Here is a 69,455-nt window from a genome sequence, read left to right on the forward strand (position 1 = left end):
TCCCAAAGAGCTTTAGAACAAGGCATAGTTTTCCCTGCTGGCTCTTTTGATGTGGGAATAATCTCCAGACATATTGCCATTTTTGTGCCTGGCGAGGCACCAAGTGGGAAAGGGTGGTTTTGAGGCTGAAGGCAGCAGGAAAGCCTGCAGCCCCCAGGTCCGTGGGGCTACGCAAGCGGTTCCCAAACAGCTTTAGAATAAGCCACAGTTTTCCCTCCTGGCTGTTTCGGTGTGGGACTAACCTCCATACATATGGCCATTTTCGTGTTTGGCAGGCGCCAAGTGGGAAAGGGTGGTTTTAAGGCTGAAGGCAGCAGGAAAGCCTGCAGCCCCCATGTCTGTGGGGCTACGCAAGCAGTTCCCAAAGAGCTTTAGAACAAGGCATAGTTTTCCCTGCTGGCTCTTTGGGCGTGGGACCCATCTCCAGACATATGGCCATTTTTGTGCCTGGCGCGGCGCCAAGTGGGAAAGGGTGGTTTTGAGGCTGAAGATGCCAGAAAGGCATGCAGCCCCCAGGTCTGTGGGGCTACGCAAGAGGTTCCCAAAGAGCTTGAGAACAAGGCATAGTTTTCCCTGCTGGCTCTTTGGGCGTGGGACCAATCTCCAGACATATGGCCATTTTTGGTGCCTGGCGCGGCGCCAAGGGGGAAAGGGTGGTTTTGAGGCTGAAGGCAGCAGGAAAGCCTGCAGCCCCCAGGGGTGTGGGGCTACGCAAGCGGTTCCCAAAGAGCTTTAGAAGAAGGCATAATTTTCCCTACTGTCTCTTTGGGCGTGGGACCAATCTCCAGACATATGGCCATTTTTGTGCCTGGTGTGGCGCCAAGTGGGAAAGGGTGGTTTTGAGGCTGAAGGCAGCAGGAAAGCCTGCAGCCCACAGGTCTGTGGGGCTACACAAGCGGTTCCCAAAGAGCTTTAGAACAAGGCATAATTTTCCCTGCTTCCTCTTTGCGAGTGGGACCAATCTCCAGACATATTGCCATTTTTGTGCCTGGCGCGGCGCCAAGTGGGAAAGGATGGTTTTGAGGCTGAAGGCAGCAGGAAAGCCCGCAGCCCCCAGGGGTGTGGGGCTACGCAAGCGGTTCCCAAAGAGCTTTAGAACAAGGCATAGTTTTCCCTGCTGGCTCTTTGGGCGTGGGAACCATCTCCAGACATATGGCCATTTTTGTGCCTGGCGTGGCGCCAAGTGGGAAAGGGTGGTTTTGAGGCTGAAGGCAGCAGGAAAGCCTGCAGCCCCCAGGTCTGTGGGGCTACGCAAGTGGTTCCCAAAGAGCTTTAGAACAAGGCATAGTTTTCCCTGCTGGCTCTTTGGGCGTGGGACCCTTCTCCAGACATATGGCCATTTTTGTGCCTGGCGCGGCACCAAGTGGGAAAGGGTGGTTTTGAGGCTGAAGGCAGCAGGAAAGCCTGCAGCCCCCAGGTCTGTGGGGCTACGCAAACGGTTCCCAAAGAGCTTTAGAACAAGGCATAATTTTCCCTGCTGGCTCTTTGGGCGTGGGACCAATCTCCAGACATATTGCCATTTTTGTGCCTGGCGCGGTGCCAAGTGGGAAAGGGTGGTTTTGAGGCTGAAGGCAGCAGGAAAGCCTGCAGCCCCCAGGGGTGTGGGGCTACGCAAGCAGTTCCCAAAGAGCTTTAGAACAAGGCATAGTTTTCCCTGCTGGCTCTTTGGGCGTGGGACCAATCTCCAGACATATGGCCATTTTTGTGCCTGGCGCGGCGCCAAGTGGGAAAGGGTGGTTTTGCGGCTGAAGGTGCCAGGAAAGCCTGCTGCCCCCAGGTCTGTGGGGCTACGCAAGCGGTTCACAAAGAGCTTTAGAACAAGGCCTAGTTTTCCCTGCTGGCTCTTTGGGCGTGGGACCCATCTCCAGACATACGGCCATTTTTGTGCCTGGCGCGGCGCCAAGTGGGAAAGGGTGGTTTTGAGGATGAAGATGCCAGAAAGGCATGCAGTCCCCAGGTCTGTGGGGCTACGCAAGAGGTTCCCAAAGAGCTTCAGAACAAGGCATAGTTTTCCCTGCTGGCTCTTTGGGCGTGGGACCAATCTCCAGACATATGGCCATTTTTGGTGCCTGGCGCGGCGCCAAGTGGGAAAGGGTGGTTTTGAGGCTGAAGGCAGCAGGAAAGCCTGCAGCCCGCAGGTGTGTGGGGCTACGCAAGCGGTTCCCAAAGAGCTTTAGAACAAGGCATAGTTTTCCCTGCTGGCTCTTTGGGCGTGGGACCAGTCTCCAGACATATGGCCATTTTTGTCCCTGGCGCGGCGCCAAGTGGGAAAGGGTGGTTTTGAGGCTGAAGGCAGCAGGAAAGCCTGCAGCCCCCAGGGGTGTGGGGCTATGCAAGCGGTTCCCAAAGAGCTTTAGAACAAGGCATAGTTTTCCCTGCTTCCTCTTTGGGAGTGGGACTAATCTCCAGACATATGGCCATTTTTGTGCCTGGTGCGGCGCCAAGTGGGAAAGGGTGGTTTTGAGGCTGAAGGCAGCAGGAAAGCCTGCAGCCCCCAGGTCTGTGGGGCTATGCAAGCGGTTCCCAAAGAGCTTTAGAACAAGGCATAGTTTTCCCTGCTGGCTCTTTTGATGTGGGAATAATCTCCAGACATATTGCCATTTTTGTGCCTGGCGAGGCACCAAGTGGGAAAGGGTGGTTTTGAGGCTGAAGGCAGCAGGAAAGCCTGCAGCCCCCAGGTCCGTGGGGCTACGCAAGCGGTTCCCAAACAGCTTTAGAATAAGCCACAGTTTTCCCTCCTGGCTGTTTCGGTGTGGGACTAACCTCCATACATATGGCCATTTTCGTGTTTGGCAGGCGCCAAGTGGGAAAGGGTGGTTTTGAGGCTGAAGGCAGCAGGAAAGCCTGCAGCCCCCAGGGGTGTGGGGCTACGCAAGCAGTTCCCAAAGAGCTTTAGAACAAGGCATAGTTTTCCCTGCTGGCTCTTTGGGCGTGGGACCAATCTCCAGACATATGGCCATTTTTGTGCCTGGCGTGGGGCCAAGTGGGAAAGGGTGGTTTTGAGGCTGAAGGCAGCAGGAAAGCCTGCAGCCCCCAGGTGTGTGGGGCTACGCAAGCGGTTCCCAAAGAGCTTTAGAACAAGGCATAGTTTGCCCTGCTGGCTCTTTGGGCGTGGGACCCATCTCCAGACATATGGCCATTTTTGTGCCTGGTGCGGCGCCAAGTGGGAAAGGGTGGTTTTGAGGCTGAAGGTGCCAGGAAAGCCTTCTGCCCCCAGGTCTATGGGGCTACGCAAGCGGTTCCCAAAGAGCTTTAGAACAAGGCATATTTTTCCCTGCTGGCTCTTTGGGAGTGGGACCCATCTCCAGACATACAGCCATTTTTGTGCCTGGCATGGCGCCAAGTGGGAAAGGGTGGTTTTGAGGCTGAAGATGCCAGAAAGGCATGCAGCCCCCAGGTCTGTGGGGCTACGCAAAAGGTTCCCAAAGAGCTTCAGAACAAGGCATAGTTTTCCCTGCTGGCTCTTTGGGCGTGGGACCAATCTCCAGACATATGGCCATTTTTGGTGCCTGGCGCGGCGCCAAGTGGGAAAGGGTGGTTTTGAGGCTGAAGGCAGCAGGAAAGCCTGCAGCCCCCAGGGGTGTGGGGCTACGCAAGCGGTTCCCAAAGAGCTTTAGAACAAGGCATAGTTTTCCCTGCTGGCTCTTTGGGCGTGGGACCAGTCTCCAGACATATGGCCATTTTTGTGCCTGGCGCGGCGCCAAGTGGGAAAGGGTGGTTTTGAGGCTGAAGGCAGCAGGAAAGCCTGCAGCCCCCAGGTCTGTGGGGCTACGCAAGTGGTTCCCAAAGAGCTTTAGAACAAGGCATAGTTTTCCCTGCTGGCTCTTTGGGCGTGGGACCCTTCTCCAGACATATGGCCATTTTTGTGCCTGGCGCGGCACCAAGTGGGAAAGGGTGGTTTTGAGGCTGAAGGCAGCAGGAAAGCCTGCAGCCCCCAGGTCTGTGGGGCTACGCAAACGGTTCCCAAAGAGCTTTAGAACAAGGCATAATTTTCCCTGCTGGCTCTTTGGGCGTGGGACCAATCTCCAGACATATGGCCATTTTTGTGCCTGGCGCGGTGCCAAGTGGGAAAGGGTGGTTTTGAGGCTGAAGGCAGCAGGAAAGCCTGCAGCCCCCAGGTGTGTGGGGCTACGCAAGCGGTTCCCAAAGAGCTTTAGAACAAGGCCTAGTTTTCCCTGCTGGCTCTTTGGGCGTGGGACCAATCTCCAGACATAGGGCCATTTTTGTGCCTGGCGAGACACCAAGTGGGAAAGGGTGGTTTTGAGGCTGAAGGCAGCAGGAAAGCCTGTTGCCACCAGGTCTGTGGGGCTACGCAAGTGGTTCCCAAAGAGCTTTAGAACAAGGCATAGTTTTCCCTGCTGGCTCTTTTGATGTGGGAATAATCTCCAGACATATTGCCATTTTTGTGCCTGGCGCGGCGCCAAGTGGGAAAGGGTGGTTTTGAGGCTGAAGGCAGCAGGAAAGCCTGCAGCCCCCAGGTCCGTGGGGCTACGCAAGCAGTTCCCAAAGAGCTTTAGAACAAGGCATAGTTTTCCCTGCTGGTCTTTGGGCGTGGGACCAATCTCCAGACATATGGCCATTTTTGTGCCTGGCGTGGGGCCAAGTGGGAAAGGGTGGTTTTGAGGCTGAAGGCAGCAGGAAAGCCTGCAGCCCCCAGGTGTGTGGGGCTACGCAAGCGGTTCCCAAAGAGCTTTAGAACAAGGCATAGTTTTCCCTGCTGGCTCTTTGGGCGTGGGACCCATCTCCAGACATATGGCCATTTTTGTGCCTGGCGCGGCGCCAAGTGGGAAAGGGTGGTTTTGAGGCTGAAGGTGCCAGGAAAGCCTGCTGCCCCCAGGTCTGTGGGGCTACGCAAGCGGTTCACAAAGAGCTTTAGAACAAGGCCTAGTTTTCCCTGCTGGCTCTTTGGGCGTGGGACCCATCTCCAGACATACGGCCATTTTTGTGCCTGGCATGGCGCCAAGTGGGAAAGGGTGGTTTTGAGGCTGAAGATGCCAGAAAGGCATGCAGTCCCCAGGTCTGTGGGGCTACGCAAGAGGTTCCCAAAGAGCTTCAGAACAAGGCATAGTTTTCCCTGCTGGCTCTTTGGGCGTGGGACCCATCTCCAGACCTATGGCCATTTTTGTGCCTGGCGTGGCGCCAAGTGGGAAAGGGTGGTTTTGAGGCTGAAGGCAGCAGGAAAGCCTGCAGCCCCCAGGTGTCTGGGGCTACGCAAACGGTTCCCAAAGAGCTTTAGAACAAGGCATAATTTTCCCTGCTGGCTCTTTGGGCGTGGGACCAATCTCCAGACATATTGCCATTTTTGTGCCTGGCGCGGTGCCAAGAGGGAAAGGATGGTTTTGAGGATGAAGGCAGAAGGAAAGCCTGCAGCCCCCAGGTGTGTGGGGCTACGCACGAGGTTCCCAAAGTGCTTTAGAACAAGGCATAGTTTTCCCTGCTGGCTCTTTGGGCGTGGGACCCATCTCCAGACATACGGCCATTTTTGTGCCTGGCGCGGCGCCAAGTGGGAAAGGGTGGTTTTGAGGCTGAAGGTGCCAGAAAGGCATGCAGCCCCCAGGTCTGTGGGGCTACGCAAAAGGTTCCCAAAGAGCTTCAGAACAAGGCATAGTTTTCCCTGCTGGCTCTTTGGGCGTGGGACCAATCTCCAGACATATGGCCATTTTTGGTGCCTGGCGCGGCGCCAAGTGGGAAAGGGTGGTTTTGAGGCTGAAGGCAGCAGGAAAGCCTGCAGCCCCCAGGGGTGTGGGGCTACGCAAGCGGTTCCCAAAGAGCTTTAGAACAAGGCATAGTTTGCCCTGCTGGCTCTTTGGGCGTGGGACCAGTCTCCAGACATATGGCCATTTTTGTGCCTGGCGCGGCGCCAAGTGGGAAAGGGTGGTTTTGAGGCTGAAGGCAGCAGGAAAGCCTGCAGCCCCCAGGTCTGTGGGGCTACGCAAGTGGTTCCCAAAGAGCTTTAGAACAAGGCATAGTTTTCCCTGCTGGCTCTTTGGGCGTGGGACCCTTCTCCAGACATATGGCCATTTTTGTGCCTGGCGCGGCACCAAGTGGGAAAGGGTGGTTTTGAGGCTGAAGGCAGCAGGAAAGCCTGCAGCCCCCAGGTCTGTGGGGCTACGCAAACGGTTCCCAAAGAGCTTTAGAACAAGGCATAATTTTCCCTGCTGGCTCTTTGGGCGTGGGACCAATCTCCAGACATATTGCCATTTTTGTGCCTGGCGCGGTGCCAAGTGGGAAAGGATGGTTTTGAGGATGAAGGCAGAAGGAAAGCCTGCAGACCCCAGGTGTGTGGGGCTACGCAAGCGGTTCCCAAAGAGCTTTAGAACAAGGCATAGTTTTCCCTGCTGGCTCTTTGGGCGTGGGACCAATCTCCAGACATAGGGCCATTTTTGTGCCTGGCGAGACACCAAGTGGGAAAGGGTGGTTTTGAGGCTGAAGGCAGCAGGAAAGCCTGTTGCCACCAGGTCTGTGGGGCTACGCAAGTGGTTCCCAAAGAGCTTTAGAACAAGGCATAGTTTTCCCTGCTGGCTCTTTTGATGTGGGAATAATCTCCAGACATATTGCCATTTTTGTGCCTGGCGCGGCGCCAAGTGGGAAAGGGTGGTTTTGAGGCTGAAGGCAGCAGGAAAGCCTGCAGCCCCCAGGTCTGTGGGGCTATGCAAGCGGTTCCCAAAGAGCTTTAGAACAAGGCATAGTTTTCCCTGCTTCCTCTTTGGGAGTGGGACTAATCTCCAGACATATGGCCATTTTTGTGCCTGGTGCGGCGCCAAGTGGGAAAGGGTGGTTTTGAGGCTGAAGGCAGCAGGAAAGCCTGCAGCCCGCAGGTGTGTGGGGCTACACAAGCGGTTCCCAAAGAGCTTTAGAACAAGGCATAGTTTTCCCTGCTGGCTCTTTGGGCGTGGGACCAACCTCCAGACATATGGCCATTTTTGTGCCTGGCGCGGCGCCAAGTGGGAAAGGGTGGTTTTGAGGCTGAAGGCAGCAGGAAAGCCTGCAGCCCCCAGGGGTGTGGGGCTACGCAAGCGGTTCCCAAAGAGCTTTAGAACAAGGCATAGTTTTCCCTGCTGGCTCTTTGGGCGTGGGACCCATCTCCAGACCTATGGCCATTTTTGTGCCTGGCGTGGCGCCAAGTGGGAAAGGGTGGTTTTGAGGCTGAAGGCAGCAGGAAAGCCTGCAGCCCCCAGGTGTCTGGGGCTACGCAAACGGTTCCCAAAGAGCTTTAGAACAAGGCATAATTTTCCCTGCTGGCTCTTTGGGCGTGGGACCAATCTCCAGACATATTGCCATTTTTGTGCCTGGCGCGGTGCCAAGAGGGAAAGGATGGTTTTGAGGATGAAGGCAGAAGGAAAGCCTGCAGCCCCCAGGTGTGTGGGGCTACGCAAGGGGTTCCCAAAGTGCTTTAGAACAAGGCATAGTTTGCCCTGCTGGTTCTTTGGGCGTGGGACCCATCTCCAGACATATGGCCATTTTTGTGCCTGGCGCGGCGCCAAGTGGGAAAGGGTGGTTTTGAGGCTGAAGGTGCCAGGAAAGCCTGCAGCCCCCAGGTCTGTGGGGCTACGCAAGCGGTTCCCAAAGAGCTTTAGAACAAGGCATAGTTTTCCCTGCTGGCTCTTTGGGCGTGGGACCCATCTCCAGATATACGGCCATTTTTGTGCCTGGCATGGCGCCAAGTGGGAAACGGTGGTTTTGAGGCTGAAGATGCCAGAAAGGCATGCAGCCCCCAGGTGTGTGGGGCTACGCAAGAGGTTCCCAAAGAGCTTTAGAACAAGGCATAGTTTTCCCTGCTGGCTCTTTGGGCGTGGGACCAATCTCCAGACATATGGCCATTTTTGGTGCCTGGCGCGGCGCCAAGTGGGAAAGGGTGGTTTTGAGGCTGAAGGCAGCAGGAAAGCCTGCAGCCCGCAGGTGTGTGGGGCTACGCAAGCGTTTCCCAAAGAGCTTTAGAAGAAGGCATAATTTTCCCTGCTGTCTCTTTGGGCGTGGGACCAATCTCCAGACATATGGTCATTTTTGTGCCTGGTGTGGCGCCAATCGTGAAAGGGTGTTTTTGAGGCTGAAGGCGCCAGGAAAGCCTGCTGCCCCCAGGTCTGTGGGGCTATGCAAGCGGTTCCCAAAGAGCTTTAGAACAAGGCATAGTTTTCCCTGCTGGCTCTTTGGGCGTGGGACCAATCTCCAGACATAGGGCCATTTTTGTGCCTGGCGAGACACCAAGTGGGAAAGGGTGGTTTTGAGGCTGAAGGCAGCAGGAAAGCCTGTTGCCACCAGGTCTGTGGGGCTACGCAAGTGGTTCCCAAAGAGCTTTAGAACAAGGCATAGTTTTCCCTGCTGGCTCTTTTGATGTGGGAATAATCTCCAGACATATTGCCATTTTTGTGCCTGGCGAGGCACCAAGTGGGAAAGGGTGGTTTTGAGGCTGAAGGCAGCAGGAAAGCCTGCAGCCCCCAGGTCTGTGGGGCTACGCAAACGGTTCCCAAAGAGCTTTAGAACAAGGCATAATTTTCCCTGCTGGCTTTTTGGGCGTGGGACCAATCTCCAGACATATGGCCATTTTTCTGCCTGGCGCGGTGCCAAGAGGGAAAGGATGGTTTTGAGGATGAAGGCAGAAGGAAAGCCTGCAGCCCCCAGGTGTGTGGGGCTACGCAAGGGGTTCCCAAAGTGCTTTAGAACAAGGCATAGTTTGCCCTGCTGGCTCTTTGGGCGTGGGACCCATCTCCAGACATATGGCCATTTTTGTGCCTGGCGCGGCGCCAAGTGGGAAAGGGTGGTTTTGAGGCTGAAGGTGCCAGGAAAGCCTGCAGCCCCCAGGGGTGTGGGGCTACGCAAGCGGTTCCCAAAGAGCTTTAGAACAAGGCATAGTTTTCCCTGCTGGCTCTTTGGGCGTGGGACCAGTCTCCAGACATATGGCCATTTTTGTCCCTGGCGCGGCGCCAAGTGGGAAAGGGTGGTTTTGAGGCTGAAGGCAGCAGGAAAGCCTGCAGCCCGCAGGTGTGTGGGGCTACGCAAGCGGTTCCCAAAGAGCTTTAGAACAAGGCATAGTTTTCCCTGCTGGCTCTTTGGGCGTGGGACCAGTCTCCAGACATATGGCCATTTTTGTGCCTGGCGCGGCGCCAAGTGGGAAAGGGTGGTTTTGAGGCTGAAGGCAGCAGGAAAGCCTGCAGCCCCCAGGTCTGTGGGGCTATGCAAGCGGTTCCCAAAGAGCTTTAGAACAAGGCATAGTTTTCCCTGCTTCCTCTTTGGGAGTGGGACTAATCTCCAGACATACGGCCATTTTTGTGCCTGGTGCGGCGCCAAGTGGGAAAGGGTGGTTTTGAGGCTGAAGGCAGCAGGAAAGCCTGCAGCCCCCAGGTGTGTGGGGCTACACAAGCGGTTCCCAAAGAGCTTTAGAACAAGGCATAGTTTTCCCTGCTGGCTCTTTGGGCGTGGGACCAATCTCCAGACATATTGCCATTTTTGTGCCTGGCGCGGCGCCAAGTGGGAAAGGGTGGTTTTGAGGCTGAAGGCAGCAGGAAAGCCTGCAGCCCCCAGGGGTGTGGGGCTACGCAAGCGGTTCCCAAAGAGCTTTAGAACAAGGCATAATTTTCCCTGCTGGCTCTTTGGGCGTGGGACCCATCTCCAGACCTATGGCCATTTTTGTGCCTGGCGTGGCGCCAAGTGGGAAAGGGTGGTTTTGAGGCTGAAGGCAGCAGGAAAGCCTGCAGCCCCCAGGTGTGTGGGGCTACGCAAGTGGTTCCCAAAGAGCTTTAGAACAAGGCATAGTTTTCCCTGCTGGCTCTTTGGGCGTGGGACCCTTCTCCAGACATATGGCCATTTTTGTGCTTGCGCGGCACCAAGTGGGAAAGGGTGGTTTTGAGGCTGAAGGCAGCAGGAAAGCCTGCAGCCCCCAGGTCTGTGGGGCTACGCAAGTGGTTCCCAAAGAGCTTTAGAACAAGGCATAATTTTCCCTGCTGGCTCTTTGGGCGTGGGACCAATCTCCAGACATATTGCCATTTTTGTGCCTGGCGCGGTGCCAAGAGGGAAAGGATGGTTTTTAGGATGAAGGCAGAAGGAAAGCCTGCAGCCCCCAGGTGTGTGGGGCTACGCAAGGGGTTCCCAAAGTGCTTTAGAACAAGGCATAGTTTGCCCTGCTGGCTCTTTGGGCGTGGGACCCATCTCCAGACATATGGCCATTTTTGTGCCTGGCGCGGCGCCAAGTGGGAAAGGGTGGTTTTGAGGCTGAAGATGCCAGGAAAGCCTGCAGACCCCAGGTCTGTGGGGCTACGCAAGCGGTTCCCAAAGAGCTTTAGAACAAGGCATAGTTTTCCCTGCTGGCTCTTTGGGCGTGGGACCCATCTCCAGATATACGGCCATTTTTGTGCCTGGCATGGCGCCAAGTGGGAAAGGGTGGTTTTGAGGCTGAAGATGCCAGAAAGGCATGCAGCCCCCAGGTGTGTGGGGCTATGCAAGAGGTTCCCAAAGAGCTTGAGAACAAGGCATAGTTTTCCCTGCTGGCTCTTTGGGCGTGGGACCAATCTCCAGACATATGGCCATTTTTGGTGCCTGGCGCGGCGCCAAGTGGGAAAGGGTGGTTTTGAGGCTGAAGGCAGCAGGAAAGCCTGCAGCCCCCAGGTCTGTGGGGCTATGCAAGCGGTTTCCAAAGAGCTTTAGAACAAGGCATAGTTTTCCCTGCTGGCTCTTTGGGCGTGGGACCAATCTCCAGACATATTGCCATTTTTGTGCCTGGCGCGGCGCCAAGTGGGAAAGGGTGGTTTTGAGGCTGAAGGCAGCAGGAAAGCCTGCAGCCCCCAGGGGTGTGGGGCTACGCAAGCGGTTCCCAAAGAGCTTTAGAACAAGGCATAGTTTTCCCTGCTGGCTCTTTGGGCGTGGGACCCATCTCCAGACCTATGGCCATTTTTGTGCCTGGCGTGGCGCCAAGTGGGAAAGGGTGGTTTTGAGGCTGAAGGCAGCAGGAAAGCCTGCAGCCCCCAGGTGTGTGGGGCTACGCAAGTGGTTCCCAAAGAGCTTTAGAACAAGGCATAGTTTTCCCTGCTGGCTCTTTGGGCGTGGGACCCTTCTCCAGACATATGGCCATTTTTGTGCTTGCGCGGCACCAAGTGGGAAAGGGTGGTTTTGAGGCTGAAGGCAGCAGGAAAGCCTGCAGCCCCCAGGTCTGTGGGGCTACGCAAACGGTTCCCAAAGAGCTTTAGAACAAGGCATAATTTTCCCTGCTGGCTCTTTGGGCGTGGGACCAATCTCCAGACATATTGCCATTTTTGTGCCTGGCGCGGTGCCAAGAGGGAAAGGATGGTTTTGAGGATGAAGGCAGAAGGAAAGCCTGCAGCCCCCAGGTGTGTGGGGCTACGCAAGGGGTTCCCAAAGTGCTTTAGAACAAGGCATAGTTTTCCCTGCTGCCTCTTTGGGCGTGGGACCCATCTCCAGATATACGGCCATTTTTGTGCCTGGCATGGCGCCAAGTGGGAAAGGGTGGTTTTGAGGCTGAAGATGCCAGAAAGGCATGCAGCCCCCAGGTGTGTGGGGCTACGCAGGAGGTTCCCAAAGAGCTTGAGAACAAGGCATAGTTTTCCCTGCTGGCTCTTTGGGCGTGGGACCAATCTCCAGACATATGGCCATTTTTGGTGCCTGGCGCGGCGCCAAGTGGGAAAGGGTGGTTTTGAGGCTGAAGGCAGCAGGAAAGCCTGCAGCCCGCAGGTGTGTGGGGCTACGCAAGCGGTTCCCAAAGAGCTTTAGAACAAGGCATAATTTTCCCTGCTGTCTCTTTGGGCGTGGGACCAGTCTCCAGACATATGGCCATTTTTGTGCCTGGTGTGGCGCCAAGTGGGAAAGGGTGGTTTTGAGGCTGAAGGCAGCAGGAAAGCCTGCAGCCCCCAGGTCTGTGGGGCTACACAAGCGGTTCCCAAAGAGCTTTAGAACAAGGCATAGTTTTCCCTGCTGGCTCTTTGGGCATGGTTGCATTCGCCAGACAAATGGAAATTTTGGAGGCTCGCGCGGCGCCAATCGTGAAAGGGTGTTTTTGAGGCTGAACGCGCCAGGAAAGCCTGCAGCCCCCAGGTCTGTGGGGCTACGCAAGCGGTTCCCAAAGAGCTTTAGAACAAGGCATAGTTTTCCCTGCTGGCTCTTTGGGCGTGGGACCAATCTCCAGACATATTGCCATTTTTGTGCCTGGCGAGACACCAAGTGAGAAAGGGTGGTTTTGAGGCTGAAGGCAGCAGGAAAGCCTGTTGCCACCAGGTCTGTGGGGCTACGCAAGTGGTTCCCAAAGAGCTTTAGAACAAGGCATAGTTTTCCCTGCTGGCTCTTTTGATGTGGGAATAATCTCCAGACATATTGCCATTTTTGTGCCTGGCGAGGCACCAAGTGGGAAAGGGTGGTTTTGAGGCTGAAGGCAGCAGGAAAGCCTGCAGCCCCCAGGTCCGTGGGGCTACGCAAGCGATTCCCAAAGAGCTTTAGAACAAGGCATAGTTTTCCTTGCTGGCTCTTTGGGCGTGGGACCCATCTCCAGCCATATGGCCATTTTTGTGCCTGGCGCGGCGCCAAGTGGGAAAGGGTGGTTTTGAGGCTGAAGGCAGCAGGAAAGCCTGCAGCCCCAAGGTGTGTGGGGCGATGCCAGCGGTTCCCAAAGAGCTTTAGAACAAGGCATAGTTTTCCCTGCTGGCTCTTTGGGAGTGGGACCAGTATCCAGACATATGGAGATTTTGGAGGCTGGCACCGCGCCAAGTGGGAAAGGGTGGTTTTGAGGCTGAAGGCAGCAGGAAAGCCTGCAGCCCGCAGGTCTGTGGGGCCACGCAAGTTGTTCCCAAAGAGCTTTAGAACAAGGCATAATTTTCCCTGCTGGCTCTTTGGGCGTGGGACCAATCTCCAGACATATGGCCATTTTTGTGCCTGGCGAGGCACCAAGTGGGAAAGGGTGGTTTTGAGGCTGAAGGCCGCAGGAAAGCCTGCAGCCCCCAGGGGTGTGGGGCTACGCAAGAGGTTCCCAAAGAGCTTTAGAACAAGGCATAGTTTTCCCTGCTGGCTCTTTGGGCGTGGGACGACTTTCCAGACATATGGCCATTTTTGTGCCTTGCGCGGCGCCAAGTGGGAAAGGGTGGTTTTGAGGCTGAAGGCAGCAGGAAAGCCTGCAGCCCACCAGGTCTGTCAGGCTACGCAAGCGGTTCCCAAAGAGCTTTAGAACAAGGCATAGTTTTCCCTGCTGGCTCTTTGGGCGTGGGACCCATCTCCAGACATATGGCCATTTTTGTGCCTTGCGCGGCGCCAAGTGGGAAAGGGTGGTTTTGAGAATGAAGGCAGCAGGAAAGCCTGGTGCCCCCAGGTGTGTGGGGCTACGCAAGAGGTTCCCAAAGAGCTTCAGAACAAGGCATAGTTTTCCCTGCTGGCTCTTTGGGCGTGGGACCAATCTCCAGACATATTGCCATTTTTGTGCCTGGCGCGGTGCCAAGAGGGAAAGGATGGTTTTGAGGATGAAGGCAGAAGGAAAGCCTGCAGCCCTCAGGTGTGTGGGGCTACGCAAGGGGTTCCCAAAGTGCTTTAGAACAAGGCATAGTTTTCCCTGCTGGCTCTTTGGGCGTGGGACCAATCTCCAGACATATGGCCATTTTTGTGCCTGGCGTGGCACCAAGTGGGAAAGGGTGTTTTTGAGGCTGAAGGCAGCAGGAAAGCCTGCAGCCCCCAGGTCTGTGGGGCTACGCCAGCGGTTCCCAAAGAGCTTTAGAACAAGGCATAGTTTTCCCTGCTGGCTCTTTGGGCGTGGGACCCATCTCCAGACATATGGCCATTTTTGTGCCTGGCCCGGCGCCAAGTGGGAAAGGGTGTTTTTGAGGCTGAAGGCAGCAGGAAAGCCTGCAGCCCGCAGGTGTGTGGGGCTACGGAAGCGGTTCTCAAAGAGCTTTAGAACAAGGCCTAGTTTTCCCTGCTGGCTCTTTGGGCGTGGGACCCATCTCCAGACATATGGCCATTTTTGTTCCTGGCGTGGCGCCAAGTGGGAAAGTGTGGTTTTGAGCCTGAAGATACCAGAAAGCCCGCAGGCCCAAGGTCTGTGGGGCCACACAAGCGGTTCCCAAAGAGCTTTAGAACAAGCCACAGAATTTGCTCCTGGCTCTTTGGGCGTGGCAGCAATCACCGGACACATGGAAATTTTGGAGTCTGGCACGGAGCCAAGTGGGAAAGGATGGTTTTGAGGGTAAAGGTGCCAGCAAAGCCTGCAGCCCCCAGGTCTGTAAGGCCACGCAAACGGTTCCCAAAAAGCTTTAGAACAAGCCGGAGTTTTCCCCCCTGGTTCTTTGAGTGTGTCTGCATTCGCCAGACATGTGGAAATTCTGGAGAGTGGCACGGCGCCAAGTGGGCAAGGCTGGTTTTGAGGCTGAAGGCGCCAGGAAAGCCTGCAGCCCCAAGATCTGTGGGGCCACGGAAGCGGTTCCCAAAGAGCTTTAGAACAAGCCACAGTTTTCCCTCCTGGCTCTTTGGGCGTGGCAGAAATCGCCAGACATACAGAAATTTTGGAGGCTGGCACGGCGCCAAGTGGGAAAGGGTGGTTTTGAGGCTGAAGCCAGCAGGAAAGCCTGGAGTTCCGCGGTCTCTTGATCCTGTCACATTAAAAGGACTTTTTTGATATTTCTCTCTCAGAGTCCCAAGACTTTCACTGATTGACTATTAGTGTCCCACCAAAGGACTTTCACTGAATCTGATTTACAAATAATCGAAATTATTTACTTTGTTGAGAGCGAGAATCGCAGACTCGAGATTGCCTTTGATAAATTCACTGACATCTATAGCGCTAATTACTTAAGGTTAATATTTATAGCAAAAATAACGATAGTACAACAACCCAAGGTAACATTCACCAGAGGGTGACAGGCTCAGCGCTTACCCAGAAAGGCGTCCCTGCCTGGGGTGGAGGAAGAGAACGCAGCCCGTCGACTGGTCCGTCAGGTATCACGTTTCTTTTCTCCCAATTTAACAGTCATTTTCTAACTTCATCTTCAAAAAGCTAACATTGCCTTCTATGGGACGCACTGTTTGGGTTAGTAGTGATGGAACATAGACTACCGATTTGCCAGTGGAAGGCCCACAATGCCAACACGCACTGGGATTGCTGACACTCGGGCCTCTCTGGCGAAAACAACCCCTTGTGCCACCTCTATGGGTCTGGATCAAACGGGAAGCAGGAGACCCTTGGCAGCATCCGACCACAGGAAGTGTAGTTGGATGGACTTTGGAATCCATCTTTACACCCCAGATAATGGCTTTCCAGAATCGCATGATGCTGTATAACCTTACGGGACAAATTGAAGCATTGGCTAATGCGACTCGGGTTGGACTGGAAAAATTAAATGAACAGCTGCAGGCAACATCAAAAATGACATTGCAAAATAGACTGGCATTAGATAGTCTATTGCTGCATGAAAATAGAGTGTGTGGATATTTAGACTTAGTAAATGATACCTGTTGTGTTCACATACCAAATGTGACTAAAGATCTTAACGAACAACTAGATCACATAAAGCTTGTGGCAAAGGCCAGCCGCGAATTGAGGAAAGGGATGGAAACAACATGGTTGAATAAGCTATTACAAGGATTAGGATTTTCACTATCAGGATGGCTTGCTTCTTTATGGCACTCTGTGATTATTGTAGTCATTGTACTCGTTGTTTTTTGTATGATATTGGCTTGTGTTAAATCTATGTTGACCCGGATGTTAATTCATCAGGTGTGGATGATCTCTGATGGGACGGAATTGAAGGTGAATCCTGAAGTGGAGGAAGAGAAGAAGTCTAATGTAAGGGATACCCCCAAAATTGATTTTACGAGAGTGTGATTTGGATTTCGATTCGAGTGACTATAGTCACGGGGTGGATAATGTGGAATTTGGATAATGAAGTGAAGCCTCTGTGCTCAAAGAGCAATTAAGGCTGGCTTTGCTATCTCTTGTGCAACCCAGGGGAGTGAAGGCTTGTCTGGCTATTGCAAGATACATAAATAACGGGCTAGTCTTGGGGAGCCAGGACGGCCCTGTTTTTCGTCAGCAGAGACAGTAAAATCAAGATAACAGAGACTTTGTGTAGCTCTTTGTTTCCTTGAGAGGCTACCACGCCCAGTAATTGACCTTTGCCTCATTATCTGTGAAATGCATAGTAAAGTTGACACCCCTGTATATGCTAATGAAGATTTTAGAGATCATGCTAAACATATATGAGTATAGCACTCGTCTCTCCACCCAAATCATACTACAGTCAGCTAGGAGCGGGAAACATTGTAATTTTGGGGATAAAAGGATGGAGAAAATGACTGTTAAATTGGGAGAGAAGAAACGTGATACCTGACGGACCAGTCGACGGGCTGCGTTCTCTTCCTCCACCCCAGGCAGGGACGCCTTTCTGGGTAAGCGCTGAGCCTTTCACCCTCTGGTGAATGTTACCTTGGGTTGTTGTACTATCGTTATTTTTGCTAGCAATATTAACCTTAAGTAATTAGCGCTATAGATGTCAGTGAATTTATCAAGGGCAATCTCGAATCTGCGATTCTCGCTCTCAACAAAGTAAATAATTTCGATTATTTGTAAATCAGATTCAATGAAAGTCCTTTGGTGGGACACTACGAGTCAATCAGTGAAAGTCCTGGGACTCTAAGAGATAAATATCACAAAATTCCTTTTAATGTGACAGGATCAACAGACCGCGGAACTCCAGGCTTTCCTACTGGCTTCAGCCTCAAAACCACCCTTTCCCACTTGGCGCCGTGCCAGCTTCCAAAATTTCTGTATGTCTGGCGATTTCTGCCACGCCCAAAGAGCCAGGAGGGAAAACTGTGGCTTGTTCTAAAGCTCTTTGGGAACCGCTTCTGTGGCCCCACAGATCTTGGGGCTGCAGTCTTTCCTGGCGCCTTCAGCCTCAAAACCAGCCTTGCCCACTTGGCGCCGTGCCACTCTCCAAAATTTCCACATGTCTGGCGAATGCAGACACACTCACAGAGCCAGGGGGGAAAACTGTGGCTTGCTCTAAAGCTCTTTGGGAACCGTTTGCGTGGCCTTACAGACCTGGGGGCTGCAGGCTTTCCTGGCACCTTCAGCCTCAAAACCACCCTTTCCTATTTGGCTCCATGCCAGACTCCAAAATTTCCATGTGTCCGGTGATTGCTGCCACGCCCAAAGAGCCAGGAGCAAATTCTGTGGCTTGTTCTAAAGCTCTTTGGGAACCGCTTGCGTGGGCCCACAGACCGTGGGGCTGCGGGCTTTCCTGTTGCGTGCAGCCTCAAAACACCCCTTCCCAATTGGCACCACGCCAGCCTCAAAATGTCTATATCTCTGCTGATTACTGCCACACCCAAAGAGCCAGGAGGGAAACCTGTGCCTTGTTCTAAAGCCCCTTGGGAACAGCTTCCGTGGCCCCGCAGACCTTTGAACTGTGGGCTTTCCTGCTGCTTTCAGCCTCAAAACCAATATTTCCTACTTGACGCCGCCCCAGACTCCAAAATTTCCATATGTATGGCGATTGCAGCCACGCTCAAAGAGTGAGGAGGGAAAATTGTGTCTTGTTCTAAAGCTCTTTGGGAAGCGCTTGCTTTGTGCAACAGAGGTTGGGTCTGCGTGCTTTCCTGGCACCTTCAGCCTCAAAACAACCCTTTCCCACTTGGGGCCGCACCAGACTCCAAAATTTCCATATGTTTAGCGATTGATGCCACGCTCAATGAGCCATTAGTGAAAACTGTGGCTTGTTCTAAAGCTCTTTGGGAACCGCTTTCATGGCCCCACACAACTTTGGTTTGCAGGCTTTCCTGCTGCCTTCAGCTTTGAAAGCACCCTCTCCCATTTGGCTCCGCGCCGGCCTCCAAAATTTCCATATCTCTGGCGATTGCTGCCACACCCAAAGAGCCAGGAGGGAAAACTGTGGCTTGTTCTAAAGGTGTTTGGGAACCGCTTGCATGACCCCACAGACCTTGGGACTGCGGGCTTTCCTGCTGCCTTCAGCCTCAAAACGACCCTTTCCAACTTGGCGCCATGCCACCCTCCAGAATTTCCATATGTCTGGCGATTGCTGCCACGCCCAAAGAGGCAGGAGGGAAAACTCTAGCTTGTTCTAAAGCTCTTTGGGAAACGCTTGCGTGGCCCCATTGAGCTTTGGGCTGCCTGGTTTCATGGCTCATTCACAATGAAAACCACCCTTTCCCGCTTCGCGCTACGCCATCCTCCAAAATTTCCATATGTCTGGCGATTTCTGCCAAGCCCAAAGAGCCAGGAGGGAAAACTCCGGCTTGTTCTAAAGCTCTTTGGGAACCGTTTGCATGGGCCCAAAGACCGTGGGTCTACGAGCTTTCCTGGCACCTTCAGCCTCAAAAGCACGCTTTCCCACTTGGCGCCGCGCCAGCTTCTAAACTTCCATATGTCTGGCGATTGCTGCCACACCCAACAAGCCATGAGGGAAAACTGTGGCTTCTTCTAAATCTCTTTGGGAACTGCTTACGTGGCACCACAGACCTTGGAGCTGCGAGCTTTCCTGGCGCCTTCAGCCTCAAAAGCACCCTTTCGCACGTGGCACTGCGCCAGCCTCCAAAATTTCCATATATCTAGCGATTGCTGCCACGCCCAAAGAGGCAGGAGGGAAAAATGTGGCTTGGTCTAAAGCTATTTTGGAACCGCTTGCATGGCCCTGAAGAGCTTGGGGCTGCGGGCTTTCCTCCTGCCTTCAGCCTCAAAACCACTCATTCCCACTTGCTGCCACGCCAGCCTCCAAAATTTAAGTATGTATGGCAATTCCAGCCATGCCCAAAGAGTCAGGAGGGAAAACTGTGGCTTGATCTAAAGCTCTTTGGGAACCGCTTCACAGAGCGTGGCCCCACAGAGCTTTGTCCTGCGGGCTTTCCAGGCGCCTTCACCCTTAAAAACCAACCTTTCCCACTTGGCGCCGCATCAGCCTCCAAAATGTCGATATGTCTGGCGAATGCAGACACACTCACAGAGCCAGGAGGGAAAACTGTGGATTCCTCTGAAGCTCCTTGGGGATTGCTTGCATGGCCCCACAGAGCTTGGGGGTATGGGCTTTCCTGCTGCCTTCAGCCTCAATACCACCATTTCCCACTTGGCGCTATGCCAGCCTCCAAAATTTCCATATGTCTGGAGATTACTGCCACACTCAACGAGGCAGGAAGGAAAAATGTGGCTTGTTCTAAAGCTCTTCGGGAACCGCTTGCGTGCCCCAGGGAGCATGGGGCTACGGGCTTCCCTGGCGCCTTCAGCCTCAAAACCACCCTTTCCCACTTGGCACCACGCTAGCCTCCAAAATTTCCATATGTCTGGCGATTGCAGCCACGCCCATGGAGCCAGGACGGAAAACTGTGGCTTGTTATAAAGCTCTTCGGAACCGCTTCCGTAGAACCACAGACAGTGGGCTGCAAGCTTTCCTGTTGCCTTCAGCCTCAAAACCACCCTTTACCACTTGGAACCGCGCCAGCCTCCGAAATTTCCATACGTCTCACGATTGCTCCCACAACCAAAGAGCCATGAGGGAAAACTGTGGCTTCTTCTAAAGCTCTTTGGGGACCGCTTGCGTGGCCCCACAGACATTGGGGCTGCGGGCTTTCCTGCTGCCTTCAGCCTCAAAACCACCCTTTCCCACTTGGCACCACGCCAGGCACAAAAATTTCCATATGTCTGGCGATTGCAGCCACGCCCAAAGAGCCACTAGGGAAATCTGTGGCTTGTTCTAAAGCTCTTTGGGAACCACTTGCATGCCCCCAGACCTTGGGGCTGCGTGCTTTCCTGCTGCCTTCATCCTCAAAACCACACTTTCCCACTGGGCCCCGCGCCAGCCTCCAAGATTTCCATATGTCTGGAGATTGCTGCCATGCCCAAAGACACAGGAGGGAAAAGTGTGGCTTGTTCTAAAGCTCTTTGGGAACCGCTTGTGTGGCCCCACAGACCTTGGGGCTGTGGGCTTTCCTGGCGCCTTCAGCCTCAAAACCACCATTACCCACTTGGCGCCGCGCCATCCTCCAAAATTTCCATATGTCTGGAGATTCCTGCCATGCCTATAAAGCAGGAGTGAAAACTGTGGCTTGTTCTAAACCTCTGTGAAAGACGCTTCCGTGACCCCACAGACCTTGGGGCTGCGGGCTTTCCTCGAACTTTCAGCCTAAGAACCACCCTTTCCCACTTGGACCCTTGCCAGCCTCCAAAATTTCCATATGTCTGGAGATTACTGCCATGCCCAAAGACGCCGGAGGGAAAACTGTGGCTTGTTCTAAAGCTCTTTGGGAACCGCTTCCGTGGCCCCACAGAGCTTTGGGCTCTGGTCTCTCCTGGTGCCTTCAGCCTCAAAACCACCCTTTCCCACTTGGTGCCGCGCCAGCTTCAATATTTTCTATATCTCTGGCAATTGCTACCAGGCCTAAAGAGCCAGAAGGGAAAAATGTGGCTTGTTCTAAAGCTCTTAGGGAACCGCTTGTGTGACCCAACAGACCTTGGGGCTCCGGGCTTTCCTGGCCCCCTCAGCCTCAAAACCACCCTTTCCCACTTGGCTCCGTGCCAGCCTCCAAAATTTCCATATGTCTGGCGATGGCAGCCACGCCCAAATAGCCAGGAGGAAAAACTGTGGATTCTTCTAAAGCCCTTTGGGAACCGCTTGCGTGGCCCCACAGACCTTGGGGCTGCGGGCTTTCCTGCTGCCTTCAGCCTCAAAACCACCGTTTCATAATTGGCGCCGTGTCAGCCTCCATAATATCCATATGTCTGGAGATTGCTCCCACACCCAAAGAGCCAGGAGGGACAACTGTGGCTTCTTCTAAAGCTCTTTGGGAACCGCTTGTGTAGCCCCATAGACATTGGGGCTTCGGGCTTTCCTGCTGCCTTCAGCCTCAAAACCACCCTTTCCCACTTGGCGCTGCACCAGGCACAAAAATGGCCATATGGCTGGAGATGGGTCCCACGCCCAAAGAGCCAGGAGGGAAAACTGTGGCTTCTTCTAAAGCTCTTTGGGAACCACTTGCGTGGCCCCACAGACTTTGGGGCTGCGGGCTTTTCTGCTGCCTTCAGCCTCAACACCACCCTTTCCCACTTGGCGCCACGCCAGCCTCCAAAATTTCCATAAGTCTGGCGATTATTCCCACGCCCAACGAGCCAAGAGGGAAAATTCTGACTTCTTCTAAAGCTCTTTGGGAACCGCTTGCGTGGCTCCACAGACCTTGGGGCTGCGGGCTTTACTGCTGCCTTCAGCCTCAAAACCACCCTTTCCCACTTGGTTCCACGCCAGGCTCCTTAATTTCCATATGTCTAGAGATTGCTGCCACGCCCAGATATCCAGCAGGGAAAACTGTGGATTGTTCTAAAGCTCTTTGGGAACCGCTTGCATGGCCCCACAGACCTTGGGGTTGCGGGCTTTCCTGCTGCCTTCAGCCTCAAAACCAGTCCTTCTCAGTTCACCAGGGTCTGTGTCCAAAATTTCCATATGTCTAGAGATTGCTCCCATGCCCAGAGAGCCAGTAGGGAAAACTGTGGATTGTTCTAAAGCTCTTTGGGAACCTCTTGCGTGGCCCCACAGACTTGTGGCTGCAGGCTTTCCTGCTGCCTTCAGCCTCAAAACCACCCTTTCCCAATTGGCGCCGTACCAGCCTCCAAAATTTCCGTATGTCTGGATATTGCTACCACGCCCAAAGAGCTAGGAGGGAAAACTGTGGCTTCTTCTAAAGGTCTTTGGGATCCGCTTTTCTGGCCACACAGAACTTGATGCTACGGGATTTCCTGGCGCCTTCAGCCTCAAAACCTCCCTTTCTCAGTTCTGACAGGGACAGCCTCCAAAATTTCCATATCTCTGGAGATTGCTCCCATGCCGAAAGAGCCAGGAGGGAAAACTGTGGCTTGTTCTAAAGCTCTTTGGGAACCGCTTGCTTGGCCCCACAGACCTTGGGGCTCCACGTTTTTCTGGCATCTTCAGCCTCAAAACCAACCTTTATCAGTTCACCAGGGCCAGCCTCCAAAATTTCCATATGTCTGGAGATTGCTCCCTTTCCCGAAGAGCCAGGAGGGAAAACTATGGCTTATTCTATAGCTCTTTGGGAACCGCTTCCGTGGTCGCACAGACCTTGGGGCTGCGGGCTTTCCTGCTGCCTTCAGCCTCAAAACCATGCTTTCTCCGTACACCAGGGTCGGTGTTCAAAATTTCCGTATGTCTGGAGATTGCTCCCATGCCCAAAGAGACAGGAGGGAAAACTGTGGCTTGTTCTAAAGCTCTCTCGGAACCACTTGTGTGGCCCCACAGACCTTGGGGCTGCGGGCTTTCCTGCTGCCTTCAGCCTAAACACCACCCTTTCCCACTTGGCACCTTGCCAGCCTCCAAAATTTCCATATGTCTGGCGATTGCTCCCACGCCCAAAAATCCAGGTTGTATTCAGTATGTGTACAGATTTTATTTCGAACTTAAATGGTATTATTTTAAAAAGCAAATGCAACAAGCAAACAGACAAAAATCCAGCTGGGCGATTCCCTCCCTGCCCCGAGCTGGGCTTTTTCCCCACAGTCCCGGCCACTCTGCAGGGTGACATTCACCACCAATATTAGGCAGCAGGACTGAGCCCAGGGAAGGGCTTTTGCAGGCAGCGCTTTCCTTGAGGCTCCTGGTAATGCCATGGCTGGGGGGTGCTCAAGAAATGGAGTCAGTTGCCCATAGTTGCTATTTGTGTTCCCTCCTCATCACTCTCTGTCTGGTCCCCTGCCCCCTTCTTTTAATTCCTCCCTCTCTCTCTCTAGCCCAGCACTAATTTTCCCTTTTCTCTTTCTTTCTCTGGCCAGCTCCCTGACCTTATGGTTTTCATCCCTCCCTCCCTGCCATACAGCCTGGTTTTGTCTTTGCAATTTTTTCTTTCTCTACATCTCTCTTTCCCACTCCCTGTCCTTCTCTCTCTTCTATCGCTCTGTCCACCTTCCTGGCCTCATCTTCCTCACTGTCCTGCAGCCTGTCCCCTTTCCTGCCTGTCTGCCTGGGCCTTCCCTCCTCCCTCTGGGCCTCCATCCCTCTCCCCGTCCCCTTTTGCTCTTCCTCCACCTCAGCCCTGGAGGTCGTCGCTGTTCTGTCCTTCTCCGCCTCCTCGTCCTGACCCTGTCCCCTGCCCTCCATCTCTTTCCCACTCTCTCCCCCTGCCCATTCCTCACCAGGATTTCTCCTCCCTCCACTCCCTGCCCAGCTCCCCCCTCCTCTCCCCGTTGTCCCTCTGGCCCTTCCCATGCCTCTCTGCCGCTCTCTCCCTCTCTGCCCTCCTCCTCCCGGCTCCACCAAGGCTCTGGGGCTCCGGGGCCTGGCCCTGGGCTGGGGCAGCCCCGGGGAGGTGGCCCTGCTTCCTGCAGGGGTCAGAGGGCAGGAAGGGGAGCCCCGGGGAACGCTGGGAGCGGAGCTGTAGTCCCAGCACGGGTCGTGTAATTGCTGTGATTTTTGCTCTCTAGAGACCACACATGCTCTTATTTTTCTGACCACCAATCTTAAATAACACACAGAAAACCTACAGTAAGCCCATCATGAATCAGCTAAAAATTCTGAGTTGTAAATTGTAGCCCAATCCTTTAGCACCATCAGTGCTGCTTACCTTTCCTTTCTGAAGGGGTAGATCATTGGCCTTAATGTTTTATGTCCCTTCAGTACTGACCTTTCAGCTGATGTCTGTTGAAAATTACAGAGACAGGCTTGATATGGCCGGGTAACTATAGAATGAAATAATTACCTTGGCATCGTTCTTCCTTCTTAGAGACCCGATTTATAGAAGGTTCCTGCATCAGCTGAAAAGGCAATGGATATTTTGGAATCTTTTTCAGAGAATCAAATGGCCTAAAGAAAATCATAAAGGAGCCGAAAAAGGATAAAATGAAGGCTGTGTATTAAGTGTATTTTTATTAAGGGAGCTCTCTACCCATTAGAGTACAACCCATCTCATGATGCCTGCAATATCAATTCACAATGTCAAGGAAAAGTGGTTGGAACAGCACTCATGCATACATTTACATCTCATAATCCCATCTTTAACAACCACCTAAACGAAAACTAATACGGTCCAGTAAATGAGTCAGAATATTAGAGGGAATGGATGACGTTTTCACAGTGAAAGTAAGCTGTCCGGTGAGGGCATCTCTACTTTTCTCCAAGCATCCTTACCCTTTATTTTACCTACAGTAAATTCTCTAATGACAAACTTGCTTACAGACGGTTGTAGCTCTCCAGGGGTAAACTCTTGCTACTAAAACTCTAAGATTGGTTGTTAAACTCTGCCATGGCAACTTAACCCAAAGCTACCTTGCCTCACCCTGTGGCAACTTTTAGTCATAAAGGAACACACCATGATGCATTACGGCATCCACAGACACCACTGTCAGGGTAGGTGTGCAAGTGGAGTTCCAAAGTTCAGAATTTCTAAAATAACCGTGCCACCCATACGAAAGGCATTTAGAGATGGAAAATCAAGCGCCCACAAAAAAGCGTGGGGATGAATTGGTGTTCTAGAGGAAAAAGATTCATCCGGTTGAAAAAAATGAGGATAATAAAGCTTATTGACCGATCACAGATATTGAGCCACTTGACCCAGAGATGCTACAATGGTGCGATGAAATTGATAAAGGTATGATACGAAGCTCTTGTCAGGCCTTATCCTCAAGACTGCACGCTATTTCTAGTCATCTGTGCTCAAGAAAGATGGATGGAAGCAGAAATATACTCAGGGCCACCCAAACAGGCTAATCAAGGGAATGACAAGCCTCTCTCTTCAGAGGAGATGCAAAGATTTGGCTTTTTTAGCCTAGAGAAACAAAAACTAAGAGAAGAGATGATTGCTCTCATCAGTAGGGCAACCACCAAAGGAGGGAACAAGGACTTGCGAAGGTAAAGAATGATACAGTCAGAATACGACCAGGTAAATACCACTCCACTCGCTTTAGAGAGGCACATTGATTTCAAAAAATTGACCCAAAAACACCCAAATCCAACTACCCAGCCAACTACCGAGACAACTATCGAGCCAACTACTGAACCAACCTACCCAGCAAACCCGCCCAGATCACGTCCCCAGCAAACCTATCCAGCAAACCTCCCAGGAAATCTACCAAGAAAACCTGCCCAGCACACTCCCCCGTCAACCCACCCCAGCCAGCCCCCCCACAGCCCCCGCACAACCCCACAACCCACCAAGGGCAACAAACAGGAGGAGCTGGAAGCCGCTGTGCTGCTAGAGAGCTGACACCTACTTGCCATTCCTGAAACCTGGTGGGACCAATCCCATGACTGGAGTGTGACTATCCATGGCCAGCAACAGGGGAGGAAGCGGGGGCAGAGGGGCTGCCCTCTAGGTCGAGAAACGGGTAGAGTGTGAAGAGCTGTCTCTGAAGAATAGCCAAGAGCAGGTTGAAAGCTTATGGGTAAGAATTAGAGAGCCAAGGCAACAAAGGGAGCCTTGGGGTTGGTGTCTACTCCAGGCGGCCCGATCAAGGGGATCCTATTGGCGAAGCCTGCTTCCTCCAGCTACAGCAGCAGGCATCGCGCTCACAGATTCTCGTCCTGCTGGGGGACTTCCACCACCCCGACAGCTGCTGGAAAAGTAGCACGGCGAGCTGTAGGCAATCCAGGAGACTCCCAGAGCCGAGTGCCTTGAAGATAACTTCTTGAGCCAGGTAATAGACAGCCCCACCAGCGGAGAGGCCATACTGGACCTGAAGGGCACCAATGCAAATGAGCTAATGGGTGACATCAATGTTGGAGGCAGCCTGGGCTGCAGCGGTCAGGCGCTGGTGGAGTTCACAGTCCTGAGGGCTGTGGGCGTCAGGGGAAGAGTAAAGTCAGGACCCTGAATTTCAGGCAAGCAAACTTCCAGCTCTTCAAAGAGCTGGTCAATAGGACCTTCCGGGACACTGATGAAAACCTAGTTCCTATGAAAATGATAGAAATGGCATGGGCAGATTTGCATGAGGGACGTGTAAGTACAGGGAACATGGACTACAAATTCATACCACTGTGCACGTATGAGTTCAAAGGTTTTAAGCAAAGTCTTAACTGTCAGTAACGCTGAGTTTATTTAGAGACAAAAAATCCCTTCTGTCCACACTTCCACCCTTCCTTGCCCAGCAAGACTACAACGTGCTGCCTCCTGTTCTGCAGGTCATGAGCAACCCATTTCAGAACAGCCTCGAACACGGCCTCTTCTTTCATCGGGAGCTCATCCTTCTCCAGCAGGCGTTCCAGGTCATTGAAGGAGAGCGCCAGAAACTCTGTGGACACCCTGGTCACCTCCTCGAAGTGATGCAGGATGAACTCATGGGCTGCTTCTCGCAGGTCAGGGCAGTAGTAGTAGCCTGTGAATCTCCAGATGCCGCTGCAATTTTCCAAGCACAGCTAGGATTTTAAGAACTCGCAGCAGAGTCTGACGATGTCCAGGACGTGGAACTGGTCTGCCGCGATGAGCAAACTTTCAACATTGTCATCCATGACCGGCACTGTCCCGGTGTAGGCGTATTCCATAAGGAGCCTCATCATTTCAGAGGAAGTGCCAGGGATTTTATGGACCTTCCTCTCGGCATTGCTCCAGTTGCTGGAGAACAAAGCCCTGAAAAACACGAAGCAGTGCTGGGGAAGAAAGCAGCCTTGCTGTGTGACACCCTGACCCCATTATCCCCTGTGCCTCCTTCCCCGGGCACCAATTTGGGCACTAGCAGTAGCCATGCTGGGAGGCCGTGGAGTTTTATGAAGGGAAGTTGTACTAGCCGGTTGTTTTAATAAGGAGCCAGAGGGCAAGTGGGCACCTTGCTTCAACAAGAACACCAGAGAGTAACGGTGTGTGGGGAAGGAAAACCTCCCGCCTGGCAGCAGACCAGCCAGGCTGGCCACGCTCCCAGCCCTGCACCGTATCTGGGGCTTCGCCAGACACCACTTCCAGCGCTGCTGTTCGATCTGAGCTTGTGGATGAATTTTGGTGTCCGGGGAGGTACCAGCACTAGGGGGAACTGCTGGAGGAGAGTGTGAGTGCCGAGGGAAGCGCTGGAGATACACGAAGGCACAGTGTGGCACAGAGCAGGAAATACTGTTTGGCCCCATCCCCTCCTCCTTCAAGCACTCACCTGAAGTACGGACTGCAGCTGCAGAGGATCATCTTGTGAGCAATGAATTCAATGCCGTCCACGCTGATGATCCCATCGCCCAGCTTCCCTTCCGGGCAAAACCCATTGAAGGCGGTGCAAGCCACTGCACTCATCTTCCTCTCCCTGCGTGAGGAGGAGTATGCGGTGCGAGCCAAGCTATGGCCCACCTTGACGCCTGAGGCACTGGGAGATGCTTCTCTCTGGGGTGCTTATAGCACTTAGTCCTTGCCCTCCCTCCAACATCAGAGTGGAATCCCTGCCTGTCCGGTGGCTCTGGAACGGGCCCCATAATGACATCACAGACGTGGGGGTGACCGGGACCGGCCGTGAGCCCCTCCACAGCCCCTCTGTGGGGCCGAGGTCTGGGTCCTGGCGGTCCATGTTGCTGTGGGGCGGAGCCGTGGGGTCCCTGGGCTCTGTGGACTTCCACACAGGAGAGGAAATACTGACACTGGAATAGGCTGCCCAGGGAGGTGGTGGAGTCGCCATCCCTGAATGTGTTTAAGACTCGTTAAGATGTGGTGTTAAGGGATGTGGTGTAAGGGAGAACTTTCTAGAGTGGAGTTGATGGTTGGACTTGATGATCTCAAGGGTCTTCTCCAACCTAAATGATTCCATGATTCTATGATTCTATGAAATAAAAGACGTACACAGTACTAGGAACCATCTATAAAAGACTCCAAGCTTTTAAAAGAAAGCAAAGAAGAGGAAAGACACATTTGGGAAAGAGGAAAATTGACAGAGAAAGCAAGCTTTCAAAACAAGTAGCAGCGTATACTGCTTACTGTAAGTCATTATTGCCGTGAGCATCTACCGTAGCTAGAAAAGAAAAATGCTTGCCAGCCTCGCGTTGGAGGCTTGGTGCCTGAACAACACTTGCATTTAACAGAAGCTCTCTCAAGAGCTAGCGGTTTGAAGCAGCAACGCTACCAGGTTCAAGGCCCACATCTCCTCAGTGCACGTGCTTAAGTCAGTTTTGCAAAGCCAGCCAGAAAGCTGAATGGAACCTGAAAATACAAACCACCTCCTTCCACCAACGCCAGTAAAAATGCCACTAATACAGCAGGATTGGAAGTTTTGTTGGAAATACAGGAACTGCAACAGAATCTTAATCGTTTTCCCATTTAGTATTTGCATTTTCAATCCCATACAATAAGAAAAAATTCAATACCACTGGCAGTCTCTAGAAAAGACACAATTCTAGCAGATAGGGCCACATCTGACGACATGTATGGGTCTATGCAACTTGGTGGGGTTCCCTTGGGTATTTGGGGTTCCCTGTGGGGGATATTGAGGGGTTTTGGGTCCCATGGGTGGGATTTAGGAGGATCCTGCGGTCTATTAGATGGTTAAAGGGAGGCTTTGGGGGGCATTGTATGCCCTTGATGGACTTTGGGAGGGGTTCCAATCCTCGTGTTTCCAATTTTCCCCAACAGGGTTGCAGGCCGCAGGGCCAAACCGCCTCTTTGAGGGTGCAGACATCTCCTCTTTGGTGTCGGTCACATTTATTTCTCTGCAGGCAGCACCTCCTTTTCTGAGCAATCTTTTTTGGCACCCATATTTCAGTTCTCCAGACACAAGTGGGATGGGCGATACCCTTCTAAGCAGCTGAAGCAAGGAAGCGCAGGGAAATGTCACTCCAGTGTTAAAGGGGATCTCTTCTCGTTAGACACACCAAAATCCTTTCAGTGGCCATTTCCAGGTTTGATGAGGAGGAACGCGGGCCAAAGTCCTGAGGCTCTCGTGCATGCCAGTGGGATAGAGGGGACGCCCACAGCGTGATGGAGTAGGAAGGGGGAGCCCTCTCCCCCTCGGGAAGGAATGATTTTGCTCACAGGCTGGTGTGGTTGAAGCCTGGCCATCAGCTCAGCACCACACAGCCACTCCCTCGCTCCTGCGCAGTGGGATGCAGGGGGAGCATCGGAAGGGGGAAAAGGAGAAAACTGGTGGGTTAGAAACAAGGAGAGTGGAAAAGAAAGCCCAAGGAAAATGAGGCATGCAAAAGAAAGCACTTGCTGACCAGCAAGCGAGCGATGCCCAGCCAGGCCCCGAGCAAGGGCAGCCCCCACCAACCTTCGCCCCCCACTACACCCCGCAGTTTCATTGCTGAGCACGCTGTGGTAGGGTGTGGGATATCCCTTTGGGCGGTTGGCGTCAGATGTCCCCGCTCTGTCCCCTCCCAGCCTCTTGGGCACCCCCAGCACGCTCTCTGGCCTGCAGTCTGAGGAGCAGAAAAGCCCTCGGTGCCGTGCAAGCACTGCAAGAACTAGCGCATCCTGGGGCTCTCCGGGCTCTTTTCAGCACAGCTGCAAAACAGAGCCCCGCACGAGCTGCTGGGAAGAATTCTCATCATTCCGCTCATGAGACGCTCAAGGCTCAGGACTTGTTTGGCACCTTTTTACAACCCTCCTGGCCTTCACTCGCCTATGGCAGCGCTTGAGGCTGCTCTAGGTTCTGCCAGTCCCCCTGGGGCACGAGGGTCCCAGCCAGAGCAGCCTCCAGACATGCCAGGCCCCACAGACCTGGGCAAAAGGCCGGAGCAGAGAAGAGCTTCCCTTCAGGCGAGAGGATCTGCTGGGCTCAGCTGGCAGAGGAGGCGCTCAGGCAACACTTCAGCAAAGTGCAGATGCCCAAGTCCCCGCCGGGCCCTGCTGGGCTGCACCCTCAAGTGCCCGGGGAGCTGGCAGATGGGCTGGGGAGGCCACTGCAACAGGGAGCTGTGCCTCAGGACTGCATGCAAGCAACCACCAGCCCTGGGCTGGGGCGCAGCAGAGCCAGCTCTCTGCTCAGGGAGAGCCTCTTGCCCACACTGCCTGCTGGGGCAAGCAGGGGCAGGGACTGCCGTGTTTCCCCTGGGCAGGGCTGGCAGCTGTGGGAAAGCCTGGGCAGGTCAGGTGACCCAAACTGACCAATGGGGTGTTCCCTCCCAGCTGTCACGCTCAGGGCAAAAGCCGAGGCATCAATGGCTTGGGGCTGCGTCAATGGCCCGTGGCTAAGGAGGACCCTGCCAGTTTCTCTTGTGTTGATCCTGATGCCTGGGTTCCTGAATGAAGGTCCAGTAGAATGAAGGTTCTGAATGAAGGTAGAATAAAGGCTTTTGAATGAAGGTTCCCATTCCTAGAGAGCTGGTGGCAGAGGAACCACATGGAGTTGAAGAAGGGCGAGCGCAGGGTCCTGCACCTGGGGAGGACTAAGCCCATGCAGCCAGAGCATGACAGCAGCGGAGGGGCTGTGCCGTGGCTGGAAAAGCGGCTGCTTGGCCCGGCCCAGAGGGTGCTGAGCAGCAGCACCAAGTCTGGCTGGAGGCCAGGAAGCAGCGCTGAAGGCCAAGGCGAGGGGCATTGGCAGCAGGTGGAGGGAGGTGTTCCCTGCCCGCCGCTGTGTCCTGCTCGGGGCTCCCCAGTGCAAGGCAGAGATGGGCAGAGTGGAGAGAACCCCCAGGCCAGGCCCCCCCAGGGCCCCTCCCACTTTCTGTTGGCCTGGGACCGTTGGTCCGTTGGAGCCAGCAGCCACCAGCGCCAGCAGGACGGAGCTGTGCTGGCACGCAGCAGCGCTGGGAGGAGGCAGGGTTTGGCGGAGCAGAGCCAGGGTCCTCCTGTCCCGGGCGGGATGGGCCAGGCCAACTGCTGCTGTGGCTCCAGGTGGGCTCCCCCCGCGGCTCGGGGACAGGCGGGCATGGCCGGGCCCTGCACCAGCGGCCTTGCTCATGCCTGCTGCTCTCTGCTGCGCAGGGAGGCTCTCACCAAGGCTGAGGCGGTGCTGAGCGTGTACGTGCAGCTGACCCGGGGCCGCAAGAGGAGCGAGAGGCGCCTTCTCCTGCTCCAGGAGGAGCTGGTGATTGCCAAGTTGCTGTAAGACCCTGCCAGCCCAGCTGCCTTTCCTTTCCTTTTTCCTTTTCCTTTTCCTTTTCCTTTTCCTTTTCCTTTTCCTTTTCCTTTTCCTTTTCCTTTTCCTTTTCCTTTTCCTTTTCCTTTTCCTTTTCCTTTTCCTTTTCCTTTCCCCCAGCCCCAGGCCCTGGCACCTTGGGGCTGGATGCCCCAGTGTCCCTCCCAAGGGCAGCTGGGGGAGAGGGCTCTGCCCGCGGGAAGCCCCAGGCGGCCACCTCCAGTTCCCCTCCTGCCTCTGCTCTCGGCAGACGTGGCACCAGCCTGCGCCCACAGCTCCGCCTGGCCCTGGACCAGCTGTGGGTGCTGAGCGGCGGCAAGGAGGCAGCGGGGCAGGAAGGCGAGGAGGAGGAGGAGGAGGACGAAGGTGGCAGCCGTGAAGACATTGCCACCCTCATCTTCGCCTGGCCCACTGGCTCCTGTGTTGCCACTTTTGGGTGAGTGGTGGTGCTGTGTGCCATGGGCAGGCAGGAGAGCTTCCCCAGCATGCCCACGCCATGCTGGGAATGGCCTCTGCCCTGCCTGCAGAGCCTGGGCAGGGAGCGGGCAGCACGCAGGCAGGGAGGGAGGCAGGGAGGGGCCCTTGCCAGGTCTGGCATCCCCTGCTCCCCTTTTGCTCCCCAGAGCACAGAGAAATGCCCTTCCTCCTCTCTCTCTGCAGGGCCCGGGCACTCAAGGAGCTGTGGGTGGGCACCCTGCTGGGGTAAGCTGGGGGGATGCTCTGGGTGCCGCCGCATGGGGGAACATGGCTCCCAGCTGGGGAGAGGTGCCCGGCAGGCAGAGCTGCCTCCCAGGAGAGCAGAGGCGGGCTGGGGCTCAGCCAGCTCCCTCCCGCTCCCTTGCTGGCGCACAGCACTCCCGAAGGAGCCAGGAGAGCCCGAGTGACCTGCCTGCCATCGCTCCAGCTCCTGGAGAAGGAACTGAGCTGCCGCCATGCCGTGAGTGTCTCTCTGCTCAGGGCTCTGTCCCCGAGCACCGGTCCCGCAGCCCAGCAGCAGAGGCATCGCTGCTCACCTTCTGCCACCCCTTCTCTCTTGCCCAGTGGAGGACGTTGAATGCCAGGAGCCTGGAGAGGCTGATGGAGGGCCAGGCAGAGGTGAGAAGGGCTGCCTTTCACCCGCCTCGGGCTGTGCCGGGCTGCCAGGGATGCGCGGCCAGTGGGGGGAGCTTGTGCGGGAAGGAGGGAGGGTGACACACTGCCACTCGGGGAGCGGAGCGGCTTGAGGAGCCAGCAGCAGCACTGGCATGTCCTCGCTGGCGCTGCTGGCAGGTGAGCTGCCGCGTGGGGCAGAGGGTCCCGGCTCTGCCACGCTCGGGCTGCTGGTGCTGGCTGGCAGCTCACCGGTGGCCCTTTCTGCTGCAGGGCTGCTCTCTAAGCGCAGCCTGCTTCTCGGAGGCGGATGCCAAGCGAGGGCCTGCTACGGTGGTGTCCAGACACGGCGGGGGACTTTGCCGCTCAACGGGTGAGATTTGGAAAGAAAGACAAGCTCCTGCCAGCGTCTGAGGCATGCTCGCTTGTCCCTTGAGTGTCGCCATGCAGGTTGGGCAGCCCAAGGCAGGAGGTCAGCTGGAGGAGCAAGGAGCCCCGCTGGGCAGCAGCCGCCAGACGTGCTTGTGCGGGGACAGGCAGCCCCTGCTGCTGCCCACGGCGTGGAGGAGGGCAGGGCAAGGGCTGGGCCAGGCTGTCCCGCTGGCATGCCGGCTCTGCAGAGCAGGGCAGGCTGTGGCAGCGCTGGCCCAGCGCTCTGCATTGATGGGCTCTGGCTCTCTTTTCCTTTGCAGCAGGAGGGAGCAGCAGGAGCAGCAGCAGCAGGAGGAGGAGGGAGCTGCCCTGGCCCTTTGCTCTGCGGCGCATCCCGGCTGCTGCCCAGGCGCCAGGGCAGGCGGGCTCCGGCTGCAGCAGGAGGCTCTTTGGCCAGCCCCCGGCAGCCCTCTGCGGGGAGGACGGCATGCTGCCCCGGCCCCTGCAGGTAAGCCAGCCTGGAGATGGGCCCCCAGCCCTGCCGGTGCTCCTGTGCAGGGGCGCTGGGTGTCCCCAGGAGCTGCGGGCTCAGGGCAGTGGGCTCTTTGTCCCCCACAAGGGGCCGGCTGTGGGGCGGTGCTCTGGCCACTGCCAGATGGGGGAAGACAGCTCTCAGCCCAGTAAGTCTCCTCCTGCCTCTCCTGCAGGAGCTGCTGGCTGTCCTGCAGCAGGAAGGGCCGGCCACGGAGGGCGTATTCCGCAGAGCTGCCAGCAGGACAGCACTTCGGCAGCTGCGGGAGGCCCTGGACCACGGCGCAGAGGTGGAGCTGGCAAGCCAGCCTGCGCTGCTGCTGGCCGTCCTCTTGAAGGTGAGCGCGTCCCACCTGCAGCTGGAGGAGTTGCTGGCTGGCCTGCGGTGTCCAAAGGCTCAGCTGGAGACCTTGGCCGTGCAGGACTTCCTCCGAAGCATCCCCACCAAGCTCCTGGAGACCCACCTCTACGGGGACTGGATGGCAGCCATGGAGAAGGGCAGCAGGGAGGAGAAGGTGCAAGACCTGAAAGCGTAAGTGTGGGCAGCAGCCTGCCTGCTGAGCAGGAGCCCTGAGCGCTGCCTGAGAGCCCCTGGCAAGCTGCGCAACACCTTGGGCAAGCCTGGCAAGGGACGGCTGTGGGCAACGGCTGCGTAAGGACCACGAGTGTTGTTCCCCTTCCCGCAGGGTGGCCCACAAGTTGCCAGCAGCCAATCTCGTCCTGCTGAAGCGGCTGCTGTGCCTCCTGCGGCACATCGGGCACAACGCAGCCACCAGCAGGATGAGCTGCAGCAATCTGGCCATCTGCGTCGGGCCCAACCTTCTGAGCCCTCCCGACGAGGACCTGCTCCCGCTGGAGGCCATGCTGGAGGTCATGGAGAAGGTAGGCTGTAGCCACCAGCTGCCTGCAGCCTTCCCGGACCAGGAGAGCAGGGCTGCTCTGCTAGAGGTCCCTGGCTGCCTCCTCTCTGCATCAAGTGCTGGGGGGGGCACTGCCTGCAAGAGCAGCCCCACAGCCACGTCCGCCTTCTGCGCAGAGGCGAGGGTGCGCAGTGGAAGAGGCTGCTTGGTCCCTTTTCAGGCAGCAGGCTTGAGAGCACGACTTTCATGTGTGCAGGTGAAGGCGCTGGTGGAGTTTCTGATGGAGAGCGCCAGGGAGATCTTTGGGGAGGAGATGGCCGGCCTTTCCCCTGCAGCAGCCCAGGAGTTCCCAGCCCCCCCGCAGAGAGGCAGAGGTAAGAGGAGAGACTGAGGCTCTTGGCGGGCTGGGGCTGGGGCTGCCAGCAACTGCAGTATCCTTTCTGGCGGGGCTGGGCACCAAGCCTTCTCCTCTCCGCCTGGCCCCTGGCCCCTGCTTGGCCCCTGCCTCTGGGAGCATGGAGGCTTTGCTCTGCCAGATGAGCTGAAGCCTGCAGACAGGGCACCGGGGGGCTGAAAACACAAGTGGGCCAGGCCTTGGGGTGGGTTTGGCTCGAGCGGCTTCTTACTTCCAAGAAGGCACTGTGCTGCCCGTGCTTTTTCTTCCTCACTCTGCCTTTGGAAGAGCAAAGCGTCCCTGCAGCGGCAGCAGAAGCGGAGGGAGATGCAGTGCTGGAGTCTGAAATGGGAGAGGTATGTCAGGTCCCCAAAGACGGGGAGAGCGCATCTGGTGGAGGAGGACAGTTGCTGATGAGGCCAAGTCGCTGCTGTGCCTCTGCCTGCCAGGAGAGCTGCTGGTATGTGTTTGGGCTATGCCCCCACCCCCGGGGATACCTAGGAGGGCAAACTGGCAAGGTTGTTCCTCCAACACACTACACACGGGCTTCATGCAACACGATGCCTACAAAAGGCCTAGAAAAAGACAGAGGGGAGGAGCTGTCAGCTTCCAAGGGCTTTGCCTTGGGTCCTGCTTGCTCAGAGCTTCATCCAGTCTCTCTCTTGGAGGGGGCGGGGGGAGTGTGTGTAACGTGGCGGAGCCAAACCAGCCAAAGGCATCTCCTCTGGAGAGCTAAGGTAGCCATTTGGCAAACGGTCGCTCAGCACTGCAGGCCGTCTCTGGCCACTGGCCAACTCCAACCTTTCCCTTGTAGGCACCTCCAGCTTTGCCTCCAACCACCCCCGAGAGTGCGGCAGGCTCCCCGGGGTGCCCAGAAGAAGTGGGGAGGCTTTCCCAAGAAAGAAGGTAAAATGAGCTGCCTCTACTTAAAATCAGAACTGACTGGCGGGCTGGTGGCTTTCCCAAACTAACACTGCTGTGGCATGGAAAGGTTTGCAGGCTCTCCGCAGGATGAGGCAAAAAGAAGAAGAGGCAAGAGAAAACAGAGCTGGGAAGAGGAGAGTGAAAGCCACCTGGAAAAGAAGAGGAGGAAGAGAGGAAAAGCCTTAGCGCATGGAGCCAGGAGAAGACGCAGGAAGGTGCAGCAGGTCTAGAAGGCCGGGTGCGTACCAGGCTCTGCTGCCCATCTTTCCCAACGGGGAACACTGCTCTCAGTCGCTCCAAGGGGCTGTCAGGGGGCGGCGAGGGATGGTGCCATGCAGGCTTTGGGAAGAACTCCACGGCAGCTCCCCAGGGGCTCCCGATGGAGCCCTGCCGCGTGGCACAGGGGCACTGAACACCTCTGCACACACAGGGGCCTCTAAGGCATCACCCGTGGGGAGAAGGCGCCAGAGCCATCCCGCAGCCAACGCCAGCAGCAGCTCTCTCTTCTGGGCCGTAAACAATGCCTCCTCAGCGCTGTTCCCCAAAGAGAGGGCAACAAAACCCTGCTTCCTCCTGCCTCTAGGGGTTTAGCAGAGCTTTTGGACTCTGTCGTTGCAGGTGCTGATGGGTTCTCACTGGCTGAAGCGCTGGGACTCCTGGGCCCTCCATAGTCGACGTCCAGAATAAAATGAGCTGTTCTCCCTTCCAACTGAGTCCGTGCCCTGGTTTGAGTGATAGTTCTCTCTCTCCCTTGATGGTGCCCATCTGGAGAACTTCTTGCCCAGGCGCTGGACCCCTGCGCCCTTCCCTTCCTGCCGAAGCCGTAGCGCTCGCAGCATCCGACACTTGCTGTACCCCGCTGACAGTGCACAGCTTCCTGCTGAAAGAAGGGGCTGAGTGGAATCCTTGTCGACTTTCTGTTGGGAGGGGGATCAGGGCTGGGTCTTTAGTGTTCTTCATGTGAATTACTTTTTCTATTAAATCTGTTTCTCTTTCAGCCCTTGTGTTTCCGTGTTTTTTTCCCCATTCCCTTTCCCACGTGGGGTGGGGACATCGGGTGATGGACTCCTTGTCTAAACGACAAGAAACTGGTGGATGTGCGGAGGTGGCCTGCTCCAACATCTGCTCCAGCAGGCTCGCCTGGAGCAGGTGTCCCTGGACAATGTGTCACGTTAAAAGAAGTGTAGTTTCGATATTTGTCTGTCAGAATCCCAGGACTTTCACTGATTTACTATCAGAGTCCCACCAGAGGACTTTCACTGAATCAGATTCACAAATAATCAAAATCAGTTATTTTATTGAGAGCAACAGTTGCAGATTCGAGTTTGCCGTTGATAAATTCTCTAACTACAATAGTGCTAATTAGTTAAGGTTAATATTGCTAGCCAAAAATAGCGATAGTACAACAACCCAGGGTAACATTCACCAAAGGGTGAAAGGCGCAGCGGTTGCCCAGAAAGGCGTCCCTTTCTGGGGTGGAGGAAGAGAACGCAGTCCTTCTCTCCCAATTTAACTGTCATTTTCTCCATCCTTTTATCCACAAAACTACAAGGTTTCCCTCCCCTAGGTGACGTGTAGTATTATTTGGGTGGAGAGTTGAGTGCTATTCTCATATGTGTTTAGCGTGATCTCTAAAATCTTCATTAGAATATACAGGGGTGTCAACTTTACTATGCATTTCACAGGTAATGAGGCAAAGCTCAGTTACCAGGCATGGTACCCTCTCAAGGAAATGAAGAACTACACAAAGTCTCTGTTACCTTGATTTTACTGTCTCTGCTGACGAAAAACAAGCTGGCTCCCCAAGTCTATCCCATTGCTTATGTATCCTGTGGTAGCCAGACAAGCCTTCACTCCCCTGGGTTGCACAGGAGATAGCAGAGCCAGCCTTAATTGCTTATTGAGCATAGAGACTTCACCTCATTATGCGAATTCCACAGCCCCACAGACCTTGGGGCTCTGGGCTTACCTGCCGCCTTCAGCCTCAAAACCATCCTTTCTCACTTGTCCCAGGGCTGGCCTCAAAAATTTCTGTATGTCCAGAGATTGCTCCCACGCCCAAAGAGCCAGGAGGGAAAACTGTGGCTTGTTCTAAAGCTCTTTGGGAACCGCTTGCATGGCTCCACAGACCTGGGGGCTGCGGGCTTTCCTGCTGCCTTCAGCCTCAAAACCACCCTTTCACACTTGGCACTGAGCCAGCCTCCAAAATTTCCGTATGTCTGGACATTGATCCCACGCCCAAAGAGCCAAGAGGGAAAACTGTGGCTTCTTCTAAAGCTCCCTGGGAATCGCTTGCATGGCCCCACGGACCTTGGGGCTCCAGACTTTCCTGGCACCTTCAGCCTCAAAACCACCCTTTCTCACACACCGCAGTGCCAGTCTCCATAATTTCTATATGTCTGGAGATTGCTGCCACGCCCAAAGAGCCAGGAGGGAAAACTGTGGCTTGTTCTAAAGTTCTCTGGGAACCACCTACATGGCCACACAGACTTTGGTGATCCAGTCTTTCCTGGCGCCTTCAGCCTCAAAACCAACCTTTCTCACCTCCCCCGGCATCGGCCTCAAACATTTCCAAATGTCTGGAGATTGCTCCCACACCCAAGGAGCCAGGAGGGAAAACTGTGGCTTGCTCTAAAGCTCTCTGGGAATTGCTTGCATGGCCCCACAGACCTTTGGGCTCCAGGCTTTCCTGGCGCCTTCAACTTCTAAACCACCCTTTCCCACTTGGCGCAGCACAAGCCTCCAAAATTTCCATGTGTCTGGAGATTGCTCCCATGCCCAAGGAGCCAGGCGGGAAAACTGAGGCTTCATCTACTTGCTGGCCCTTAGAGGTTGAAGCTTTGTAATGCTTTATCTTGTAACAGAGCCCGAGTCAGACCTAGTCGTCTCCAGCATAGGGAGAGCACAGAAGCATTTTTAAGCTGACTTCTGCTCTGACTGTGTGCCTAGTACAGCTCAGAAGGCCCGGCAGATGCTACTGTTTCTTGACGGCTATTTTTCCTGTAACTGTCAGCTTAGGCATTCCAGACCTGAATGTTAAAGCAGATGTCAAAACCCTGTTGTTTCATTGATGCTTCAAGCTCTTCGAAATAATGGCAGAGTATTTTTGAGCTATTATATTGAAAAAAAAGACTGCAAAACTTCTTAGAAAGGAAAAACAAATCCACAATGAGTGATCCTGCTCATATTTGTATGTGACCCTGGAACTTGGGAGTTTTGACTAAGGCAAATATCAGCCATCACTACCACTAAACTCTGATTCATCACCTAAAATAGCAGAAGCCTTGGGGAAGTCTGAGAGACAGGTCTGCAGGATAGGTAGAAAAGGAGGACCGACAAATGGCTGACACCAGAGGCAGAGAAATGATGGGGCCTATATTTGGTGCTGCTGGAGGGCAAGCAAGAAGGTAATGCTCTAGTCGGTACCCATGGAAGGTGAGGCAGGTCGCCTGCAAGCTCTTCCTGCAAAATTTAGTGGAAAGTTTCATCTAAATGGTAGAACAGTCCTGCTTTCTTCCCACTCTGATTATGCTGGTTTCTCATGGATGCCTGCCTTTCTTGAGGGGCTGTAGAGTGAACTTAGGTTTTTCTGTGTTTTAGCTGGCCAAAGCAGCAAGGCAAACATGAAAGAAATGTGCGTGTGTCATGACAGGTATTGCAGTGGTTAAATCCAGTTGATGTTTCCTAATCCTGCACTTTGAAATGTTCTCCCAGGAGCTGATAGCCCAACCAATGTGGCAACTGACCCACTGACAGAGGACACAGTCACTGTCACAGTTTGAGGCTCCCATAGACAGGTACATGGTGAGATACACCTCAGCTGATGGGGACACCAAGGAAATAGAGGTGAGGAGTGAAAATGACATCATCACCTTACTGGATCTGAAGTCAGGCATGGAATATGTCATGCACATACAGGCAGAGAAGGGACCCCAGCAAAGCAAGAAAGCAAGCACCAGAGCTGTGTCAGGGAAGTTGTAGCAGCATCAGCGGGAGCTGAGTTTGAATTTAAAACTCCATAAATTTTATTTAGTTTTGTAAAGCTTTTCCTGCTTTGCACAGGTTTTTAGTGAGGTAAAAAATTCATGTCATTCTTACTAGTGTGGATGAATAGGTCTCCAGCTCACCTTGAAGACTCTGTTTTGAGTCTTGTTCTGGATAGGCCCTGCGGCAAGGCACCAGTTACTATCAGTGCGGAGAACAGTGAAACAGCCGAAACTTAAGCCTCATAACTGGAACGTGTAATTCACGTTTTGCTTTTTTAAAATGCCATAAACCACCTCTAAGTTTTTTTGGGGTGACTGTTGTGGCCTTTCCCAATAGGACAGGGAGCTCATGCACATTTTGCACAGATAGTCATAACAGAGTGTTTGTTAAAACGGAAAAAATAAATATGTTGGTGTCCTGGTTCCAGCGGGGATAGGATTAATTTTCCCTGGTATTCCATCCCATATGAGCCATGCCCACCCTGAGCTGCCGGGGGAGGGGGCAGGAAGTGGCCGCTTGGAGCGGGCTGGGGCGTCCCGGGTCCGGTAGGTGAGTTGCGGTGAGCATCAGTTCTGTAATCGTGTTTGTATATCCCTCTATCCACGTTATTGTTGTTGTTTTCTTGTTCCCTTTGCTGTTCTGTTAAACTGCCTTTGTCTCAATCCAAGAGTCTTGCCTTTTTTCTTCCAATTCTTCCTGTATTGGGAAGGCCCGAGTGAGCAGCACGTGGTTCTTTGTTGCCGTCTGAGGCTAAACCACGACAGTTGGTATCATGGAATAAAGTAAGGATCATGTGGAGAATCAAACCTCTGAACAGGATATTTCGTTGCAGTCCCTTGGTGGCCGGGAATCTCCACTGGAAGGTTACTGTGTAATCTGCTTGCAGCAGGATCTGCAGCTAGATTGGGAAATGTCTTGAACCACTGTTTTTCTCAGTTCTTATAATCCAGCCATCCATGGTCCAATGTGGCTGTGTGTATAGGAGCAGTTTCTGCTGATGATTTATAATTTCCTTACCTATGCGCAATCTGTAATTCTGCAGCAGAAAGGAGTGTTTGGGATGCTCCACTCCAGATGTTAACCAACACATTTAAGCATATAAATCAGACTAGACACAGACGGAACTGCCTCAGGGAATCTGTAGGACTGTCTGAAGTTCCCACCCAGAGGAGATTGGTAAGGATCAGTCAAATGCTTAATTATGAAGATCAGTCAATCACCTACTTTCAAGTTGGTCCATTGTCTCAAGCTAGACCATGTTCTCACTGATGCAGGTGACTGGCTGGGGAGCTCTGGACCATCCAGGGAATTAAGGAATTAAATGCACTGCACATGCCTACAGGCCCAGCCCATACCCAGCTGCAATGCAATTATAGCTAAAGAACAAACTTGATTTTCATATCACTTGATTTTCATATCACTCAAGAAAATAATTCACTCGATTTTCTTGCCACAGGTGAGAATCTTATACTGCTAACTAGCTGAGCTGTGATTATTCAAATACATGTTCCCAGTCTGTACCGCTCTAGGGTGACACAAAGGAGCCTCAGCATATTTCATTAAAATGAGAATTAACGTATTTTCAACTCAAAAATAGAGGTGAGATTAGTACACACAGGTGGAAATTCACAACTTTTACCATAGCTAATGTGCTATGATAGTGCAGCTAAACTGGTGTGTGGTAAATTACAGTGTGGCTGTCAGATGGTTGTGCATTTGTGCCCTGGAGTTTACAACAATCAGCAGAATAAGCCAGAATAAGAAATGCTGTTCCAATAATTTGGGAGGCATCTGTAAGCCCTTCATTGCCCAGGCTGCTGAGATATATTTAGCAGCTCAGTGAAAAAAAAAAAAAATGCAACAAACCCAACACAAAAAAACCATGCTGTCTGTATAGGTCATGGGCTGTTGGGCTGTCCTTGGGCTGCCACATTCTTGCAGGCTGCTTTGTGATAGTGCCTCAAGGCTCATGAAGTCTAGCATCATGTTTCTGTCTGTGAAAAGGACAAGGGAAGGATTATGATAATGGGAGGTGATTGAAAGTGTCTTTTTTTCTAGTGGAGAATATGAACATAGTTCTCGCTGTCATTGCCTCGTTCTTCGCCTTCAAACCTTCTCTTAAGAAACTGCCAGCATAGTGTCCATGTAGTGGCCAGATGGCTGACAGAAGACCCAGTCACAGTCTCCTGGGATAGGGTCTGGCCTCTGATAGACAGGTACTTGGTGAGATACAGCGCAACTGATGGGGACACAAAGAATGTGGAGGTAGGGAAGGACAAGAGCACTGCTGCTCTGTGAAGCCAAGCAAAAAGTATTTACACTGCATGATCAAAATATGGTTTGTAGCTACCAATGAAACTTCTATTAGATTTACCAGTCTGAGCTGGAGAATAAAACAAGGAAGCTTTTGGACACACAAGACCTTTTGAGGTCTTTGGGCATATAATCATTTCCCAAAGCTCATCTGTTTTTCCAAATATATTTGATAGTCTAAAAAAACATACTACCTCTGCTGATAAAACTTTTGTTATCTGTATCTTTAGACCACTGTCTTTGCCCCAGCACTATACTAAAACTTCCAATCGTTACGACTTTTGCTTATAGAAATCGACAGCCCAACTGAGCTGTTGACTGACCAAGTCACAGAGGATGCAATTACTGTTTCCTGGAACAAAGTCCAGGCTTCAGTAGACAGCACAGAGTGAGCTATACCTCAGGTAACGGGGAAACAGAGGAGAGAGAAGTGGAGAAAAATAAGAATGTCACTACCTTGCCAGGACTGAAGCCAGGCACGGAGTATATCATTTACATCTGAAAAAGGATTTTTACATCAGAAAAGGGAGAAAAACAGAGCAAGTGGGCCAGCACTGAGGCTGTAACGGGTAAGAGCGCAATAGGTTAAGAGTATGTTACAGCCCAGCTTTGCCTTAACACTGAATAAGTCCATCCTAAGGCAGTTTCCCAGCAGAGGGAGATTCAGGCTTAAGAGATCAAGTCTTCAGGTTAGTGCATCTTGCTGTGAAACCTATTCAGCTCATCAAAGAGAGATTGTAATTACCTGTATGTACTACAAATGGGCTGTGTTGTGTTTATTAATAGGGATTAGGGAAAATGAAGCTTTTGCAGCAGTGTCTCATGTATTTGTATAGTCTTGGTTTATTTTAGTTGGTTCATTTGTTTATCCTTCATCATGGAATAGGAAATGCTCAGTTCCTTTTTGCAGACGCAGAAATTGAAGTGCAGAGAGATTAAAGCATGCAGGATGCCTTTTCTTGCAATAGAATGATTAATCCTTGTTCCTCAGTTGTTCTTACCAGGACTTTCCCCTGTGTGGCCAATCCTGGTTAAGAAGGTGCAGTGATCTGCCCACAACCCAGTGATTGTAACAACATTGTAAAGCTAAATGTCTGAATTGATTGCAAGCTGTTGCAAGTGTTTTACAAGACCCATGTCTCTTACAAGACCCAAATCCCATGGTCAGGGATTTGCTGAAGGAAGATGAGTAAAAGTGTACCTCAATCATCCTGGTCTCTTAACAAAAGAGCTTTGATTGTTCTCTCGCTTTCTGGAGAGATGACATCTATGTGAGCTTCAGAGGCTCGTGAAGAAAGTAACAATATCTTGCTTTTCAAGGGCTCTCTTCTGTCCAGGTAAGGAGCCGCTGTGCTGTTCCCTTGGAAAACTTCCATAAGAATTAAAGGATTAAAGACCCCAGTCAAATCACCTTAGACCTTGATACCTCCCAGCTTTGTGGGTCCAATCAGTGTGTGATTGGAAACAGGACTTGAAAAAGAAAGAAACTGGCAAGGCCCTTGAGGGGAAGGAGTGTCACAGTACAGCCTGACCATGACGGCCTGTGTTCTTCACTTTTAACACTTTCTGCAGAAATTGACAGCCCGGCTCCCCTAGTGACTGACCGAGTGACATAGGACACAGCCACCATCTCCTGGGACAAGGTCCAGGCTCTCATAGATAGGTACACAGTGAACTACATCTCTATTGATGGTGACACAGAGGAGGTGGAAGTGGGAAGGAACGAGACCACCACGACTTTGACAGGACTGAAATCTGGCATTGAATATGTCATCATCCTTTGGGCGAGAAAGGAACCTGACAGAGCAAGAGGATCAGGACTGAGGCAGTGACAGGTATGCCAGAGAATCTTTGTTCTTCTGCATGGAACTATGGTGTGGACGTGATCTTAATTTCTGTCCTGTTTTTTTCTGACCTGTTGCAGAGCATATACTAGACACCGGTTTGTCTTGTGGTTACCCATGATGTGGGGACATCCATGCTACAGGAACCTTCAAGCTTCAGGTAGAGATGGTGCCAAGCCTAGAGAACTTTTAGGAACCAATGACTGCTTTGTTATTTCAGAAACTATCAGCCCAGTGTGAGCTTCACAGCACTTTGCTAAAGCACTGTGGTCCTCGCTTATGAGCTTTGCCTGCTCTTTTTGGTCTTCAGGTATGCTAAGCTTTGTAGGTGTGGCTGAGCTCTGCCCCACCATATACACTAAACTTAGAACGATTCAACTAGTGTCACTGATAAGAACAGTATTTATCAACGAATCAAGACTTGGAAGGAAACACCCCTATTTTAATCTTCTCACAAAACATGAAAGGGTAGCAAATGGTTTGAGCCTGGATAAAGCCTCTTAACTACCAGTAGTTCCCTTTGTATAATCAAGGCTTTTGCTTACAAAGGTTGCCTGCTAAGCTGAAGACTGACTGATTGGCAGAGGATACTGCTAGCGTTTCCTGGGAAAGAAGGAGAGATGGAGTAGGGCACAGGTCTCGCTAACCTGATTAGTTTGAAGACAGATGTGGCATACATCATCTGTGTGTGGGCAGGGAATGGAAGCAGAGCAAGAGGGCAGGCACAAACACCCCCATGGGTGACCTGTGGAAATCTTGGGTTGTAACTTTGCAGCTGTGGAAGATGGAATTAGCCATGATTACTTTCTCCTTTGGCCACCTCTTTTGCTAAGGCCTTCTTCCCTCAGTCATACTATAGAGAAGTGTTAGACCTTGCTGGAACTTCACATCTCAAAAAGAGATATTTGTTGGGCAGGGTGATAAAGGGGAGCAGAGTGTTGGTCAGTCTCTCACATCTTTTTCTTTGCCTCAGTGTACCCAGTGGCAGTGAGGACCCCAGGGCTGTGCATGCTCCCAAATAACTGGTATAATGGATCTCTCTTGAGGCTGTGTTAGACCTAAATTCTTATGAACCTTAAATTTCAGTCAGACCTCCTACTGCACAATCATTCTTCCCTGTATCTCTGCTTGATAATTTACTAAAGATAATTACTTGATAATTTACTCGATAATTAATGAAGCTGGCTGTGCCTCGGTGCCTTATCTTGTCTTACTTCAGTTCTGCATTGTCAATAGCAAGTGTGATTAGCCACTGAGACACAGTAAAGCTACAGATGAGTTAGTCCATTTCAGTCTTGGCTTCCTGAGGGTAGGATCATGGGGCTTTAGAAAGCAAAAGTATTAAGGGGAACAGGTGTATCTTTTAGTTACCCACACTTTCTACTCTGCACATTATTTCTTAGAAATGGATAACCCAAAGAACATGGTAACTGACCAAGCAACAGAGGACACAGCCACCATCTCCTGGGATAGCGTCCAAGCTCCCATAGACAGGTATATGCTGAGCTACACTTCTGCTGATGGGGACGCCAAGGAAATAGAAGTGGGGAAGGACAGGAGCATTACTGACAAGACTGAAACCAGGCATGAAGTACACCATCGACCTCTGCGCAGAGCTGGGAAGCAAGGAGAGCAAGAGAGTGAGCACTGACATGCTGACAGGTAATTGTGGGCAGGAGGGAAGTGAAACAGGGTAGAAGGACCCTACTCCTTTGTTATTTTACATTTTATCATTTCTCTTGCATTAGTGGGTAATGAACATCTACATTGACAAAACGCATTCTGAAGATTCAAGTGTGTGAGTATAGACTATTGTAACAGAGACTACTCTTATAGAAGTGGCAGATGTCCTAATACAGGAGTAATAACAATGGATGGTACCCAGCTTATTTCACTAGTCCTTAATTAAAAGCATGCAGTGCTTCATGTGCTGCTATCAAACCTACCAATAACAGAGTTTTAATAACCAAAGTTAAACCATTTTAGAATTGGGGACAGTTAAAAATAATGCCCTGCCCTTTGACTCATGACCTTAGACTGGTCTTAGGAGACTGCCAAGCAGGCTTAAATCTGTCCTGTTCAGTCAGCCATAAGGATTATGGTGTACAGGGAACATTTCAGGGTCACTCTATATTCATTGGCCTTGCTAATGTACTTTTCTTAGTTTATGAATCAAGCTGGTGTGAGATAGAAAGGCTGAAGCTTGGATTTAGGGCAAGATGCCAAGCAGTTCCCCAGTGCTTACAGAGGTCGAGGGCAGCTGATGGGGACAAATGGAGATCTCTTGAGGCCAAAAGACTGAACCTGTCTGGAACTGCAAATGCAAGGAGAGTTTCAGCAAATTGAAATGTTGGGGTATTTTCTGAACTGGAGTGAAAACAGAGACACCTGGAAATTTCACATGAAGTTAAATTGCTGGGAAAGGGAATGCATTTAGTGTTAATAGGGATATTCTTTAAATATCTGCACAAAAAACTCATGGGATGTTTTTTGGTGGTTGTGTGTGTGTGTGTTATATTTCCAAGAGTAATGACACTTCTGCTAAAATAATACAACTTCTGAGGAGGAAAAAAAAATACATTTTCTTACTCAAGGTGATGGCTGATTATTCCCTAGCATTAAAATCGGCTGTGGCAGGGACCTTTTCTGTGGTCAAGGACTTTTTCTGCACCCAAGGAAACTGCTGACTGGCTTCAAGAGCAGTGCTGTGAAACGGTAGGACTCTCTAAGGCTCCCCTTTCCATCCCTTGATGGATTTGGTACCTTTTAGCTCCCTCTTCTGTCCAGCGGGAGGTATACATGTAGCGAGCTACTCTTCAGAAGATTTCTGTCTCATTTTTCTTAAAGCAATTGTTTAGCAGTCTCACAAATGAAGCATGAGATCATTAGATAATGAACTAATGTTTAACTCGGAGCCTAGAGAAAGGTAGTCTTCAGTTATAATGAATAGCCATTGTTTTAAACAACATGCTCTGTGAACATTGGTGTTACTGTCCCTGTTGTTCTCATATTCGATGGTTTTTTTTTCTTCTTCTCTGCCTTTGTATCTGTTTTAAGTGGTAACCCTATACACAAGGAGTGCAGTGTTTCCTGGGAGAAGCCACACTGCTCCACTCTTCTCGTTACCTAAGACAGACATAGCTTGGCCTTGTCTTCTTCTGTGGCCTTTTCACAACTGTAATATTTCATTGATGCATCATAATTCTTGTTATGATTATCCTTATTCTTTTTATGATTATCCTTATAGCACTCTTCAAGGTCTAGGAAGTGTTTTTTCCTGGTTTATATGGAGAAGAACTGAATCAATAGACAATTTAAATGACCAGAGAGGTCTACGGAATAGCAGGGAATTGAGATGAATTACTCCGTTATAGTTTGTTATAAACTCAGGAGGAGCTGGGGGGTTAGAGAACTCTTCCCTGAAGGCCAACACTGCCCACGAAGAACATTCTTTCTAAAACTTGTAAAGCCAGACAAACCTACTCCTTAAATTGTTTTCCTTAAGATGTTCCCAAAACACCCGAATATAGCAAGCACAGGATGAGAATTAGTGAGAGGCTTCTTCAATTTTTGTTACTTCCAACTGAGCTGTAGAAATTGCCTTTATCCTGAGGGAAGCACTGCAGCCCTGCTGTGGGTATCTCGTAAGACAGATGCTTTTTGACAACTGCTGTGAACTGTCATTGCTTAAAAATAATCCTGTTCTCATGCTGAACTTGGGCAGTCTGACTGCACAGGAAAAGTCTGGCTCAGCCTTTGAAGTCAGCGTAAGGCCTGGTGTCCCATATACAGCACAGACTAAACTGCAAAATTGAGGTTTTCTTTGTATTCCTGCATTTATTAAAGAAGGCTGAAGCATGACAACAATAAAGCCTGCAAAGTCATTCTTTATCTGCAGTAGGGAAACAAGGAGTAAGGGCTCTCAGTAGGCCACACTAGGGCCATGCTCCAGGATTGAGGCGTAGAGCTAAACCTGACCTATCTGTTAACGCTCCTCAGAGATGAGTGTGGTGGAGGCTTCTCAAGCAGACGTGTCAGGAAATCCTGTGCCCTGTACAGTTGAGCTAATTGCAGGACTCACAAAACATTCTAAACCAGATTTGTAGCAGACCTTGCCATGTTTGGTCTAGGCTTCCATCTCTTCTTGCTAGCTGTGAAGGTCACTGGGTGACTTCAGTAGTTCCCAGTTAATAGGATCAGGCATTGAAAGCTCAGCTCAAGCGCTGCACTGCGGATGCTGTCTTTCGTTTATGCAATGGGACTTGAATTTTCTTTTCTTTTTCAATAGAGATTGATCCTCCCAAGAGCCTTCATGTATCATATGTGACTCGTTCTACCGGTGTAGTTACCTGGACTCCTCCTGCAGCACACATTGATGGCTATGCTCTGACCTACCAGGTCATGAGCAAGGTTCAGCAAATTCCTTAGCCCTGCAGACCCCACTGAAATCACCCCTATGATTATGGGCTCTGCCGGTTGGGTCTTGTGGGTATATAGTCCCCAGGAAAACAATTTTGAGCAGGAATTTATGCTATCTACTGCCCAGGGAGGGAGAGCTTAAGGAAGGAGATGTGCTACTGTCATAAGAAGAAGATATGGAGGGACTCTGTGACAGTGGAACACCTCTTACCAACAGATCTCCAGGTGCAGAGAACACATTTTCTTCTTCATTTCTCTTTTCTCACTTGATATTATCTGGAAGTGCAGCGCTCACCAGGATAGAGTGTCCCCGGTGTCCTAACAGTGTATCTTGAGACCTTGCCCCAAATCTTCCCAGGAGATGGACTCCATGGATATACTGTGAATATGCCTGTCTGAACTCTACAAGAAAAACCTGTAAATACATACGGAGTATGAGGTACTGTGGTCCAGAAAAGCTAAATACTACTCAGAATTGGGTTTGATATGTTTTATTTGTCAGGAAGTACAGATGAGTCCTAGTGAACAACAGTTTGTGCTGGAAGGACTGGAACAAGGAGTGAGGTATACCGTCTTTGTGACGGCCTATAAGGGAGATCGCCAGAGCAGAAAGACAGACAGTACCTTCTCAACAGGTAGGATTTGGCCTTGGTTGTTGCATTTTTCCCTGTGCTCTGCAGCTGTTGTTCTTTATGGTAGAGGTCAGAGACAGAGTTCATATTCTACAAATGCACTGGAAAACTACATGATCATAAGCAAACCATCTAGCTAGTCAATGATGTGTCTCCTAGCTTGGAGCCCATTCTAAGCCACACCATCTGGAGGCTTGGAAAAACAACGGGATAGCATGTATGGAGATTGCCCACACTGGTCAGTGCTGCTGGCAAACATTGCTAGCCAACTGCAGGACAAAGCCTCCTGGTGAGCTGCCAGTGAGCAGGAGAGATGATGATATGCTAGAGATCTTTCTGCACCATCCTAGTAACAGTAGGGCACAGCTGTTTAAGTACTCCTGTGGCATTCCTTAGCTGCCCAAGTTGTTTTCAGAGGTCAGCAAATGTACACCAGAATGGCAGCAAATCAAACAAAAGCTCATGCCAACTTGCTGTGGGAGTGTCTTGTACTGTGCCAGTGCCCACAGGGCTTGCCAATTGTGGACAAATTGTGAAATGCAGAGAAATTAAAGTCCCTTTTTACTGGCACTCCCACTTTCACAAACAAGGGCTCTTCTTCCTGTTCTCACTGCAACCCAGGACGGCATCTCTTGCAGCCTCCTGAGACCCCATGCACGTGCCAGCTTCTAGGCAGTGGGGAAGTCTGCCAGCAGCAACTTGCTGATGCAGCTCACCGCCTGAGTGTACAGTGGAAGCTGCTTGTTTCTTTACTTCTCTTCCAGTACCATAGTCCTTAGGAGATTGCTAAGGGTGTGAAATATCTCCTCCAGCTCTATGGCCTGCTTTGCTGATGTCAAGTTTTTTGCTGTCTTTGTTCTCACAGTTAGCTTCCTCTACCCATATTCCATGGACTGCAGCCAGATGCAGCAGAATGGAAATGCCTCCAGCAGCATTTACAGTATTTACCTGAATGGGGATGGCAGCAGGCTGATGCAAGTGTACTGTGACATGACCACTGATGGAGGCAGGTGGATAGTCAGTGATTCTCTGCTCCTCTATTTATTTTTTTTTAATGAAGGTAATCAAGTGGACGCGGTACTGGTGTTAGCTGAGGCTCCCTTTGCTCTACTGCACTACCGTATTTCAGCTCCTGCCTTGACTGAGTGGCATGTTTTAGGAAGAGTGGTGGATCCTGATGTAGCCCCTCAGACTGTCAGTAGGAATGCTGTGCAAGGCTCAAAGGCTTTTTCATTGTTCGGTTGTGAATGCCACAGTGGCTCATATTATTGCTGATGGAGGACAATGACTGAGTTACGACAGCTTATTTCGTTATCTCTTGACAATTGGGTCATGGGAATTGTATATGAGGGTGCTTTCAGCCCTTCCTTAAGATGAGGTAGTACAGCTTATCTTAACTGCCTTTCATAATGAGTTAACTAAGCTATATTATCTCATCCTGACCACAGTATGAGGTTACATATATGGACAGTTAATGCAGTTCAGCTGATGTCTGTTAGTATTTTAAATGCTAGTGCTGTGAGCATGCACCTGGACCCTGACCACACAGTAGTTGTTGAGTGGTTGAAGGGAATCTGGAGGCAGAAGCACAAAAGCTTTGAGGTGAGGAATGTGTATGAACATGACAGAGTGAATCAGAGGTTCTCTGATAGCTGCTTCCCTAAATGACCAAATAAAAATATCTTTATTCCCTTCTTCACCTTTCATTTTCAGTAATAAGTGATTTTATTCACTGAAATAAATTGCTGCATGTTACTGCCCAAGTCCCTCTGATTTTGGTAAAGTTTAGAAACCCACATGTCTCTGTGGATATTGTCCCTAAGCTTGTTCTGTCTAAGTGCTTAGATCATGCTCAGATTTGTGCTGTCCATAGATATTTGTGGAAAGTAAACTGTAAAATTTGCACAACTAAGTATTCACCCCAGTCAGAAAATGGAAATCGATTTCTGCGTGTACCCTGCTCAGGTGCAGTGTTCCATCCTCTAGAGTTGTCTCTTCCTGAATGCTTCCCCTTTTTGTCTGTGTTTGAATCAGAATGGGCATTTCTCACTCCCAACCTCCCTGTCTCTCCTCAGCCTGTCATGAACTCTCAAACAGCAACCTTTGCTTTGCAGGTGTTTCAGAGGCAGAGCATTGGCGAGATGGACTTCTACAAACACTGGAAAAATTATGTGGAAGGCTTTGGAGATCCCACTGGGGAATTCTGGCTTGGTACAGTACAAGGGTGTGACCAAGTGAAGAGCTGAAGATTAGCTTTCCAGCAGCATCTAAATACTGAAATATCCACACACCGCCCCCCCAAGCCTGCAGTCTGGAACTGTCAGCTTTTTTTGTCCTCCCTAGAAGTGCCAGTGAAGCATTGAAGGATTTCTAAAGGCCCAATAACTCTTTCCACTGGCATGTTTGGGCTTTGGAGTAGTCTCAGAGCAAGGCAAACTCTGTAAAGGTTTATTTCAGGCTTATGGGTTCTTTTGGGAGGAAAAATAAAGAAATTGCATTTGTGAAAATGCAAAGTCCAGGATACTTCACAAAACTTGGTGTATTAGGTCATTTTTTGTCTGTCCTGTTCTGTTAGAGAGCTCTGCATAGATCAGAGAATCCAGTACTAAATAGGTCAAGGTCTTTGGAGTAAGAATCTTTAAATGTTCTGGGAAAAATAACATTGCACTACAGCCAGTCTTGCACTGGTTTAGGCTGTTTGTGTGTTTCTGATACTGCTGTCTCTTGCTAGAAAATGAGATAAGACAGAATAAACTTGGCAAAATGCCACAACAGCATCAAGCAGGGAAGGAGGGAGGCAGGAAATAGCTGATTTAACCACCATGGTCACAGGATGAGAGTCTAGGACTGCAAAGGCGAGCAGGCTTTTCTCTTTGAAGTGTAATTCTTTTTTGTTCTAGGTCTTGACAAGCTGCGCAATCTCTCAAGCAGCAGCCCCATCTGCCATGAGCTCTGGGTGGATTTGTGGACAGCCAGCGAATCTGTCTATGCTGGCTATGACTTCTTCCAGATTGCCTCAAGCAGGGACGGATACAGGCTGTTGGTGGGGAATTACAGAGGCAATGCCGGTGAGTGCCTTGTACTTGTGCTGTCTCTGCTTCGCACAGGGAAGCAAATGCTGGGACCCGTGTATTTGTTTTGCCAGTAGCACGGGACCTCCTCACTGAGAAGACCAGCTCCAGTGCAGGTAAGTCCACTCTGGGGAAGGGAATAGCGGCAAAAAAGAATCATGGAATCATAGAATCTTCATGGTTGGAAAGGACCTTTGAGATCATCGAGTCCAACCATACACACACAAAAAAAACCAAACCCCTACAATCTCTGCCACTAGAGCATGCCCTGAAGTGCCACATCTAGACGTTTCTTAAACACCCCTAGGGATGGTGACTCAACCACCTCCCTGGGCACGTTCTTCCAGTGCCTGACCACTCTTTCAGTAAAGTAATTCTTCCTAATATCTAATCTAAACCTCCCCTGCCCCAGCTTCAGACCATTTCCTCTGGTCCTGCCATTATTCACCTGGGAGAAGAGGCCAACACCCACCTCTCTCCAGTCTCCTTTCAGGTAGTTGTAGAGGGCAATAAGTTCTCCCCTCAGCCTCCCCTTCTCCAAGGTAAACGTGCCCAGCTCCCTCAGCCTCTCCTCATGGTAGCTCTCCTCTGGACACGCTCCAGCACTTCAATTGTTTTTGGGGCTTTTCGAAGCTGGGAAAAGCACCCCCCCACACATCTCCATAGAAGAAGCCCCTTGGGAGCTTTTGCTGAGCAAGCAAGTGGCGAGTGGGTGTCATTCAGGGTGTCACCCAGGAGTACCATGACAAGGGTGGGCTTCCTGGGTGGGTGAAGAGACCAGGCAAACAGGGCGTGACACAACAGTCTGGTCACAGCAGTTCGCACGGCGGAGCACTGAAAGATTGCTAACCTGGCCAGGAAGCGATGGTATCTACTGGGAAGAAGACCATGGCATCCATAAGCTCTGCACCCACCAGCTCTGATGCAGCTTCCCAGACAGAGCTCTTGTGGGAATGTGCTGCCACACAGGCATCAGGCTGCGGGGTGTGCCCTGCTCTTACACCGGTGTCGGATGGCAGTGGTGGGCACGCCTGTGGGAGATGTGCCCAGGTAGAGGAGCTTCTATGCTTAGTGATGGAGCTCAGGGAGGAGGTAAGCAGGTTGAGGGCCATCAGGGAATGCAAGAGAGGGACAGATGCTTGGAGTAGCCCACGACAGAAACCAAGCAGGCAAACAGAACCGCTGCTACAGAGAACTCCCTGTCCTCTCTCCGCCCGACTGAATGTGGTGACTTGGAGGACAGGGGGAAATGGCAAGAAGTTCCTGACTGGTGCAACAGGTGCCGCCACTGTTGTGACTGCCCAGTGACTACCCCACCTTCCCAGATGCCGTTGTCTAACAAGTACAGTGCTCTGCAAGGGAACCTGGATGATGGTAAGTATGGTAGTTCTCCTACCTTGGAGGTGTCAGCAAGGTCTAGTCAGACCATCCCCCACATCAAAACCTCTGCGGTAAAGAACAAAAGACAGGTCATTGTCATAGGTGACTCGCTACTGAAGGGAGCAGAAAGCCCAATATGCAGGCCGGATCCGATACACAGGGAGGTCTGCTGCCTCCCTGGGGCCCGGGTCAAGGATGTGAAGAAGCAGCTTCCTTCCCTGGTACGGCCCTCAGATTATTAGCCCCTTTTGATCTTTCAGGTAGGCAGCAACGAGGTAACAAGGAGAAGTCCAAGGGCAATGAAGAGAAATTTCAGGGCCCTGGGACAACTGGTCAGGGGATTGGGATTGCAAGTTGTGTTCTACCCTAGCCCCCTCAGTTGCGGGGAATGATGAGGGAGTAAATAGGCGGAGCCAGCAGATCAATGCTTGGCTCCGAGCCCGGTGCCTCTGGCAGGACTTTGGGTTCTTTGACAAGATGCCAGGCCGACTGGTAACAGGCGGGAATAGCTTATCTTGTAAGGGGAAAAGGGTTCTAGGACAAGAGTTATTGGGGCTCATTGAGAGAGCTTTAAACTAGATTTGAAGGGGGGGTGGGGATGCTACTGGGCCTGCCGGTAAGGTGCCTGAGTGTAGTAGATCAGCACTTATGGGGGAGCGTGCCAGTATTTCTGAGAGCCAGAAGGCATACCACATCTCAAGGGTGAAAACTATACACACAACTCCCTCTCTGAAATGCTTATACACCAATGCACGCAGCATGGGGAATCAACAGGAAGAGCTGGAGATCTGTGTGCAGTTGCAGGGCCATGATCTCATTGCAATTACGTGCTGGGACAGCCCACATGACTGGAATGCTGCCATGGATGGCTGTGTCCTTTTCAGGAAAGACAGGCCAGTCAGGCGAGGTGGTGGAGTTGCTCTCTATGTGAGAGAGCATCTGGAATGTATCAAGCTCCCACTGGGGGCAGATGAAGAGAGAGTTGAGAGCTTGTGGGTAAGGATTAAGGGGCAGGTGAATATGAGGGACACTGTCACCTGATCAGGATGGGGAAGCTGATGAGGCTTTCTACAGACACCTGAAAGTAGCCTCGCAATCACAGGCCTTGGTTCTCATGGGGGACTTCAATCACCATGGTATCTGCTGCGAAGGCTACACAGCCAGGCATGCACAGTCCAGGAGGTTCCTCCAGTGCATTGATGATAACTTTTTGACACAGGTGGTGCGGGAGTCAACAAGGAGGAGGAGTACTACTGGACCTGGTACTGACAAACACAGAGGGACTGGTGGAGGACATTAAGGTTGGGGGCAGCCTTGGCTGTAGTGATCATGAGAAAATAGAGTTCAGGATCATGGGTAGCATGCATAAAACAACAACAAGTAGAACTGCAACCTTGGACTTCAGGAGGGCTAACTTTGACTTCTTCAAGAAACCGCTTGGAGAGATCCCATGGGCTATGGCTCTGGAAGGCAGGAGGTCTCAAGAGAGCTGGTTGATATTCAAACACCCCTCTCTCCAAGCTCAGGATCGCTGCATTCTTAAGAAATTGGGCAAGGGACGCAGGCGACCTGCGTGGTTGAGCAGCGAGCTTCTAAAAAAGCTCAAGTGGAAGAAGCAAGTTTACAGTAAGTGGAAGAAGGGACTGACTACTTGGGAAGATTACAAGAATGCTGTCAGAGCATGCAGGGATGAAATGAGGAAAGCCAAGGCCTCCTTGGAATTAAACCTGGCAAGGGATTGTCAAGCTCAACAGGAAGGGCTTCTTCAAGTATATTGGAGGCCAAAGGAAAACTAGAGAAATTGTGGGCCTGCTGTTGAATGAGACAGGAGCCATGGAGACAGAGGATGCAAAGAAGGTGGAGTTACTGAATGTGTTTTTGCTCCTGTCTTTACTGCTCGGGACAGCCCTCAGGAGTCCCAGGCTTTGGAGAAACTAACAGGGAAAGTCTGGATGGAGGAAGACTTCCCCTTGGTTGAGGAGGATCAAGTGAGAGATCAATTTAACTCAATTAGATGTCCACAAGTCCATGGGTCCTTATGGGATGCACCCGGGAGTGCTGAGGGAACTGGTGGAAGTCATTGCTGGGCCGCTCTCCATCATCTTTGAAAGGTCCCGGAGAACAGGCGAGGTGCCTGAGGACTGGAGGAAAGCCAATGTCACTCCAGTCTTCAAAAAGGGCAAGAAGGAGGACCCGGGGAACTACGGGCCAGTCAGCCTCAGCTCCATCCCTGGAAAGATGATGGAACAGCTCGTTCTGGGAGTCATCTCAAGGCATGTGGAGGAAAAGAAAGCTACTGGAAGTAGTCAACGTGGACTCACAAAGGGGAAATCATGGCTGACATCTGATAGCCTTCTATGATGGAATGACTGGATGGATAGATGAGGGTAGGGCAGTGGATGTTGTCTACTTTGACTTCAGCAAGGCTTTCAACACAGTCTCCCACAGCATCCTCATAGGGAAGCTTAGGAAGAGTGGATTAGATGAATGGCCAGTGGGGTGGATTAAAAACTGGTTGAAAGACAGAGCTCAGAGGGTCATGATTAGGGGCACAGAGTCTAGTTGGAGATCAGTAACAAGTGGTGTTCCCCAGGGGTCAGTACTGGGTCCAGTCCTGTTCAATATATTCATCAATGACCTGGATGAGGGGATAGAGTGCACCCTCAGCAAGTTTGACGATGACACAAAGCTGGGGGGGGAGCGTGGCTGAAACACCGGAAGGCTGTGCCACCATACAGAGAGACCTGGACAGGTTGGAGAGCTGAGCAGAGAGGAACCTTATGAAATTCAACAAGGGCAAGGGTAGGGTGCTGCACCTGGGGAGGAATAACCCCATGCACCAGGACAGGTTGGGGGCTGACCTGCTGGAGAGCAGCTCTGTGGAAAGAGACCTGGGAGTCCTGGGGGACAACAGGATGACCATGAGCCAGCAATGTGCGCTCGTGGCCAAGAAGGCCAAGGGCATCCTGGGGTGCGTCAAGAAGAGTGTGGCCAGCAGGTGGAGGGAGGTCATCCTCCCCCTCTGCTCTGCCCTGGTGAGGCTGCACCTGGAGTACTGTGTCCAGTTCTGGGCTCCCCGGTTCAAGAGGGGCAGGGAACTGCTGGAGAGGGGACAGCAAAGGGCTACCAAGATGCTGAGGGGACTGGAACACCTCTCTTATGAAGAAAGGCTGAGGGATTTGGGTCTCTTTAGTCTGGAAAAAAGACGGCTGAGGGGGGCCTTATCTGCGCTTATAAATACTGAAAGGGTGGGTGTCAGGAGGATGGGGCCAGGCTCTTTTCAGTGGTGCCCAGTGACAGGACAAGAGGTAACTGGCACAAACTTGAGCATAGGAAGTTCCACCTAAATATGAGGAGGAACTTCTTTCCTTTGAGGGTGGCAGAGCCCTGGCACAGGCTGCCCAGAGAGGTGGTGGGGTCTCCATCTCTGGAGACATTCCAAGGGTGGGTGTCAGGAGGATGGGGCCAGACTCTTTTCAGTGGTGCCTGTCTATTCCCTACTCTTCTTCTATTCAAAGAGATGGGTTTTGGGAAATGTTGTCAGGCTGCTGGAAAGGCTCATTAACCCAGGTGAGGTCTGTAGTCTGGGTTCCTCAGCCTCCACTATCACATCTCTCCGGGTGATTTGCTCTATATTTTGCTTGTCTCCCAGCCCAAAGAAAAGCCTAAGGAGACATGTAGTGAATTAATGTTCATACTTTTGGGTAAGGCCCAGAATAGGGTGAGTGTAAGGGCTATATTTCTTCAAGCTCTGCTTACCATCCCAAGCCTGTCTCTGCATACCACTTGCCTAAGAGGCCATTTACAGACCATGAACAAAATTCTCTGACTCCCATCTGCCACCTTCTGCTTTTTCATTAGCAGTGTGGTAGCTGGCGATGCTGAAATGATAATGCTTGTCATCCACCTCTAAAATGAACATCTCTAAGTTAAACTGATCCTGCACGCTCTCTGTCAGGCCTTTCTTCCAAGCTGTCTGCAGCTTCAGGCAGTGTCCAGTACATGGTTTCACATTTGGCTGCTTTTTTTCCTCACAGCCATAAAGGTGAGCTTTATTTTATTTCCCTCAGCAGATATTAAAATTCTGGACCACCAGCTACAGCCAGTGAAGAAGTATGAGCTCACCAAATGATGCTTGCTCAAAGGCTTCCTTGTCTGAGCAGATTGGAACATGACTGCCCTATGTCTTAAGGGCCTTTCCTATCCCAATGCTAAGCTGAATTTTAAAGAATCCTTCCCAGACTTTGGGGAAGCAATAAAATTGCAAATAAAGGAGGTCTTAAAATATTTCTGTCGTCTTTGCTTTGGGTGGCAGACTTATTTTTTTTATCTATTTAAACTAAGCCTTCTTTACAGAGATGGAGCAATATGCAGGCCCAGACTGGGGGTGTGAATATTAGGCCTTTGCAGTCTGCTCCAAAACAGGGATGGGGACTATGTGATTTCTTCATGACTTAATACTGCAAAGTGGCTGCTAGGAACTGGTTGAGGGGAGCTAGCTAGAGAATAGTCTCTCAAAGATGAGTGCCAAATTCTTCATGGTACTTTTAAGACTGTGCCTCTTGTGTGGGTGGGCCGGCAGAGACTCATCTGAGCTGCGTTAGGATATCCAAGCTGCAATATGGGGGAAGGAGGAGAGTAATGGAGGGAGGAAGGGAAAGGAAAATTGTACTTCAATTGTTTTGCAAGCTCTGTGCTAAGAGCATGAGAGAAAGACACAGGGAAATGATGAGGGTTCTTTACTGTGGTGATTTCTTCCCGTCACCTGCTTTATCTGTAGGAAAGGACAGGTTTCACTATGTTGTTCAGTTAAAGGGCACAGTGTAGACACGAGGAAGGTGACTGAGGAGGACTGGAGGACTAGCATGACACACAGCCACTCTAAAAGTAAGCGTATGCTCTAAAAAACAGCAGGCATGATTGTGTCCAGCAGCTTTTTCCTGTACAGAGATAAAATACGATCCTCTTCTAAAGCTGAATCTTACCTCAGAGCAGGGAATATTCTCCTAAGCAATATGAGTTTTGTATTTCAGAGGTAAAGGCAAGTAAGACACCTTATTTGCCATTTCTGCAGTATTGACTTGTCCCTCCTAATTATGGGCCCCTCTTTCACCAGGAAGGGCCGTGAAAGTGGTGGCAGCTGGAAAACCATTGTGGAAGTCAGTATTTCCGAACAGCCACAGGATGGCAGCATCTCTTCATGCTAGTGCAGGAGAAACTTCCCCCTATCCAGGTGGCCTCTGTGGAAATACCTTTTTTGGGTTAACCAGAGTCTGTGCTACAGTTTTAGGAACTGGGACCGCTCAGATAATGCACTTTGTTTACCTTCAGGAACTGGCTGTTCTGGTTTCAAGGCTCAGGCTGGTTGGGGTAGTCCCATAAAAATTTCACATGCCCTTATTACCCTTGTTTTGCTGCCATACCCAGCCATGTAATGGCGATGCCGCAGGGCCAAAACAGATTCTCAAAACCTCTGCCTTGCCCTGAGATCACTTACATTTTATAGCCAGTGAGGTTCGCAACACGCCCAGGGGCAGAATTTGAATCCCAGAAGGAATCTCTCTGCCTTGGCATCACTGTGTTGATGGAGACTGTCCCATTGCTGGGCTCAGGAGCCAGGACCTATCTGGGGTGCAGCACAGCCAGTGGTTGCTGTGGAACACCCCAGAGAAATGCTGCTGCAGGGGGAGAGGTGGTGGATACTTCACCTGCCTCCCCACTGTCCCAGAAGGAGGGGGGAGAGGGCTTGCCTCTGCCCAAAGATGTTGCACTCTGAATGGTGTAATTTGCAGAGAAGAGAGGAGAGTGTTATTGCACGGGGCAGTTGCTTGGAAAGAAGCAATGTTACTTCTGGCCACTGCTCTAGGCTTTGTTGGCTGAATAAATAGAGGAATAGTCAGTGAAGATCACATTCTCCCCTCTTAGTGGGGTTGCAGGGGCATGCAGGGGCAATTTTTGAATCCCCCTCAATCCCTGGACTGCTACAGGGTGCTCAACTTGAACTCAACCCCTGCCTGTTTCTAACCTAAGACCCAGGAACCTCCCCTCTGCAGCCCATGCTACCCAAGAATGCGTAGCCCTGAATACAGTGTGCAGGGCTGCCGTCTGGAGAGATGCAAGGTGTGCACTGCATGTTCCTTCCCCCCAAAACCGTGTCTCTGCCACTTTTAGCTGCTTGTTGCCGCAGTCCTGCACACCTCTTACAACCAGCCTCCCCCAGAGCCTCAGCTCTGCGCGCAAGGCGCAGCTTGGTGCATGGTCCCGGTTAAAGGCACATTTATTTTTGTCCTCATGGAGGGAGAGGTCAGTGGTGCACGATTAGGAAAGGATCTGCTCAGCAGAGGTGCACGCCTGGTCCTGTGACGTGCCCAACAGACAGCCGCGAGAAGCTGCAGACACCTTGAAATACTTGTCTGATCAAAACCAACTGTGGTTAAACAGTCTGCACTGCTGACACTCTGCAAGGAAAAAAACCCTGTGCAGCCCACCTGTCGCAGTGCACAAACATTCCTGCTCCTTTCTGCCTTTGAGAGAACGGCTTGACCGTGTTCATTAACAAGTCGAGGCCACTAAACTCGATTAAGCTAAGCTGTTTCTTTAAGAAAACATCTCTCCAAGCTGCACAGCTGGCAGCAGGCAGAGGCTGCACAGCCTCTGCCTGCTGAGCTCTCCCAGTGTCTTATCTAGGGCCAGGATGCAGATACAAGAAAGATTTCCCCAGGAAAATAAACACATGACTGAGAGCTAGAAATGTGGTATTTGTTTGCAGTTTGAGAGTCATTTATTTTTGGTTTAAAAAAAAAAAATTGCAAAAAATATTATTTTTTTCCCCCACTTTTGCAAGGTCTGTTCATGAAAACAAGAGGTTGATACTGAAATGCAGTTGTGGGGAGGCAGTTCAGAGGCGTCTGGAGAGCAGGGACCCATGCAGCAGAATTTCTGTACCATGCATCTCCTGCCACCTTGTTAGTGTGGGTGCTGCGGGGTTGCTGCTGCCTGTCTGATGGGTGACAGGTCCTGGTGCACCTCAGGCTGTTGCTGCTCTTTTGCTTTTGTCGCAAGAAACAGCTGATTCAGTGCATGGTTTGACTGAAACAGCAGTCCTTGAGCAAGTAACCCCCCATGCTTTATGGGGTGCAGAGGCTCAGATCATCCACTGGTTGGATGGATCAGGGCAGGATGGTACTCTAGTCCTTCCCTGTCCAGCCCGGGGGTGGTGTGAATGATGATTTTGGGAAGCTCTTGAAATTCAGACCTGGCTCTGAACTCCCAAAAACCTAGATTGGAGATGTTGTGTCTGACACAACACAGACATTTTCTTAACAGTTCTCTGGTTCTTGTAGGAATCAGTTGCTCTCGCCTGAAATGTTACTCGCTAACCCTTCTGGAGAAGGACCTCCTTGCTGCGAGCCAGCCACGCAAAGCCCATCAGCTCCACACCAGGTAGGCTGTATTCTGCCATAGCTGGCTGTCTCCATGCCCCTGCTTGCTCCGGTAAGCCTCTGGCCTCCCATGGTGCTTCCCTCTGCTCCAATTTTTTTTTTTTAATTCCTCCAGGCAACACCACCCTTCCTCTGAGGCTGTTGGTGCCTCTGAATCGCAGCAGGAACACCTGCATGGGCAGCTTTCCTGCCCACAGGAGGAGACTGCTTTGCCCACCTGGTGAGGGCGGAGGCAGGAGGACTGGGAAAAGTACCTGGGTAGGGGAAAGGAGGGAAGGAAGAAGGAATAATACAAGTGTAGCACTGGTTCTCCAGGGTCCCAGCTGGACTGGGGCTTTGGGACAGAGCCCAGAGTTATTCCTGCATGTTTCTTTCTAGGATTAGGTGTGGCAAATACTAATTCTTTTTTATAGCATTGTATGTTGCTTCCTGTTTTGGAGGAGAAGGAACTCACTTATTTCAGTGCTAGCAAAGCAAGCTGGAAAATAAGGCACATATGGGGTCAATTGAAAGGGCTGTGTGAGGAGAAGCCTGGTCTCCCGGCCGTTACGAGCACAGCTGCATGCAGCCAAACCCCGTGATGTGATGTTAACATCGCCGCCCTGTCCGAGTCGGACAAAACAGGCTGCGCTGGGACTGGGTGGCACAAGTGGCCGCTTCTAACCGGTGGCTTTGCCCCCCTGCTGGTGTGCGCTCTGGGAGCTGGGGGAAGGCGCCATCGCCCTCGCCTGTGTTGGAAGTGGTCATGTCCAGCAGTTCTGTCCAGGCTTGCCCATGTGGATTTGGCTGCTTGTCCCCCAGATGTCTGGCTCTGGCTGGCAGCTCCAGACTGCTCCAGCAGCTTAAGAAGTGGAAGAAAGTGGGAGGAAAACATCCAGTGTAAAGACACAGGGTAAAAAAACAGATGTCATGGGGCTTCTCTTCACACGCGTGCATCCCTTGCTGGCAGAACAAGCTGGTGGAGACAGAGCCTGGAGGGGAAAAGAGCAGGGGACAGCAGAGACCCCCAGCTCTTCAGGAGGTAGGCTGGGCATGCAGATGTAGGAGGAGCAGAGCTTCAAACCCAGAGCAGAGGTGAGAGCTGTGTGTGGTCTCATTAACTGCTGTGCCCAGCCAAGCCACTGCACGTCCAAGGGAGATGAGGATGGAGAGGGATGCAGGGTCCAGCTGTATGATGCATCCCTGGGTAAGGGATGACTGTGGGCATGAACATTAACCCCCTCTGCTCCTACAGCACATCCCAAATCCCAGAGCCAGCTGGCTGGACAGCCGTACAGAAGCAATCTGTGTGGCCTACAGAGCTGCCTGCGTGGCATCAGCTGTCGGCGGCGTGTGCTCATGCGTCTGCACATGCACAAAGGCTGCAGGGCAAAGGGACGGCTGAGCATGCTGGGAAAGCGTGTCTGCTGCTTCAACACTGCTTAGGGGTGCCTAGCCCTGCGACAGAGGCGCTTTGGTCCTGCTCTTCTTTAGTAGTCATTCAATAAATAACTCTAACGCCCATAGCTAAGCCTTTACACAGCCTCAGCTTGTGTTTCTTCTCTTGCAGTAGTGTGGTGGGCTCTCTAAAGGCAAGTCTGTATAAAACAGTCTTTCAAGGAAGATTTTTTATAAGTGTTGGTGCAAAAGGGGCAGTCTTGCAGCCTCCTCCCTGCCTCTTGGCTGGGTGGCAACGCATCCTTCTGCTTTGCTGCTTTAAGATGGTGGGTTGACGTCTCTAAGGTTGTGCTAAGGGCATCCATCTTCAGATGCTCTCAGTTGCCTTCTGTTTGGTGGCCCAGAAGATGGCATATCTTTGAGCTGTGGGGTAACTCTATGCTTTGCTTTCTTTGCACCTCCAACATGAGCTGGGTTTGGACGGAGCCTCAACAGTCAAGTTGTGCCATCTCCACGGCAGGACAAGCGAATGAGGCATGCCGGTGCTTACTTTAAATGCGGCCATCTATGTTTGTGCAGGGTGAGTGTTCCAGCAGCTCGGTGTTTGTGTGCATGTGGTCCCGTGCACCCTTATCCATGCAACAGCGCGTGTGCTTGCACACAAGTGCAGAGGGAGAGCCTCATGCCCAGTCGCTGCATGGCAGCCCGGTGAGTGGGTGTTATGCTTTGGTGGGAGGTACATGCGGCCCGGTGGCAGCTCATCCTCATGTGCTCAGCAGGGCATGTGTCCATGTGCACACCTGTCCTTTGCAGGGGTTTCTGCCATTGGGCACGCTGTCATGGTGGGGGAGAAGGGACTTGCATAAACCTGTGCCAAACTGCCTTGCTCTGTGCTGGCACCTCAACGTGCTAGCTCAGCCTCTTTGGAAAGTCACCATAAAGTGGCAGCAGCCTTGGCATCTCCTCACTTCCCGCAGTGCACAGCTGAAAGGAGTGGTGGCATCTCCAAGGGGAGGGCCTGAAACCCTCCTGTCTGCTAGATGGGCAAGGAGGGTCTCTTGTCCAGCAAGAGCAGCTTGGGTTGAGCAGAGATCCACAGGTCCTCTTCATCCTTCTTCTTCTTCTTCTTTTTCTTCTTGTTCCTCTCCGCGTGCATCTGCCCGTTGCTGCTGGTGCCACCTTTCTTCCTGCTTTCTCCCACCTGGCTGCAGAAGCAGCAGTGGCAGCAAATGAAAATGAATGCAATGATGACAACAAAGGGCAGACCCATTAGCACGGCCAGGCACACGGTGTTGAAGACACCTTCCTCATGCTTGGTACGGATGAGCTCCAAGATAGAATTAAAGAAAGAGCTGATCTTCTGCTCCATGTTGGCTCCTGGGCAGACTGACTGTGCTCCTCCCTCTACTTGAAGGCCCCCTGGGGTATGTTCAGCTCCTGTAAGCAGCTAGTGGTCTCCACAAGTGCCTTTGGATGGTGCCTGCAGAGATGGGAAACCACACAGATCAGGTACCTGCTCCCTCAGCAACTTTCTCCATTGAGCTGCCAGCACAGGCAAAGCCTCAGCAGGGTGAGAGGTCTGCTGCCTTGGAGGGGTCTGGGGTCACGGGGGCTGGGCCATGCTGCCACCCATGTCCCTTTGGGTGTTCCCATCTGAGAAACACAGCCTCCCAACCTCTCCTGGGTTCATTGTTGGCGGTGGGGATGGGCGAGGAGGGCTTTGCGCATCCTTACTTATCTTGGCATGTGGTGGAGCACAAACCCCGTCCCCCTGAACATACACCTCAACCCTTGCTTCCTGTCTAGGTAGGGACTTGCCTGGTCCAGGCAAGGGACCACTGCAGAGAGCAGTACTGCTGCCATTGGAGCTGGGAGTCAACACGTCACAGGCCCCTCCTTACCCCTGACCTACACTGCGATGGGGTGTCTGGTTTGGACAGACCATTTCTCATGGTTTGTGCCTGTGCCAGGCACCACGCTGGGGTCCGGTCCTGTTGCTCTGGCACCTGGGGCACAGCTGAGAGGTTTGGATGGGGGCTGTGCTTAAACCACCTGGATTTTTCATGGGGACTATGGTCAGTGGGACTTCCAGGCTGTGGTCAGGCACCTATGGCTGCCTTGATGCACCTGGGGCTGGCCACAAAGGCAGCGGTGGGTGAGGACAAGGGTTGGCTGGGGACGGAGAAGCCTCCGCTGTGCCTTACCTGGGAATTGCTCCAAGGGTTGGGTAGGGCTGAGAAGCATTTCTGCAGCCTGACGTAAGGTTTTCCTCTCCCTCGGGGAGGGAGAGGTGCTGCTGAGTGGCAGGCAGGGCTCCCGGGGAAGCCCTCCTGCAGGGGCAGGAAGCTGCTGCCTCTGCTTTTTCCTCCTCTCTTAGGGCCAGGCAAAGCTCCTGGGGTTTTGAGTAGGGCAGGGGGCTTTGTGCCATGACTTTGCAGTTTTGATTCAACACTGGGGTCACCACATTATGGACTGTGCAGATAAAGAGCCGGCAGGAGCTATATCAGGCTCTAATACCATGTTTCACTGTATTGTACATCAGTGTCTTTGCCAGCCTTTGGGATTCATGTCACACAGCCTCTTGAGGGAATATCAAAATCCCCATGTGCACAGGAGGGGAAACTGAGGCACCGTAAAAGGAAAGCCAACACTTCCATGTAACATAAGAGGTACAGCCTGAACTCCAAAGGTTTCACAGAGGGGTTGCTCCACCTACCCCCGTGACCACCAACTTGTCAGCTTTCCCTCTGGCAGGTCTTGCAGAGCCCAGGTGTCTCTAGGGAGGAACGGGAAGGGGACCCAGGCTGGTTTCGGTTAAAGGCTCCATGTCTGGAGCACTACCATTCCTTGCTTTGAATCGCATTTATTGCTGTTGAGGCACCTGCTAAGGGATGCTCTCTTGTACCGAGCTTTTTGGGATGCTCCAGTTCACCCAGCTGGCATGCCACTGCACATCTCCCACCTCGCTTTGCAATCACACCCTACCTCCTAAACAACAGCAAAGCTGCCCGCCTCACCCAAAAAAAGAAACCATGAGTCCCACCCAACCCTAACCATAGCCCTCGTGCTGCTGCCCAGGCGGAAGCTGGCGGCTCCTAAGGGAAAACCTGCTTTCGGAAGCACTGTCCTGGGACCTACAATGCTGTACAGCGTTTTCTTTCACCAGCCACCCCTGACCACTGGCTTTTGTACCTGATTGCCAGGACCCCAAGAGCCCAATCCTTCAGTGTTGATGCTGAGGTCTCAATCTGGGACTTCCCAAGTGCTCAGATCCTATGTAAAGAAAAGTTTATCCTCCCTTTCCCCCGCAGAAACAGACTGAGCGCTATGAATTTATTGTTTCGATCTGCATGGGAACGTAGCGGAGCTGGCCGCAATTAGCTGGTGCTTTCTCTTTTGAACACATGCATGGAAATGTGATGAAAATGGACACATGAATTTCTGCAGGTGCCTTTCTGAAAAACTCTCATTTGAGATTAACCAAATGAAACACAGCGCTCTGCGAGGTGGTTTGGGCTTTGGCTAAATGAAAGCAGTTGTTGCTCAAGTTTTATTGCTGGGGTTTTGTTTAGTCTACTGCACCTTCCAGTTTATGCTTGCTAGAAGGGGAATTAAACAATAAAAAAAAAATACGGTGGGTTTTTGTTAAGAGGTAGACAAGCAGGCATGCACCCAGGAGGGAGGGATGGTGCTGGAAGAGGCAGAAGAGCCTTTTCAACCCCATCTCTGCTGCCGAGCAGCTTCCTGGCCTCAGGAAACCAGCTGCTCCCTGCATTTCCTCATTTCCCTACCTGGCAGAGGATGGTGATATCACCGCTGTCCCCAACTGAGAAATCATGGGCTACCAAGGAAGGCTCGGAGGCTGCAATGCCATCCGTCCCCTTCCTAACCCCTGCCTGGAGCCCGCGGTGAGTGTTACAGACCTGCTTTTGCTCACAGGGGTGAAAAGGAAGGGTGCTCTGGGTGCCGGTCTCTGCTATCTGCTGCCCACAGGCATTACAAGCAAAAGGCATGAGGGGAAGAGTTGAGAATCACTTCTTCAAACTGCTCCCTGTCCCAGCCTTCATCTTCACTCAGGCCTGTTTTTAAGACAGCTGTAATAAACTGCAACACAAATAAACAGAGTGGCTTTTCCTCGGCCTGAATCATCTGTGTGAAGCAGGTTTGCCATTTATCCATAAATATTCTGACAGCTCATTATCCAGGCAGAAATACTGGACGACTATGATACACTTCACTCCAAAAAAAAGAAGTAAAAAAAAAAACCAAACCAACCCCCAAAACAACAACCGCCTTAATTTCAAACAAAACAGGATGTACAATTTTATTCCTGTGCTGAGCTGCTTTATATTTATTGCCTCTAAACTTCTGAGGAGGGCTGGAACTTCCTTTTAAACTTGTAATTCATTGTTTGCATAGAAAAAAAAAAAAAAAAAGGAAAGCCCAAAATAAAAAAAAAAGGCAGAGCCCTTTGAAACGTTTCCACTTTAAAGGGCAGCTGAACACACTGCAGAGGCCTTTGCTGCCTAGCTGCTTCTTCCTGGGAAGTACCCAGCCAGGGATGGACGGCAGCAGGCAGGAGGCCAAGCATCCCTTGCAAGTAGATGGCAGAGGTACCTGCCACCACCCTGAGCAAGCAGCACTGAGATCCCAGGGCCACCTTTCAGCGTGGCTGTGCAGCTGGTGTTCAAATGCCTTTTCTTTTCGGGTGCGTGCATCGCCCTTTGTTTTGTAGATGAAGGGATGTCTGTGCGCCAAAGAAAGGGGTTCTTCAGTTTAATTAAAAAAAAAAAAATAAGGGGGGGGGGGGAGGGGAGAGCGGAAAAAGCGGTGCCTCTTCAGCCGCAACTCCAAGGGCAGAGGGGTTACCCAAGGCCTCTCATAGCCAGTTGAAAGCCCGCATGAGCAGCAAGGAGCTGCATTTAGGAAAAATCCATGCTACTGCTCAATTTGGAGTGACAGCAACATGTCCCCTTCGAGGGGGAACAAATGGGGAGAGCTGTGCCAGGGTCCACTGCGGGTATGAACCGGATGCCCCGTGCACATGGACCTGCAGCTGGGATGTCAGCTGGTTTTTTTTGGATCAAGGTACGGGCCCAAAAAATGGGGCCAGGGAGGCACTGGGAGCCAGGGCAGCATCTCGGGGAGGGATGCTAAATGCCCTGCTAAATGAGCTCTTTGTTTTTGGGTAGCCAGTGCTGGCAGCAAGTCAGGGGAAAGCTGACATGGTAACTTGCTCGGGAAACCCTGTGACCAGGGATGTATGGCAGCTCTGCATGGTTGGGTTTCCGTGGCTTGTGTAACTTTTAATCAAAATCGGGCATCCAACATGAGGTTCTTTAATCCACGTTGGCTCTGAAGTAGCTTTTTTTTTCAAGGGTGGGGAGCATCTGCTACTCCTCCCAAATTTACAGGCAGCCGTGGGTGGAAAACAAGCTCCTTTTGAGGGCCAGCATGGGATGGCACCACAAACTATCAGCGTGCACGGCTCGTCTGGCTGAGCTGGAGGGGTAGAGGCTGCCAGCCTGAGCATGGGGAAATCAAAACAAAGGGGTTGCCTTGGCAATGCTGGCTTGCCCACATCCTGTGCGCTGCAAAGCAACCACAGTGGCTGGGGATGGAGGTAGAGTTTGCAGAAAAGTTGCAGTTGGCTGGAAACAGGGGGCAAAGGGCTGGAAACTGCTATGCAGGGTCACCATGGCAGAGGGGAGAGAGCTGGAGACGTTTTAGGGCCTGATTTTGCAAGTCCTTTAGACTCAACCCTCAACAGGCTCCCATGTCTGCGTGAAGTCTCCTCCAGCCTAACAAAGCTCAACCCGCTCCTCTTGGCTGACACGCAGACCAGCTCAGGTGCTTCTCCCTGCATCCATATTGAGAGCAAGGGTAGCTCCAGAGGACAACCAACCTACAGCCCATGGCCTGTGGGGTTTGGCCCCCAGTACTTCTAGGTTATTTGAACTCCCCCACGCTTGGCGTCCAGCTGCAACTCAAGACTTGCAGGGATGACACGAAAGCATCTGACCTGCAGCCACCCCCATTTCCTTACTGCGGATGAGACCTTGCTTCTGGTGAGATCTCACCTCATGCAGTAGATGCCAAGTGGTGCAAAGCAGGAGTCACAATATTAAACTCGACCATTTCCTTCTGTTACTGGCTTTATATCAGCTTTATACCCACTTTACATTGGCAGTGATAGCTATGAGTCAGACTAGGAGAGGCTTCGCTCTCAGAGCCTGCAAGCTCTCTGGTAAGAGCTGGCAGAGACACAGCTACACACACACACGAGTGACATCTATTTTCCTGCTTGCACCTGCAGACTTAAAGGAAAACTGGATGAAACCTGACACTGAGGGTGAACATTTTCCTTAGCTGGAATTGCACTTTTTTGGAAATGGTGAATAGTAAGAGCTTTGCCACTAGTCTCCCAGAATTCGCAGCAGGCTCCAGAGATCTCCCTCAAATGTTAAAAAAAAAAAAAAAAGAAAAAAAAAACCCACACAAAACAAACACAAAAAAGCCACCACCCAGCAAACAAAACCAACTTCGTCTTATTCCCACAGCCATCAAACCTCCCAGCCAGAAGCAGCACATAGATGCTTTCATCCCCTAAAGGGGAAAACTACTTGGAAAACTACCGATAGGAGAGTTGGATAAGAGGGTTAAAGTGAAACGATTTGGCAAGCTGCTGGCTGGAGCCCACGCTGTGATCGCCGTCTGCACACGCGCGGCTGCCGCCGGCGCCGGGATGGGTGCAACCAACTCCCGGCCAGAACACAAAGTTTTGCCTTCAGAAATGTGGCACTGCTGCCATCCCGGACAGCAGCGGGAGCTGCTCTGGGATACCTCGGTCTCCTCCGTGGCACGGCACAGGCAACGCTGCCCACCCCCGATCCCAGAGCTGGCCAGCAGCCCCCACCCAGCCCTTCCTGGGGTGGATCGCAGACATTTTTGGTTGCAGGAGGACCAGGGGGCCAGCCCGGCGGTTCTCCAGGGGAGAAAGTAACAGCAAAATTTGTTGGTTGCAGCCTTACCTCTAGCTTTTGCAACGGGAAACCCCTGGTGCTGGGCAGGCCGCCTTCTGACAAACATCCCCTGAGAGCTGGTTGCTCTTCACCGCCATTTCTCAAGTTGCCACTGTCCCCACCCGGCTCTGCCAGCATCTGCCCCACAGGCTGTGCCACCATCCCCTCCCCAAACCCCATCCCCAGTGCCAATCTCGCCGTGGCAGGGCTGCTGCCCACCCGGAAGGGTACGGGGAAGCAGATGCTGTGGCCTTAAAGAAAGAAAAAGGGGACAAGCCTCGGGTTTGGGTAACACAAAGTCAAGGATAACACCATCCCGGCTGGCGATGCTCGGCAGCTGCGGGGAGCGACTCCTCCCGGGACCCTCCTCCCGAGGACGACACCACCCCCCTACCCCGGCCCCGCCGGCCGACCTACCTCCGCGCTCCCGGCCCCTCGCCTCGTCCTACCCGCCCGCCCCGGCAAAGGCTGCCGGCGGCCGGAGGAAATGGGACGCCCCATCCTGCCTGCCTCCGCCCCCGGCCCGTCCCCGCCGCCCTCCCTGCCCCACCTGGGGCTCCCCGTGGAGCCTCGGCACCCTGTTTCCCACCACCCCCCACCGCCTTACACAATCCCAAAACTGTGCGGGGGGGGGGACAAAGGCGGCATCTCCGTGCTGCGGAGTCCGCGGGCACTGCCGGTTCCGGGCACTCAGGAAGGGCTGGCGAAGTTGGGAGTTGTTTAGTCTAGGAAGGAGGCGCGGAGGGAGGTACCAAACCAGGCCTGAAATATGCCAAAAATTGCTGGGAAGAGCGAGAGAATAAAGTGTTTTCCCTCGCTGAGAGGGGGGGCCGG

At 52.1% G+C, this 69,455-nt stretch overlaps 2 protein-coding genes and 1 pseudogene across 4 annotated transcripts; 1 reads left to right on the top strand and 2 right to left on the bottom strand.

Annotated features, from left to right (window-relative positions):
• Positions 1–25,681: 25,681 nt before the first annotated feature.
• Positions 25,682–28,828, bottom strand: LOC141748023 (kelch-like protein 10; annotated as a pseudogene).
• A 9,734-nt stretch (positions 28,829–38,562) lies between these two features.
• TNN (tenascin N) lies at positions 38,563–54,049 on the top strand. Its single transcript, XM_074599348.1, is given in 17 exon segments — positions 38,563–38,569; positions 38,849–38,906; positions 38,908–39,105; positions 41,727–41,812; positions 41,815–42,003; positions 43,007–43,216; positions 43,219–43,269; positions 44,682–44,844; positions 44,846–44,940; positions 47,567–47,688; positions 48,200–48,332; positions 49,195–49,346; positions 50,444–50,540; positions 51,230–51,397; positions 52,706–52,774; positions 53,041–53,112; positions 54,000–54,049. Coding segments are annotated over 17 exon segments (1,920 nt in total).
• Positions 54,050–59,532: 5,483 nt separating this feature from the next.
• KIAA0040 (KIAA0040 ortholog) lies at positions 59,533–69,093 on the bottom strand. Of its 3 annotated transcripts, none has more exons than XM_074598519.1 (2): positions 69,039–69,093; positions 59,533–63,079 (listed from the first exon to the last, which is right to left on the bottom strand). In XM_074598519.1, exon 2 carries the CDS (start codon positions 62,966–62,968, stop codon positions 62,636–62,638), a length of 333 nt encoding a protein of 110 aa, XP_074454620.1. In that variant the 5' UTR covers positions 62,969–63,079; positions 69,039–69,093; the 3' UTR covers positions 59,533–62,635. The 3 variants fall into 3 exon arrangements, with proteins under 3 accessions (XP_074454620.1, XP_074454621.1, XP_074454622.1); XM_074598520.1 differs by having other exon boundaries at positions 59,539–63,079; positions 68,631–69,056; XM_074598521.1 differs by lacking the exon at positions 69,039–69,093 and adding an exon at positions 63,804–64,560 and having other exon boundaries at positions 59,539–63,079.
• Positions 69,094–69,455: the final 362 nt, after the last annotated feature.

Source organism: Larus michahellis, chromosome 8 (genome assembly GCF_964199755.1).
Source record: "Larus michahellis chromosome 8, bLarMic1.1, whole genome shotgun sequence".
In the NCBI taxonomy this organism is placed as follows: domain Eukaryota; kingdom Metazoa; phylum Chordata; class Aves; order Charadriiformes; family Laridae; genus Larus; species Larus michahellis.

Excerpts from the sequence above, each read along its gene's own strand:
- KIAA0040 (XM_074598519.1), bottom strand. The coding sequence starts at position 62,968 with ATGGAGCAGAAGATCAGCTCTTTCTTTAATTCTATCTTGGAGCTCATC.